At 51.2% G+C, this 72089-nt stretch overlaps 1 protein-coding gene across 1 annotated transcript; it reads left to right on the forward strand.

Moving 5' to 3' along the window:
* The first annotated feature begins 27450 nt into the window (after window positions 1-27450).
* On the forward strand, window positions 27451-32201 carry LOC147979897 (uncharacterized). Its single transcript, XM_087515384.1, has 6 exons — window positions 27451-28266; window positions 28383-28700; window positions 28787-28954; window positions 29042-29313; window positions 29431-29776; window positions 31968-32201. Exons 1-6 carry the CDS (start codon window positions 27451-27453, stop codon window positions 32199-32201), a joined length of 2154 nt encoding a protein of 717 aa, XP_087371510.1.
* Window positions 32202-72089: the final 39888 nt, after the last annotated feature.

Raw genomic sequence — 72089 nt, forward strand, 5'->3', positions numbered from 1 at the left:
GAACCGGATCGTGAAGCGTCCGCGGAAGAATTGAAGATGTTGCAATACAACGCTCAAGCTTGCGATGTCCTCTTCAACGGATTGTGCCCCGAAGAATTCAACAAAATCAGACGCCTTGAGAATGCAAAGGAAATTTGGGATACTTTGGTTGATATGCTCAAAGGTACCGAGTCCATCAAGGAATCCAAATTGGATGTCCTTCAAAGTCAACTTGACAAGTTCAAAATGAAGGATGGTGAAGGAGTAGCTAAGACGTACTCTAGGCTTGCTCTCATCACAAATGTGATTGCCGTCTTAGGAAGCGAAGAGATGACCGACAAATTCACTGTCAAGAACATCGTAAGAGCCTTGGATGAAAAGTATGATACCGTGTGCACCTTGATCCAAATGATGCCCAATTACAAAGATCTCGAGCCAACGGAAGTCACGGGTAGAATTGTTGCTCATGAGATGTCACTCAAGGATAAGAGCCCCACAACATGTCGAGTGGTGCTTATAAAGCTTCATGTCATGCTGCTACAAAATCAAGTGAGAAACAAGTCTTCGATGAAGAATTGAGCTTAATGGTGAAGAACTTCAACAAGTTCTACAAGAATAGAAGCAAAGAGAGAAGTTCCAAGTCAAGGTCCTACAATAATAAAAGATCTTCCAGTCGTGATCGTAATTACTACAATTGTGGAAGACCCGGACACTACTCAAATGAGTGTAAGGCTCCCTACAAAAGAAGAGAAGATTCACCTAAGAGGAGAAGTAAAAGAGATGAATCACCACCAAGAGAGAGAAGGAGTAGAGATGATCGTTATGAACACAGACCCTCTCGTAGAAGCAAGGATTCGAAAAGGAAGGACAAGTCATCAAAGAGCTACAAAAAACGAAGACATCAAGCTCACATTGGTGAATGGGTAACCAGTTCCGACTCCGACAACTACTCTGAGAGAAGTTATCACTCAGACTTCGAATATACTCAAGATTAAGGTGTTGTCAGTATTGCACTTGTGTCATCCAACTCCTACGACATATTTCACTCACCAAATGAAGGAATTGGAAGATTCTTCATGGATAAAGGCCTTAAGGTATCACACCTCGAGTATATTGATTTCAATAGTGATGAAGATGATTTGCTAGGTGATGATGATTTACTTGTTGACAACACTAGTGATGAAACTATGATGAAATTGCTATTAATCATGCTAATCAAGATCAAACGAATGAAAATGATAAGAAGGAGATTGAGCGTCTAACTAAAGAACTAAAGACTCTTAAGTTAGCTCATGAAACAACTCTAGAGGATCATCGAGAGCTTCTAAGAACTCATGATAAGCTACGCTTAGAGAAGCTAAATTTAGAGCAAGAGCATGGGTTCTTAAAAGCAATCCATGATGATCTTCGAAAGAAAAGTTCTTCTTACATTGTCAAGTGTTTACTCTTGTCTACTTACATGCCACAAGTAAAATCTAGCAACAAGAGCAAGAAAGATTCTTCTTCTAGTAGTAACAATAATCATGTTAAATCCAATATTGTTGCTTCTAGTAGTTCTCTTGATTCCACTAATGATTCTCTTAGCCAAGTTACACTTGAGCAAGAAAATAGGTTATTGAAGGGAATTATAGAGAAAGGTGTTTACAAGAGTCTTGCCGGAAGGAAGGCACCGGAAGAAAAAAGGTGTTGGTTTTGAACAAAAGTTCAAAACCAATGGAGTTGAGTGGGAAGAAGATCAATACCCCAAGATAAACTTTGTTCCTCAACAAGATAAGTATGAACCCACTTCTTTCAAGGGAACACAAGCTCAAAATGATCTTCCACCACAAGACCACAAGCTAAAAGGCAAGGACAAGCTTCAAGAGGAGATTCATTCATTTGAAGAAGCTCCTAAGGCCTTGGTCAAATGGGTTCCCAAGACTACATCAAGTTCTACTTCATCAAGTACGACTACAACTCAAAGGATTCCCATCAAGTTTATCTGGGTCCCAAAGAAGAACTAGAGAGTTCTTGAGGGTGACTCCGCCAACATACTTCACTCATATTCATTTTTGGCAAGGACAAGTGTAATCAACTTCCATATCTTGCACTAGTTCATGGAGTTACAAACCCTCTTGCTGGTAAGACAAGGGACAAGGTAACCTAATGCCTTCATGGACATCATCATATGTGTGTTTCACTCTATGTCTTTGGATATCCTTGTGTGTCCCTTGTGGGACTAACCCGTGTAGGTATTGGAAGTGCAACTCACTCCAATGGATTGCTTCAAATGATCTACATCAATATTCAGCATACACATCTTCAACACCTACATGAAGTCATCATCGACAAAACCCAAGGTTAGTTCATCCCTCTAAGGGGGATATCACATCTAGGGGGAGCTTTGCTCTAAGAATTGAGCTAAGGCGACTCTAATGGTGTGAACACAACAATGCTTTATGTAAAAGTGGTAACCCCACTTGTGCTTAAACGATGAGTATGACCTACAATCAAATGTTCGCATTTGACTCCTAAGTCAATATACTCATATATAGATGACCTAGTCATCGCCAATTGCTTGATGGATGCTAGAGTGTTTGTGCATGCTTTGCCACATGCTTTATTTGCCATCTTATTGTGTGAGCATGTTGGTTGCATAACTTTATTCATTCAAGGACATCCATTTGTTGCTTTGATTATTTGGCTTTTCTTTTTGCCAAATGGATGGACAAGAATGCCGAACTAATCCCTCTTGCTATCTATGATTTTCTCGTTTCAAACTCTATTCATGTTACATCACAAAGTTTGAACAAGTCAAATTTGGACCCTCCGGGTGATCAGCACTCGGAGCCACCAATCCATGATGGACTTAATTTGCAAAACCTCTTAATGCCTTTCGGTCAGACCAACTCACTCCTACTCGGTCTCACCGAACTCATTAAGTTGATCTAGGTTTTTATCTCGGTGCAAGCGATTTGAACAATTTGGTCACACCGAGTTGGAGCAACTGCTAGCAGTTTTGCATCTCGGTGCCACCGAGTCGTTCCAGTCAGTCACACCGACTGGGTATATACCGCGGGTTGAAATTTTGAAAATTCCTCCAAACCACTCAACCGCGCCTCCCAGCACTGCCGCCCCTTGGTCTCCTGATCATCGCCGTCGTCGCCAGTGACCTCCTGTCGTTGGTCTCTGCCGCCGTCAACGGAATCCTCACCGCCGTTGCCGCTGTAGCAAGTCCGTCGCCAAGTTAGGGTACGGATTTGACCCCTTTGTGTTTTCCATAACTCTGATTCTTGCATGAAGTATAGTGCATATGTTCTTCCCACGTATGAGATTGATCTATCCACCAAAATAATTCCTTAGAATAGATTTGATGCAAAAACTTAGGGTTAGGTTTCCAACAAACTCATCTCAGACCAACCGATCCGAGGATCTCGGTCACACTGATTGGACCTGCCATTGCACAAGTACAACTCGATCTGACCGAATTGTACTGATCGGTGCGACCGAAATCACTTTCTCTGTGAAACCCTAGCATCTCAAAGTCACCGAACTGCATTTCGGTCTGACTGAAACTATGTGTTTAGACTCTGTTAGTGCTTCAGTGTCACTGAGTTTGTCAAATTGGTAGTTCCGAAATGCTTTCTGCAGAAAATTAAAATTAAATTTTTTCGCAATATTTTTTGATAAATAAGTTGCACTTTGTGATGCTCATCCACTCTATCTATACCCATCTATTCACAGGATCAGTTTCAGCTATGTCAGAATGCATTGATAGTCAGAACAAGACTGAAGACCAACTCAACCTCAGTGAGGGCACCGGTCCCTCTAGTAGCACTGATGATGGGAGTAGGAGCACTCCCAACAATTTTCCTAAGGCAGCTACCAGGACAAGGAAGAAGAGTACTTCTGAATCTGAGGATAAGGACTTTGTTATTGAGGAGGAAGTGACCTTTAAGAAAAAGGTACTCAAGAAGGAGTATGCTGTTGCTGCTGCAACAAAGCCTGGAATGCCCAAGAAAGCTCCACCTGAGAGAGCTCCAATGTCAAAAGCCAGAGCCTCAACTCAGAAAACCATGGAATTCACTCTTGAACCAAGAGAGGAAGTGGCTGCTGGAGGAAAGAAGAGGAAGGAGAGAGTCGGAAAGACTATTGCAATAGTCATTGGAAAACCTTCTATGATGAGATAATCTGATGAAGATGAGGAGGAGGAAGAGACTGTTGCACCTCCTGCCAAGACCCAAAAGCTTATGGGGGATGCCATAAGGACTGGGGCTGCTCCATCTAAGCCCAAGTCTGCCCCAAGACTTCAGCTCAAGCTCAAGCCCCCAAACCATCTGCACCCAAGAGATCAACAAGAAACATCCCTGCTGCTGAGAATAATAAGGCCCTAGTGCCTGAAGCTCAAGAAGAAGAAGAGTCACAAGTGCTCAGAAAGTTAAAGCCCAAGATTCCAGATCATAGTGACGATCATCCTATGGCGGAAAATGAAGCTAAGAAAGTATGCAGGTCTGAGATTATGGAGACAAACAGATCCCTATGCCACTAAGAGGAGAACTGTTGTGGACTACCACTTTCGCACCAAGGAACAACAAGATTTCTATGAGACAGTCTTGTTGGACAAGAAGCCCATAGTGTGCGATATGAAATGGGTTGGCTGGGAATACATTGATGACAATGAGGACTATTTCCCAGGTGTGCATGAGAGCTTCAGAATGAATGAAGTCGGCAAATTTGTTGGTCAGAAGTTAACTAAGTGGAACGATGAGATGATCATGCAATTCTATTCCACTTCTCACTTCTATCTCGATGGAAGGATTGTCTGGACGACTGAAGGTACAAGGTATCAATCTACCATCTCAGAATGGGCCAAGTTGATCAATGCCCCGAAGGAAGAGGAAAATGGCATTGATGTATATGCCAAGCCTAGAAAGGATCACCACTCCATGGCTAACATGTACAAGACTATTCCTGATGAAGCCTTGGAGACTCACAAGCTTGGATCAATATACTATCTGCTGTCTGGCTTGACCACCATGAACACTATATTGAGGCACACTCTTTTTCCCAAGTCAGGAGATCATAGAATGATCCGTGGTCACTCAGTCAACTTGCTTCACATGTTTGATGTACCTCAGAAGTCCAAGGTAATGAGCTTGATTGTTGAGATAGTGAAGGGAACAGTTGCTTATCAGAAGAGATCTTGTGGATATGCCCCTCACATTCAAATGTTGATCAATTCCAAGATGGGAATCGAGACATATCTTCTTGACATAGATCATCTTCACCTGACGCCAGATTTTGAGGACAAAGAGGTTGTCATTGATGCATTCCATCCTACTTGTGCAGAAGCCCAGGAGAAGAAAGAGAAAGCAAAGGCTGCAAAATGAGCAAAGGTAGCAAGTGCACTTGATGCCTTCATAGTGATGCTCAAGACCAAGCAAGATCAACTCAGTTATCTGCTTGAGGCTACAATGAGAATTGAGAAGGGCTTGGCCATCCTGACTCAAAATCAAGAAAGTCTTGAGAGGATCATTGAGACTAAATTTCATGACCTAGATGTGAAGGTCACTGAGAGACAGACCATTGTGGAAAATCTCCAAGAAGATGCTGAGGATAGGGATGATAGACGTGCCGCAGACACATTCCAGAGAGTGCCAAGGGCACAAAGGTCAACAACTAGGTCAGTTGTCAGAGACTCCATGACTGCCTCGGTTGTACCTTCAGTGTCAACCCCTCCAGCTCCATAGACATCTTCTGAAGCATTTGAAGATGCCCTCATCTCCACGCCATCTACGCACACCAGGGCGACAATCCAAAAGACCACCTCAGGAGCTCCCGGAGATCGTACCTAGAGTGCCGCATAGCACTATACGTTTTCAAACTTTTTGGTAACTTGTTGCCAATGGGGGAGAAAGTGTATATATCATAGGCTTTGAGAGAGTGTGTCTTGCTCTTTTGTTGGTTTTATTTGCTTCTCTTGCTACTTTGGTTGTTTGATTCCTATGCTACAAATTGTGTTATGATCATCAGATACTTATGTGATCATGTGTTTGATCATATTATGCTTAATGTGTGCTTGCATGATTATATCCATGAATTTGTGTATGATCAATCACTTTTACCCATGGTGATGAGTGCATGTTGTTTAACTCTTATCATTTTGAGCGCTCCACCAAGATGTATGTGACATGAAAGAGTGACCCATGATCCTAATCGACTGTGCATTTGCATTCAAAAGCAAAGCCTAAATAATGCACAAATTTAGGGGGAGCTCTTTCTTATCACATACTTCTCAAAGTGATGATGTATTTCATTCATATTATCATTTGTCGAAGCTTTCATCTATATGTTGTCATCAATTACCAAAAAGGGGGAGATTGAAAGTGCAACTAATACCTGGATGGTTTTGGTAATTCATAAAAAGATATAGCTCATTGAACTAATATCCATTCAAGTTAAATATTTTGGAAAGTTCAATGATTGGCATGGCATGGACTAGAGATGTGGACCCCTCAAAATGCTAAGGACAAAGATTGGCAGAAGCTCCAGACTCTTCATTTCTATTTTAGTGATCCAATATCTCATTGAGTCCATAGGAAAGCCAATACTATTAAAAGGGGGTGAGTTGTTGATTAATGATCTACTTGCTCAAAGTGCTTAGTGATATTGCTCCAAAACCCTCAGCCACTTTATCATTTTCAAATATGTCCAAAACCCAAAGTCAAACTCGGCCCCACCGATTTGATCTATCTGGCGCCACTGAGTTCAGTTGACGTAGCCACTGCCAAAAACCCTAGACAACTCGGTCACACAGATACGGATCTCGGTCTCACCGAGATGGCCCTGCAAACTCTTTGTTGCCTATTGCAAGTATTTCGGTCTCACTGAAATGTGCAATCAGTCCCATTGAGTTTTCTTGACCAACTCTCTGTTTGCTCGTTACTGAAATCGGTCTCACCGAGTTCAAGCAATCGGTCTCACCGAGATGAGGTTTTGGCCTAGCCCTAGCACATCGGTCTCACTGAGTTGTTCCAGTCGGTCCCACCGAGATTCCTAACATTCACATTTTGAACTAAATCGATCTCACCGAGTTCATCTATCCGTTCTGTCTGAGTTGGATCAAATGTGTGTAACGGTTGGATTTTGTGTGGAGGTGATTGCGGCTTGAACTACATCGGTATTTCCCCAAAGAGGAAGGGATGATGCAGCACAGCGATGGTAGGTATTTCCCTCAGTGATGGAACCAAGCTAATCGAACCAGTAGGAGAATCATGCAACACTACATAAAGAGTACCTGCACATAAAGAGCAAATACTTGCAACCCGACGTGTTAAAGGGGTTGGGCAATTGATAGAACTTCAAATAATCATGACGATATCCATGCAATGATCATTATATAGGCATCACGTCCAAGATTAGTAGACCGACTCCTGCCTGCATCTACTACTATTACTCCACACATCGACCGCTATCCAGCATGCATCTAGTGTATTAAGTTCATGGAGAAATGGAGTAATGCAATAAGAACGATGACATGATGTAGAAAAGATCTATTTGTGTATAAATAGACCCCATCTTGTTATCCTTAATAGCAATGATACATATGTGTCGTTTCCCCTTCTGTCACTGGGATCAAGTACCGTAAGATCGAACCCATCACAAAGTACCTCTTCCCATGGCAAGAAAAATCGATCTAGTCGGCCTAACTAAACCAAAGATTCGAAGAAGAAATATGAGGCCATAAGTAATCATGCATATAAGAGATCGAAAGACTCAAATAACTTTCATGGATAAAAACATAGATCTGATCATAAACTCAAAGTTCATCGCATCCCAACAAACACACCGCAAAAAGAGTTACATCAAATATATCTCCAAGAGACCATTGTGTTTTTGAATCAAGAGAGAGAGAGAGGAAGCCATCTAGCTACTAACTACGGACCCATAGGTCTACAATGAACTACTCACGCATCATCAGAGAGGCACCAATGAGGAAGATGAACCCCTCTGTGATGGTGTCTAGATTGGATCCATGGTTTCTGGAACTTGCGGCGGCTGGAATTGATTTTCGTCGACTCCCATAGGGTTTCTGGAATATTGGGGTATTTATAGAGCAAAGAGGAGGTGCAGGAGGCCACCGAGGTGGGCACAACCCACCTGGGCCCCCAGGCGCACCCTGGTGGGTTGTGCTCCCCTCGGAGCCCCCTCTGGTACCTATTTGGCCCAACAGGAGTCTTCTGGTCTAGGAAAAGTCTCCAAAAAGTTCCTCTGCGTTTGGACTCCGTTTGGTATTGATTTTCTGCGAAGCAAAAAACAACAACTGGCACTGGGCACTATGTCAACAGGTTAGTCCCAAAAAATGATATAAATTTGCTATAAAATGAATGTAAAACATCCAAGAATGATAATATAACAGCATGGAGCAATAAAAAATTATAGATACGCTGGAGATGTATCAGGAGGCTATAAATACCCCTCCACCCCCTTATCCAATTGAGAGACAGCCATCAGAACGTGCCTAAACTTCCACTACACATTTTCTGAGAAAGAACCACCTACCTATTGTTGAGACCAAGACATTCCAATCCAATGACAAGAATCTTGATCTCTAGCCTTCCCCAAGTTGCTTTCCACTCAAGTCATCTTTCCACCATAGAAAAATCTATGAGAAAGAGTTGAGTGTTGGGGAGACTATCATTTGAAGCACAAGAGCAAGGATTTCATCATCAACACACCATATATTACCTTTTGGAGAGTGGTGTCTCCTAGATTGGTTAGGTGTCGCTTGGGTGCCTCCGACAAGATTTGTGGAGTTAAACTAAGAAGTTTGCAAGGGCAAGGAGAACGCCTACTTCGTGAAGATCTACCCAACTGAGGCAAGTACTTCATGGGAGATGGCCATGGTGGGATAGACAAGGTTGCTTCTTCATGGACCCTTCGTGGGTGGATCCCTCCGTGAACTCGCGCAACCGTTACCCTTCATGGGTTGAAGTCTCCATCAACATGGACGTACGACAGCACCACCTATCGGAACCACACCAGAAATCTCTGTGTCTACATTGCGTTTGCCTTCTGCAAACCCTTCCCTTTACCTTCATATGCAATGTTTTACTTTCCATTGCTACACTCTTAGAATTGCATGTGTAGGTTGATTGCTTGACTTGTGCTAAGTTGCTAAAATCTGCTAACACTTAAAATTGGGAAAAGGTTAGATTTTTATTTGGTCAAGTAGTCTAATCACCCCCCTCTAGACCTATTTTCGATCTTACACTGGTGAGACGCACTCTCAAGTAGAATCCCAAATTCTTTCCATCGAGGAAAGCGCTCCCACATCTGAAGAAATGCCTTTGGTCCTCGTCGTCGGGCCCCAGGCTCCGGCATGGGCACAACACATAGTCCAATTCTTGCAAACTAGAGAACTTCCGGATGATCCGAAGGAATCTGAGAAAGTAGCCCGGCAATCAAGTATGTACCAGTTTGTGGACAACATTCTGTACAGAAATAGGCCAAACGGCATAAAGATGAAGTGTATCAGTCAAGAAGAAAGACTAGTGTTGTTGGCGGAGATGCATGGAGGAGTGTGTGGCTCACATTTGGGATCAAGAGCACTTGTCAGGAAAGCTTTCCAGCAAGGATTCTACTGGCCCACTGCCCTCAAAGATGCTACTGAGCTCACCACCAAGTGGGAAGCATGACAGTTTCATTGCAAGAATATTCATCAGCCAGCTCAAGCTTTGCAGACCATCCCCATATCCTGGCCTTTCGTGGTTTGGGGGCTCGACATCTTGGGACCCTTCCCCGTGCTACCGGGGGCTTTGAAATCTTGTACGTTGCTATCGGAAAGTTTACAAAGTAGCCCGAAGTAGAGCCAGTGAGAAAGGTGACGACGCAATTAGCTATCAAGTTCTTCAAGGGACTGGTGTGTCATTTTGGGGTACCCAATAGAGTAATTACCTACAACGGCACCCAGTTCACGAGCCGCGCCTTCATGCAGTACATCCAAAGCCTTGGAAACAAGGTCTCTTTCACCTCTGTTGCTCACCCTAGGAGCAATGGATAGGCAGAAAGGATGAACACATAAGTGGGCTGAAAACAAGAAATTTTGATAGATTGCGAAAATGCGGCAAGCACTGGATTGATGAGTTGCCGGTGGTTCTTTGGTCAACCAGGACGACCCCAAATCAAGCCACTAGCCAGACCCCTTCTCCTTGATATATGGTGCAGAAGCGGTGCTGCCCACGGAACTCATATACGGGTCGCCTCAGGTACTTGCTATGATGAAGTAGCGCAAAAGCAGCTACGGCATGATGATGCCATGATCCTTGAGGAAGACCATCTCTGGGCAGCTGTACGTGCTGCACGATACCAGCAAGCCTTGCGCCGCTACCATAGCCATAGGGTTCGCACCCAGAGCCTTGGGGAAGGTGACCTTGTTGTCGGCGTTCTGGGAACGGGGGTACCCATGTCGGATGTGGGGTTCCGGCAAACCCTTAAGGTTCAAACACTGGGGTGCGCGCGAAGTCTTTCCCTCCTACCGATCTACGCTCTAGCTCGCTAGATCTCGCGGACGAACTCGACAAACTCACAACACAGAAAGACACGGGGTTTATACTGGTTCGGGCCACCGTTGTGGTGTAATACCCTACTCCAGTGTGGTGGTGGTGGATTGCCTCTTGGACTGATGATGAACAATACAAGGGAAGAACAGCCTCCTGAGGTTGAGGTGTTCTTGTGCTTTTGGACTTGTGTCTATCTCTGGGTCTGATGAGATCTCTGGGTCTCATCCCCTACTATGGTGGTGGCTAGTCCTATTTATAGAGGCCCTGGTCCTCTTACCAAATATCGAGCGGGAAGGGAGCCAACAATGGCGGGCTAATTTGAAGGGGACAGCTAGTATGAGCCATCCTGACAAAAGTAGTCTTCGCCTGCCCAAAGCTCTGGTGGTGACGCCGTCTTGGGCTCCACGATGACCTCCCTCTTGCAGTCCACGGTCTTGGTCTTGTTGCACTGAAATGGCAACCTTTGCCTGAGGCCTCGGTACTCCGCGGCTGCGCTTGCCTCCTTTGCACCAAAGGGGAAACAAGGACGCTGCGCACGCTGGCGCCCGCCTGGCGCCCACCTGGTGTCGATCATCATGGCTCACGACACGAGAGCCTCGTGAGCTTCGCCTCGCCTTGATATCTCCCCCCCTCGCGAGCCTGCCTGACTAGGCCGCTCGGGAGGAGGTCTTGCATTGTTTGCATCGCGAGGCTTGGACCCACGCGAGGGTCCTGGATGCTTTGTTGATGAAGATGGGTCATACGGCCTGCTGGCTCCGCCACGCCGCGGGCCGCGGGCAGGCAAGTCTGGGGACCCCCGTTCCCAGAATGCCGACAACCCAGACTTGCTTGCCTGCGGCCCACCGCGTGGCTCCATCGATGGCCTGGTATGGCCCGGTTTCATCATGAGCAACTCAAGACCCTCGCGAGGGGCCAAGCCTCGCGAGGCGGATGACACCAAGACATCCACAAGGAGTGGCGTCCTCAGGCTGGTTCCCGAGGAGCGGATATTTCTATGCAAGGATCACCTCGCTAGGCTCGGATGACGTGAGCCATGACGAACAAGGCTAGGCGGGCGCTAGTGGGCACAGTGTACCAGTTTCCTCTTTGGTGATAAGGAGGCAGGCGCAAATGCAGAGTCCCGAGGAATCAGGCAAAGGTTTCCATTCTAGTGCAACAAGACCAAGACCACCAGGACGGTGGGATGGAGGTCATCGCCGAGCCCACCATGGCGTCACGACCAGAGGCTTTCGCAGGCGAAGACTACTTTTTTAAGGATAGCATGTACTAGTTGTCGCCCTTTAAATTTGGACGTTGTGGGATCCCTTCCCGCCTTCATTTGGGACGAGGACCAAGGCCACTATAAATAGGACTTAGCCACCACCATAGAAGGGGGTCACTCAGACCACCCTCACACCCGCCAGCTCATCGAGCACAAGAACACTCCTCCTCCCGAGGTTGTTCTCTCACTATACTAGTTCATCCTCAGCCCCTCGAGGCCAATCCACCACAAAGCAGGAGTAGGGTTTTACACCGCAAGGTGGCCCGAACCTGGGTAAACCGCTGTGTCTCTTTTCGATTCAGTTCATCGAGCTAGGCCATGAGATTAGCGAGTAGGCAGACTGGGGAGGATGAGTTCTTCGCATGCACCCCAGAGTTCAAACATCTCAAGGGTCTATGGAACCCGAAATCTGACATTTGGCGTGCCATGTAGGGGTGCGTCGGAGCCTCTCTTCCACTGGTCGACCCGCCACCGCTTCCACGGCTGAAGCCCGTCGAGCTCGTGCAGAGCGTCGGGCCGCCCTCATCGCTCGCGTTTCCTAGACGGCGCCTGCTGGCAGGCCTCACCGTCATTCCTGGTCGCTTGCCGCCAACGCTGCTACCGGCCTAGCAGGGCACGAGCAGCAAGCTTCGTCGTTGCACCCCTCCATGCGGCGTGATGAGCGCACCGCCACCCCGTCGCTGACTCCGGCTGGTTCGTCGTCCCATGCTCGTCGTGGGCCGGTAGATGCGTAGGCCACATTGCTAATGGCATACAAGCTCCTGTGCTATCGCCCCGTCGATGACCTCTACGAAGACTGGCTGGACCGCGTCGCAGAGTTTGTCAGCGCCGCCGGGGGCTCGCTTGCACCGTCTCTCTCGTTGCCTCACCCGCCGCCAGCTTAGGGTAACGTAGCCCACGGAGCACCTCTATCGACGTCCTGGGAATGGGGGTACCCAGATTTGCCTGCCTGCGGCCCATGGCATGGCTCCATTAACGGCCTGGTACGGCCCAGCTTCAACAGGAACAATCCAAGACCCTCACGAGGGGCCAAGCCTCGCGATGCGGATGACATCCAGGGCCTCCCTAGGGGGTTATCCTCACCAGGCTGGCTCCCGAGAAGAAGAGATATCAATGCAAGGTGCACCTCGCGAGGTTCACATGACATGAGCCATGACGACCAAGGCCAGGCGGGCGCCAACGGGCGCGGTGTACTAGCTTCCTCTTTTGTGCTAAGGAGGCAAGAACAGGCGCAGAGTCCTGAGGCGTCAAGCAAAGGTTTCCATTTCGGTGCAACAAGACCAAGACCGCTAGGATGGCAGGACGGAGGTCATCGTGGAGCCCACCGCGGCGTCACCACCAGAGGCTTTTGCAGGCGAAGACTACTTTTGTCAGGATAACTTGTACTAGTTGTCCCCCTTTGAATTTGGCCATTGTGGGATCCCTTCCCACCTATATTTGGGAAGAGGACCAAGGCCACTATAAATAGGACTTAGCCACCACCATAGAAGGGGACGGATCTCTCACATCATCCTCTCAGCCACTAGCTCATCGAGCTCAAGAACACCTCACCTCCTGAGGCTGTTCAACCACTATCCTATTTTATCCTCAGCTCCTCGAGGCAATCCACCACAAAGCTGGCGTAGGGTATTACACCACAAGGTGGCTCGAACTAGGATAAACTGTTGTGTCCCTTGTCCCTTGGGTTCATCTAGCTAGGCTATGGATTGGATGAGTGGGCAGACTGGGGAGGACGAGATCTTCTCACGCACCATAGAGTTTGAACCTCTCAAGGGTTTGCTTAACCCCGAATCTGACATTTGGCGCGCCGAGTAGGGGTGCGTCGAAGCTCCGCCTCTCCGCCCGCTCCGCCTCTCCATCCTCTCCATCTCTTCGTCTGCTTCATCCCTTCGTTCGGCTCTCATGGCGGGCGCCGCCCCTCTAGGTGGATCGACAGGCGCGCACGGAGGCGCCGAGGGCCTCTGGGCCTTCACCCTTGCCTTACGACAAGTGCAGTGGCCACCCAAGTTCAGGTCGGACCTGCCACCCTGATACGACAACGTGGCGGACCCGGCAGGCTTCCTCCAGGCGTATGAGGAGTCTGTCTGGCGGCAGGCGGTGACGACAAGGTCATGGCAAACTGGCTTCCCATGGCCCTCGAGGGCGCGCCGCGTGCCTGGCTTCTCAACCTGCCAGGATCTTCGGTGGCCTCCTGGGAGGAGTTGTGCAGCCTCCTCATTGCACGCTTTGTGGCACTGGTGCCTCACGCCGTCGCAGCACTCCTAGGTGGATCACAGGCGCCGCCCTCGGACCGCCATGTCAAGCGGTTCTCTCGCAAAGCGGGTGCCGGATGCGTGCAGTAGGGAGCTCCTCTAGGATGGGTGGCACCCAAGGACGACCTCACCTTCGACTCAAGGGACCATCCTGCGACCACCGCGGGGGCAGGCACGCTCCCAATGCTCTGCACACTACTAGGAAAAGGCCTACTAATGGCGCACCTAATTTGGCCATTAATGGCGCATTAGTGGTGCACCATTAGTAGCACGCCATTAGTATATTTTACTAATGGCGCACCACTGGTGCTCCATTAGTATCTGGTATACTAATGGCGCACCCCAGATGCGCCATTAGTATATACAATAGTGCGCCATTAGTATGCCTCCCAGGGGGCCATGTATACCCAGGTGCTTTGGCATACTAATGGCGCACGACAGCAAGATGCGCCATTAGTAACTTCGGCATACTAATGGCGCACTGTTTTATGATGCGCCATTAGTATCCTTTGGCATACTAATGGCACACTATGATGTGATGCGCCATTAGTATGAATATTAGGTTTTTTTATTTTTTAATTTTCTGTTTTTCGCACAGGTTACAAAATGTATAATTGGACAAAATATAGACAGCACACATCAACAACAGATTCATCGAATACAATAGAAGATTAGTCTCTGAATACAATTCATCATTTTAGTCTCCGAATACAAGTCATCATATTAGTCTCCGAATTGAAAAGACTGAACAAAGATAGAACATTATATTACAAGTCTCGAGACCGCGAGTTTGTCTTCACATTACAAGTCGATATCGATCATCTAAACTACCATCACATAGAAGAGAGCTGCGGTCATCACGATGAGCATCATCACGATGAAACTCGTCTTCATCCGGTTCCTCCAACGCTCCCTCCCCTCTCCCGCTAGAAAGCGGGCGTATCTAGATTTGGCCTCGGCCCTAGTGGCGTACCCTTTGTAACTGTTACCGCTGAATCGGTGAACCTGTCTCCGACACTCCTCCCAGTCGTCGTAGACTCCGGGAACCTTACCCTTGTACACGACATACCACGGCATCGCTATGCAGTAGCCAAACGAAACGTTAGTACCAATTCACAGACAATACATAAGCAATATATAAGTATGCAACAGAACGATCGGAAGAGAAAAGCAAGACATTAATAGCATCGATTACATCTTAAGTTGAATGACTCTCGAAACCAAAGAGACATACTACAAGTTCATTAAAGTTTAATTACAACATGAGCCAATCGATGTTTCAGAACTAGACACGGCATCACTGCTTTCGACTCGACTCAAGGGACTGGAGCGTGGATGAAGCCGCCATCTATCGTGGGAGTCATGAAAGAACGGGCGTTGTCAGCCTGCATTTGTAGGATTGGGTCAATGTCACTATTGGACGGTTGATTTCTGAGGTATAACTGCCCCGCGGTACGAAGGACATCTTGATGGATGATTTCCGCAAACTCCGACTGGATGCGAAAGAATTCTTGTCTGATGTCCGCGTCTTGGATTGCCGACACGCTCGCGGCCCAATCTTTGAGTCTACTCGGTAGCAGAAGTTGATGATGGTCCCGTACGATCGCCCGCATGTGATGGATGGCGTAGTAGGCACCCTTCTGACCGCCAGGCGGCTGCTTGACGCAGCAGAACGTCGTATTGTGGGAGAACACGTGCTTGCCGTACTTACGAATAGGCCTGGTGAAGGTGCCTCCAGATTTGACGTAGCCGGGGAGAACATCATCAAGAACCTTCTTGACATTTGTGTAGTCTACGTTCGACTGACGGTCCGGGTCAAAATACGTGGCCATGGAATATTTGGGGCTTAGGAGGATGAGCGTGCAACGTGTGTCACTGCAGAAAACACGGAATGTTAAAAGAAAAACGATCAAAATCTAAGAATTCATATGTTACGGGGCGGCTGAGGGGAGGACTTACTTGGGAAAGTAAGGCACGAGGAAGTTATCCTTATCTTGGTTTGCCAGAATGACGCCTTCGAGGTAAGAACTCGCGACTTGCCGGTCCCCAGCGCTGCCCAAGATCTTGGCACGCATGTAGAAGGGGTCGACTATCACGATGTCCGGGGTCTTGTCGCGAATGATCCGCATCTCCATACTCAGCGAAAATAGCCGAACGAAGGTGTAGTGCAGCGGATGAAGGTTCAACATAGCGTGGATGTCATCAAACCGCAGGACGATCGTACCCCCGATGGAGTTATCCACAAAGCCCTTGCCCTCTGGCACCTTGGCCGCGAAAACCGGGTATGCCACATCCTTCTCTCCGAGACGCCGCTTCTCCAAAGAAAGAACACTGTCATGCAGACTCCGCATAGCACCAGTTGCAGCATCGAGCATATTTCTCGGTAGCATCGGCCTACCCGCCACATGCACCCTCCTCGAGATATCCTCAGGTGAAGGTGGCCCGTCCTGAGCACGGATCGTACTCGGTGCCGGCTAGCCCGCACCCTTGTTAGTCTTTCTTTTGCGTGCCTTCTTCTTCTCCTGTAATGGGACCGAGTTCTGCTCACAGACTGCCTTCTTGAGTGTGTTGGGGCTGATCATATTTCGCACCTCGCCTATCTGAGGCTCGGTGAAGTCGGCAGCTGGAGGCGTCTCCTGAGAGCTGAACTGCAGACGACGCCTGTTGCAACTTGGCTTCTCCGCAGTACCAGCTAGATCACGCACGTCTTTTGTTGGGTTGGGTTCTTGAGAAGGAGGCCCCATGAAGTCGCCACCATACCCATGATCGGCAAAGTACTGATCGACGTTGGCAAATGTACCATCGTCGTCGTCGTTCTGATCCTGTGCCATATGCATGTTTGGATCCAGTGGCATTGGGATGTCCGGCACCGTTGCGGCGGTCTTGCCATGGGGCCGACTTGGCGCCGGCACGACTGGCGGTGTTGTCTTTGGGGTGGTGTCCCCCGCCCCCAAACGAATCTTGCTCTTCGGCCAAAGCAGGGGCCAGCTCAGGCAGGCGCTGAGGGTCATCATGTCATCATCGTCGGCCCCGACGGGTCGAATCAGAGGTAACAACTCGTCGCAGCCTGGCAGCACCCGAACCAGTTGAACCCTAAACAAGTTGGGTGGCATCTGGGTACCGTGGAACAAGGGGTTGCCCGGTTGAACGATTTTGCCCTTGGTGACATCGACCAACTCGTTGTTCACGAAGTGCAGGAGAGTGCACGGAACGTCGGCGGCGCCCTGTGAAAACATGTAGGGCGTCAGGGATGCCCAGTCAAAGGCAAGGAGATGAATTCCTCGGCCGAGAGAGGCTTAATTAGTTACCGTGATGATGGCGTCGAGCTCGGCTAATGTCGAGGCACCGCCAACGGCGGGCGTGCAGTTGACGGAGGGGCCGCTTGCTGCAGAGGTGCCGGCCGACGTACACCCGGGTGCATTAAGCTCCCGTGCCGGCATCGGAGACATCAATGCCGCCTCCGCCGAAGACACCAATGGCCCCGCCATCACGTTCTGCGAGTTGCTGGCCGTGAAGCAAGGAATCGGGGGCGGCCCCTGTTGGGCGCCCGCAATCCACGCACTAATCCCCTGGATCAAGGTAGGCACAATGGCGGTGATCATCGCTCCGAGTTGTTGTTGCACTTGCTCTTGGACAATCTCCGGAATCCACGCCACCTGTGCCCTGAGTTCTTGAACCTCGCGCGCCTGGCTTTCCGAGCTGGTCTTTTTCTCCTTTCGCCCACCAGTGTTATAGTATGACGACCATTTTGTCAACAAGCCTTTGCCGGCCACACGACCAGCTGACGTCGGCTTACTGAGCTTATCCTTGTTCTTCATTACATTCAACGCCCTATTTAGAGTGGTGTCCCAAGGGTTGCTCTTAGTCAACCCCGCGCTACTGCTTTCAGTCGCCTGCGGAAGGAATGTGAACCATTTAGAAATTTGGCTTCATTAATTAGAATGCAACCATATGGGGCTAATTACGCGGGGGTGTATTCCTTACCAGAACAAGCTCAAGCGCCCTGGTCTTCGGATCCGTGGTAAGCTCCTTTGTTTTCGGGTCCTTCTTGTACCGGGCCCTGACAAAGTTCGTGGTCTGCTTGTCACCGTATTTATCGAAGAGGGGCGGTAGGCCTTGCTCGGCACGGTCCGCCTCCTCCTTGTCCCATATAGGCTCCGCCACTCTGTAACCGCCGGGACCGAGTGTGTGTTCCCCTAAGTTCAGCTCCCGCATTTCTTTCCCCCACTTACTTGATTCGGAGCTTGCGGTGCTCGAGCAATTGATCTTGAAGTCGTTGTAGTCATCTTCGGTGATCGAAGGATTTTTCTCCTTGATCTTCTCATAACTCTCACCTTTCTCGATCATTCTCTTCACATTGCTTTTCCAAGTAGACAGGGCCGTGCTCATCTTCGTGAGGGCAGCATTGTTCACTTTATTCCCTTTGAGGCTTGTGTTTTCAAATTCAGCGGGGAACTTGTACCGTTCGTGCAGCTTCGTGAAGAGGAGGTTGCGCAAATTCCCTCGGTCAGGATGCCTAAGGTTCTCGGTGTTGATCGAGACGGTGCTCCGGAGAATGCACCCGAGCTGAAGCGAGTACCCCTTAACTATTCGTTCGTGCGCCGTTGGATTCCCGTTGGAGTCCACTTCAGTAACTTCCTCCTTGAGGGTGAGGAGCACGGTCGGGCGCCGGTCCTTCCGTTGCCTCTTCGGTTGGCTGCCATCTGTGCGTGCGCCACCATCATCAGTGGTGGCATCCTCGGCGGCACCATCAGTGGTGGCATCAGTGGGGTCATCCTCGGCGGTACCATCAGTGGTCTCAGGATCGGTGGGGAAGGCGGCTTCCTCATACAAGTGAGGTTGTTCCTCCATCTCCTGGGACAGCTCCCAGAATTTCTTGCCGCCCGAACCCCCGGCCTCATTGTTGTTGGCCATGTTTCTCTATAAATATGAACAAAGTTTGGTCAAAAAGTTGGTTATTGTCAAGGAACAAGATCATGGTCTCATCATTTAGGGTTTGTCGAGACCGAGGCATCCTAAAAGCTAAGCTTTTATCATTGAGGGTTTTTCGACGCCGAGGCACCCTAAAAGCCTAAGCTTTCATCATTTCGGTTTTTATCGACACCGAGGCACCCTAAAAGCCATGCATTAGTCACAAGTACGCCGGGGCACTTGATCCTACTTAATTAACTACTAAGATACCCCGGCCCATGCATTAGTCACAAGTACCCCATATGTCCTATTTTTAGCAAAGTCATGCTAAAATTCACGGAAAATTTCAGCATGACCTTTGCTGAAAATAGGACATATGGAGTACCCGAATTTGCCGGAACGGAAGTTAATCGACATTCCAGCAAACTCAAGGGCCTCTCGAGTGGACAAGGCAAAAAAGGACACGATGGTTGGAGACATGACCTTTGCCTAACAGTTCTGAACTCTTGCCAAAACTGAACACAACATATATATACCAAGCATCTTGCCAGCTAGTAGACCAGCTAGTAGACCATCATTTGTCAGGCCAAATTGAGGCCAAATAGAAAACCAATGTGGGCATGGCACAAAGTCCATGACCCAGAACAAGAGACATACCAAGCACTAAATGAGGACAGAAACAGACATTTAGAACAATTAGTTATTAGCTAAAATGTCTTGCTTGAATGCATCACAATTTATTCACTACTCCAAGGAGTACTATTTCTCACAATCCCAAGGAGAATAACTGGTAACAGAAAACAAAACACTTATGGTAGTATGTTGATGTCCAGCCAATGCACAGAAGTTAAAGGCACCCATTTAACTATGAAACAGCATTTTTTTGGAGCAACACTCTTAACACTGGAGAATGAAAACTAAACTCAGTCATTACTCATTAATACAAATTTTTTGGTAGCAAAGTAGATTGACAGCTCTTGCATAAGAGAACAGGAAAGTAGTGATTGTATAATAAATCATATAACTTACAGGAGGGGTTATCCGATATTCTGGCTTTATAACAACTTGTATGCCCATTGCAGCGAAACAATGAATTACGTTAGTAACCATGAACTGTTCTCAATAACAGTACAGAAGGGCACAATATTGGGCAGTTTGTTAGTCTGGCATGGTAGCAACAGTAAAATATATACAAGCAGGCACTCCCTTCTCTCTATACCAATTCAAAGTCCAACCAATGTCTCACAATATTTTTCAATTTTCAGCATGACCCCCTTCTTCGCGAGGAAGCATGCTCTGACAAGCTAAGTTAAGTTAAACATGTAATGGCCAAATTGGGGGAAATTACTAGCTAAACAAGTTTAAGCGCACACACATGCTGGCTACAAGAGAAATGATAGGGTTAAAAGACCAACAAACAAACTCGTGTAAAACTGCCTCAGTTTCAGGTCTAGATTGTTCAATTCCACTTTCCACTCACGAAACCACTCTCAGTTCGATCGAACGAAAGATCAATAGTGGCCAAAACTGAAGAAAAAACTGAATAAAAGCATGACTTGCATACAGAGCACATACCAAGCAGCGTCCTAAAATAGCAAGCATCAAATTAGTAGCAGTATCAAACTGGAAAAAGTACATCCATCGATTTCTAAGAATCGGTAGCATTAGCAAATTATCAACTAGCACTAAGCAGCAAGCAGCAAGCAGCAAAAGGGCACTGATTTAGTACCATTGACAGTTCACAGCAGCAAAAATCTGAGACGTACTAACACGAGCTATCAATCACAGTAGCAAAACAAATCCATTCGTCCATCTATTCAATATGCAACAGCAACATCCACCCATCCGGCTAACAGGGGGAACAGGGAGATGAGAGGCACCTGTTCTCGAAGGAGATGTGGGCGGCTGGTCGAAGCAGGGGCGACGGGAGGGCCGGGGGCTTGTCGAAGAAGAGCAGCAACGACGGGGGGGAGGGCTGGCGGGAGGCGGCCAGGCAGGGCCTAGCGCTGGCGATGCTGAGAGGAAGGGGCCGGCGATGCTGACCGGGCCGGCGAGGCAGGATCGCCCTGGCAGCGGTGCGGATCCTCCCTCGAAGGCTCGAACCCTAGCCGCTGTGGGAGGGAGGAGCGGGGTGGCAAAGGAGACGACTGTGGGGGCGTGGGGACTGCGGAGCGGGAGGAGGAGCCCGACGAGGTGGATGGGGCGGCGTCCGGGCCGCCGGAGACGAGGGGGAGGAAGGGGAGAGGGAGGCGGCGGGGGCGCGATGGAGGGAGGGAGAGGGAACTGGCGAGGGGGAGAGGGAAGGGGGGATCGGGCGAAGGGGGAGAGGGAAGGGGGGATCGGGCACAATACTAATGGCGCACCACCCCTCGGTGCGCCATAAGTACATCCATACTAATGGCGCACCTCACCGTGGTGCGCCATTAGTACTTTTTTTTCTTATAGCAATGGCACAATACTAATGGCGCACCACCCCTCGGTGCGCCATAAGTACATCCATACTAATGGCGCACCTCACTGTGGTGCGCCATTAGTATTTTTTTTATAAACAGTAATAATTTTTTAAACTTGTTTAAATCATAACAGTTATATTTTTTTTATAAGACAGTAACAGTAATATTTTTTTATAAGACAGTAATAATTTTTTTAAAAATATCATCAAACAGTAATGCCGGTGGAGCGGGGGAGGGTGCGCGGGGTGCGGGGGGTCGGCGGCGGCGGTTGAGTAGGGGAATCGAGGGTGCGGGGGGTCGGCGGCGGCGGCCGGTGGACCGGGGGGTGCTCGGCGGCGAGGGGGACCGGATCTGGCGAGGTGGGATAGCGATCGAGATGGAGGGGGATCGAGATTGAGTGTCCATGAAATTTAAAAATATTCATGATAGTTCAAAAAGTGCCCATGAAATACAATCGAGAAATGAAGGCTACGATTTAAATACAATCGATCTTAGCTAGCTATCTGTTCACAATCTTCTTGCCCTTCTTTTTCGCAAATGGAGTTCTTCTATGGAACGGACGTCCTTTAGGTAGGGTGGTCCTGCTTCTTCTTGTGGTGTATGCTGCTACTTCACCATCGTCGTCATGTTCGATCCTCGGGTCGCCATACTTGTCGAAGTCTTGCTCATTGGCTACTCCATCCATTCCGATGATCTTCCTTTTACCTCTCATCACGAGAACACGACTGGGCTTTGACGGGTCGGTAATGAAGAAGCATTGGTCCACTTGGGAAGCCAGTACCCATGGCTCATTTTTCGCGGTGACGTTTGCGCCCGCGGTCTTGGATTTGGCTTCGGGTATAACCATGGTGGTGAAATACCGGTCTTCTTTTAGGACGCTCTTGGCCCATCTGACACGGAACATTGGGACCTTCTCTCCAGCGTAGCTCAGCTCCCAGATCTCCTCGATCCTTCCGTAGTATCTGTCCTTGTCGTTACCGGTGTAGGATTCCATCGTTACCCCGGAGTTCTCATAACCATTGCTCTTCATGTCCTTGGCCTCGGTGTAGAATGTGTAGCCGTTGATATCGTACGCCTCATAGGTCATCAGGTTGTGCTCGGCGCCCTGTGACAAGGCAAATATGAATTGTTCTTCCGCGGAAGAATCCTCATGTAAAGGGTATGACAGAAGCTTCTGCTTGAACCAACGCGTGAAACATGAGTTGTGCTCTTTGAGTATATCTCCGTCCGTCCTCTGTTGGCCTCAATCATTGTACGTCTTCTTAATAAAGGTTTTGTGCTGTACCACCCAAGGATCGACCACGTCTATGTGTTGTAGCGCGACTAGGTTTGCTCTTTCAAAGTCGGCGAGTCGACCCTCGAAGTCGACATGCATTTCGCGACGACCCTCATGGTGACCCTATCCAGCGAGACTGCCGAGGTGCCTGTTGACGGGCAGACCAACGGGGTTCTCGATGCCTAGATAATTCATGCAGTAGGAGATGCACTCTTCGGTCAGAAAGCCCCTGGCTATGCTTCCCTCTGGACGTGACATGTTGCGAACGTATCCTTTGATGACACCATTCATCCTTTCGAACGGCATCATGCTGTGCAGGAACGTCGGCCCGAGTTGGATGATATCGTCCATGATATGGACCAGCCGATGCACCATAACGTCGAAGAATGCGGGCGGGAAGTACATCTCAAGCTCGCATAGTATCACCACGATCTCTTCCTGTAGCCTTCTGAGTTGCCTCACGCCAACAGACTTCCGAGAGATGACGTCGAAAAAGTTGCATAGGCCAAATAGGGTTTCACGGACGTGCGCGTCCATGATCCCACGGATTGCAACTAGAAGTATCTGCGTCATCAGCACGCGACAGTCGTGAGACTTCATCCCGCTGAACTTCAGCTTCGCTGGGTCTAGGTATCTGCTTATCTTCCCCGCGTAACCGTAAGGAAGTTTTACTCCTATGAGGCAGGTGAAAAACTGCTCGATCTCCTCCTGACATAGAGTGAAGCACGCGGGAGGGTAGTCATTTCCGGTCTTCTTGGCCTTCTTTCCTTTGCGACGACTTTTCGTGTCCTGCTTCGCCTCATCATCATCATCATCATCATGATCATCATATATAGCGTGAAGCTCCTGCCTGATGCCCATTGATTTCATGTTTGCCCTTACTTTCGGCCCATCTTTGGTCCTCTCTGGCATGTTGAGCAGGGTACCAAGCAGACTCTCGCACACGTTCTTCGTGATATGCATGACATCAAGGCTGTGAGGCACACGGTGGATCTTCCAGTACGGCAAGTCCCAGAAAACAGACCTCGTTTTCCATACCTTTAGCAGCGGCTCTGGCGCCTTTCGCTTCTTTCCCGGCTCTGGCGCCTTTTGCTTCTTTCCCGGCAGTGGGCAGTCTTTCCAATTTTTCAACAGCTCGTCTATTTCCTCGCCGCTCCTCGTACGCGGGCGTCCTCGGGGTTTGGTTTCACCATCGAACAGATCCTTGCATTTTCTCCACGGGTCATCATCGCGAAGCCACCTTCGATGTCCCATGAACACGGTTTTCGAAGACCCGAGATCTCTATCTAGCTGGCGATACGTTGTGTCATCCATGCACCTGACGCATCCAGAAAATCCGTGGACCACCTGCCCCGCGACATATCCGTAACCGAGATAGTCGTGCACCGTCGTGAGCAGCGCGGCTCTCATAGGGAAATATTCTTTTTCTACGGCGTCCCACGTATTGGCTGGCGTTTTCCACAGGGTGTCAAGCTCCTCTTTCAGCAGCCCCAGATACAGATTGATGTCGTTCCCTGGTTGTTTCGGTCCTTCAATTAGCATACTCATGTGAATGTACTTCCTCTTCATGCACAACCAGGGGGGAAGGTTGTACATCCACACAAACACAGGCCAGGTGCTATGTGTGCTTCTCTGGCTGCCAAACGGATTGACTCCATCGGTGCTTGCGCCCAGCACGATGTTCCTTGTATCGTTCCCAAATTCTAGGTCTTTGAAGTTCAACGCTTGCCACTGGCTCGCATCCTTAGGGTGACTCAGCATCTTGTCTTTTTTATCTATCTCCGGATCATTTGCATCATCTTCTCGCTTCTTCTCCTCCCTATCCGCGTGCCAACGCAGGAGCTTTGCTACCTTAGGGTCCGCGAAATACCGCTGCAGACGAGGAGTGATCGGAAAGTACCACACCACTTTTTGAGGAGCTTTCTTCCTCTTCTTGTATCGAGTGACGCTGCACACCGGACATATGGTACACTCCGCGTGCTCGTCCCGATAAATGATGCAATTGTTCATGCACACATGGTATTTCCCGTGTGGTAAATCCAGAGGACACACGATTTTCTTCGCCTCCTCCAAACTGGTCGGGCACTTGTTCCCCTCGCGAAGACGTTCGTGCCAGAATGACATGTTCTCGTCGAAGCATGCGTCGGTCATTTTGTGTTTTACCTTCATCTCCAGAGCCATGAGCGTTACTTTTAGGTGGGTATCCTCGGGCCTGTATCCTTCATACAATGGAGTAACCGCGTCTAACTCAAGTTGATCCATCTTGGCTTTCTCTCGGGTGGCAGCTCTTGCGTTATCCGTCTGCTTGAGAAGCAGCTCTTGAATATGAGGGTCCTGCACCCAGCCCATCGATGGTCCAGCGTTGTCTGCTCTGCCAGCATCATCATCTTCATGATCATGCCCGTCGTCTGCTCCGGCATTTTCCTCATCATCATGTCCTGCATCTTCTACATGATGACTGTGTACAGCATCACCGTCGTGATCATCTCCTGGGGATTCTTCGTCTTCTCGCCCGCCCGAGCCGCGGTGGTTGTCTTGCTGCCCTTCCTCATTTCTTGCCCGGCCCCCATGGACGACTTCGTAGTCATCTTCATCACCTTGCCACCGATAGCCATCCATGAAACCACGCAAGAGCAGGTGGTCCCGCACCATCCCGGATTCCGGGTCCGCAATAAGGCTCTTCAGCTTGCATCTTCGACACGGACATCTTATCTCCGTCTCGTTCTTTTGAAGCATCTCGGCCTTCGCGGACCTCAAGAACCTATTCACGATGCCTTCGGTCATCATGCGGACCATGGTCACCTGCGGGGTAGAGCAAAACGATATTTTAGAACCAAGAAAAAATTTGGCATGACTTTCCCTAAAAATAGGACCAAAAAGAATGCTTAATGCCAAAATTCTCGCTGAAACGGAAATGAATCAACATTCCGGCAAAATATTGGCAACTATCGAATTTCAAATACCGGTACACCTCCAAACATAAACACATATGCAACACCACAAACATATGCAACACCATGAACATACATAGATCTAGCTAGGCCATAAAAAGTGCATGTGCACATTGTTGTAGGGAGAACAACATAAATATAGCTTCCCCCCTTACTTACCTATCAAAACAAGGTAATTTAACCACTTAAATTGAATGAATCTAAGGTGGAAATGAGGTGAAAAAGAGGAGGCACCCGAGACAAGGAGGAGGTGGAGAGAATGAAGTGGGGAGAAAGTGAGTGTGGGTAGGAGAGGCTGTCCAAAATATCTTGTTGCTGCCCACTTACTAATGGCGCACCAACACTAAATGCGCCATTAGTAATCCAGGTTACTAATGGCGCACCTCCTGGTGGTGCGCCATTAGTTGTTTTGCAAAAAAAATACTAATGGCGCACTGTCCCACAGTGCACCATTACTAGTTTAAACTAGTAATGGCACACGGTGGAACAGTGCGCCATTAGTAGTTTTGCAAAAAAAGGGAATAAAAAATATAATAAAAAAACAACATTAGTGGCGCACTTTCCGGCAGGTGCGCCATTACTAGTTACAACTAGTAATGGCGCACTGTGTCTGGATGCGCCATTAGTATGTTTGGACAGGCGCACTAGTTAAAAAAAATTGATACTAATGGCGCACCCGGGGCCAGGTGCGCCATTAGTAGTTTCAACTCTAATGGCGTATCAGAAGGTGGTGCGCCATTAGTATACTAATGGCGCACCGCTTGTCTGGTGCGCCATTAGTGTCAATCCCATCTATAGCCCTTTTTCTAGTAGTGGCACCTCCACCATCTGCAACATAGCGGTAACCAAGACCCTCATCGACGACGGGGCTGGCCTCAATGTGCTCTCCATGGAAGCTTTTGGCTTGCTTCACGTGTCACATGGCCGGCTCCGCCCCACCAAGCCATTCTTCGGGGTTATCGACGTCTCTACCAGCCCTCTGGGGCAGATCTGCCTCCCCATCACTTTAGGCACCCACGACAACTACTACACCGAGCTCATTAACTTCGACATCGCCCGCATCGGTCTCCCGTACAACGCCATCCTCGGGTACCCAGCCTTGGCCAAGTTCATGGCGGCAACTCAACTTGCCTACAACCTCATGAAGATGCCAGGAAGCAGCTGTGTCCTCATCGTGGCCGGAGACACCAAGGAGCAGCTGGCAGCTCTCAAACTCACCTTCAGAGCCGCGACTGCCATGCGGCCAAAAGCGGAAGGGGCCCCTGAGGTCCCGGGGGCTGTGCCGGCAAAAAAGAAGCAGTTTCTCTCAAGATCGGGCAGAGATGAAGCAGGTGCCGGTTGACGAGAATAGGGCATCAGGAGCCACTTTCACCATAGGTGCCAACCTGGCCCCAGACTAAGAGAAGGCATTGGTCGATTTCTTGCGCGTGAACAAGGAGGTGTTCGCATGGGAGCCCAAGGACCTGGTTGGAGTCCCAAGGGGGGTGATCGAGCACCACCTCAGGGTGTGCCCTAATGTGCGCCTAGTGAAGCAGAGGGCGTGGCGGTAGTCCACAGAGAAGCAGTCGTTCATCGTCCAAGAAACCCGCAAGCTGCAAGATGCTGGTGTCATTCGGGAGGTGCGATACCCAGAATGGTTGGCAAACCCGGTCATCGTCCCCAAGAAAGGCGGGAAGGAACGCATGTGCATCAATTTCACCAACCTCAACAAGGCTTACCCTCAAGACCCCTTTCCGCTACCGCGCATCAACCAGATTGTCGACTCCACCGTCGAGTGCGACCTACTATGCTTCCTGGACACATTCTTAGGGTATCACCAAATCAAGATGGCAGTGCAGGATGTCGAGAAGACAGCCTTCCTGACCCCGTGCGGAGTCTACTGCTACACCTACATGCCTTTAAGGCTGCGTAACACTGGAGCAACCTTCCAGCGGCTGATGCACATCGCTCTGGGCCAACTACTCGGGATGAGCGCTGAGGCCTACGTCGACGACATAGTGTTGAAGTCTCAGGAGGCAAGGACCCTCATCGAGGACCTGGAAGAGACTTTCGTCAGCCTGTGCAAGGTGCACCTGCGGCTCAACCCGGAGAAATGTGTGTTTGGCGTCCCCTCTGGCAAGCGGTTGGGCTTTCTGGTGTCACATAGGGGGATCGAGGCAAACCCAAAGAAGGTCAAGGCAGTAGAAAGGATGAGTCCTTCACAGACTCTCAAGGAGATGCAAAAGCTGGCGGGCTGCGTGATCTCGCTGGGGTGCTTCATCTCCAAGCTAGGGGAGCGTGCCCTCCTGTTCTTCAAGCTGATGAAAAAGAAGGGCCCATTCGAGTGGACTCTGGAGGCTGACGCAGCATTCCAAGACCTCAAAAGATATCTCACTAGCCCGACGGTGATGGTGGCGCCACGTCCTCTCAAGCCCCTGGTGCTTTACCTAGACGGCATGCCTCACTCGGCCAGCGCAGCGCTGGTGGCCATCTGGGAGGAGCGCCAGGCCAAGGGCCTACCACACGACACCACATGCTCGGTTGAGATGATGCAGCCCCAAGACGGGGCCCTTGAAGCCACGGCAGCGCCAACAGATGACCAAGTTCCACAAGATGGCGCTCATGGTGCCGCAGTTGCCCCAATAAGTGACCAAGCTCCCGAGGTCACCAACCTCAGGAGGTTTCGGACTCCACCAACACTTCCGCCCTTGTAGAGCACCCAGTGTACATTGTCATCACGGTACTGTGGGACATGCGGGCACGCTACCCCATGCTGTAGAAGCTCTTGCTCGCACTCCTCGTCACCTCGCGCAAGCTGTGCCACTACTTCCAAGCCCACCCCATCAAGGTCGTCTCGTCTTACCCACTAGAGAGGGTGCTCTGGATCCCCAATGTTGCGGGTAGGGTCGCCGAGTGGAACGTCGAATTACACTCATTTCAGTTGGAGTTCAACACCACCGGGGTCATCAAGGGTGCTGCAATCGCCGACTTTATGGCGGAATGGACTGATGCTCCAAGGTCAGAAGCGGGCGCGGAACACCACCGGAAGCACCAGATGGCTGGGTCTTGTACTTCGATGGCGCCTTCGCACGATAGGGTGCGGGGGCTGGAGTCGTGCTCATTTCGCCCACTCAGGAAAAGCTCTACTACGCCGTGTAGCTCTACTTCAAACATGGCAAAAAGGTCTCCAACAACATCGCGGAGTACGGAGGCTTGATTGCTAGCCTCAAGGCCGCGACCGCGTTGGGTGTGAAGCACCTCACCATAAAGGGCGACTCTCAGCTCCTCATCAACTTCTCCAACAAGGTGTACGAGCTGAAGGATGAAAACATGGAGGCATACCTGGCGGAGGTACGCAAAATTGAGAAGAAATTCTTAGGCCTGGAGCTGCAGCACGTGCCTCATGGCATGAACAAGTAAGCCGACTATATCGCCAAGAGAGCATCCAAGCGCCAGCCTCAGGAGCCCAGTGTCTTCAAGGAGCGGTTCTTAAAGCTTTCAGCAGCCCCTCCGGCTGCGGAGCCAACACTACCCCAGGAGGAGCTCCCCCCAGCACCACCCTCGGGAGCCCCCGCCTGCGGCCCGACCTCGGGAGCACGCCTGCTCCTCGCGCTCGAGCCTCAAGAGGGGTGTTGGACCAAAGAATTCAAGGCGTACCTACTGCAGGGAACCTTGCCAGAGAAGAAGGAAGACGCGGAGCGCATGGCTCGGTAGGCCACAGCCTAATGCATTCAGGACGGTGAGCTCTACTAAAAACGACCGAACGATGTTTCCTTGTGATGCATCTCTAGGGAGCAGGGGTACGAGTTGTAAGCTGACATACACAGCGGAGACTGCGAGCATCACTCGCCATCGCGCACCTTGGTGGGCAAGGCGTTCCGCAGCGGGTTCTACTGGCCCACGGCGCTCAACGACGCGACCGAGCTAGTGAAATCATGTGAAGCTTGCCAGTTCCATGCCAAGCAAATCCACCTGCCTACTCAGGGCCTCCAGACCATTCCTCTCACATGGCCGTTCGTGTTCTGGGGGCTGGACATCTTGGGACCATTCCCACGAGCACCCGGGGGCTACCGCTACCTCTACGTCGCCATCGACAAGTGCACCAAGTGGGTGGAGGTGGAAGCCGTCTGCACCATCCTGGCCACCTCAGCTGTCAAGTTCATCAAGGGCCTCGTGAGCCGCTTCGGGATCCCTAACCGTATCATCAGTTACAATGGCTCGCAGTTCACTAGCAACCTCTTCCAAACGTATTGTGCTAACCTTTGAACGCATATATGCTACACCTCAATGGCACACTCCAGAAGCAACGGCCAAGCTAAGTGCGCCAACGCGGAGTTTCTAAGAGGCCTCAAGATAAGAACCTTCAAGAAGAAGCTCAAGTCCTGCGGCAGGGGCTGGCTCGATGAGCTCCAGTCCGTGTTGTGGTCCATCCGCACCACCGCCACCAAGCCGATGGGCGAGACCCTGTTCTTCCTCCTCTACGGAGTCAAAGCGGTTCTCCCTCACGAGGTCAAGCATCGCTCCACGCGGGTCTTGGAGTTTGACGAGGCAAGCCAGGATGGCACGCGGGTGAAGGAAATATGCCCTAGAGGCAATAATAAAGTTGTTATTTATATTTCCTTATATCATGATAAATGTTTATTATTCATGCTAGAATTGTATTAACCGGAATCTTAGTACATGTGTGAATACATAGACAAATAGAGTGTCCCTAGTATGCCTCTACTTGACTAGCTCGTTAATCAAAGATGGTTAAGTTTCCTAGCCATGGACATGTGTTGTCGTTTGATGAACGGGATCACATCATTAGAGAATGATGTGATGGACTAGACCCATCCATTAGCTTAGCACTATGATCATTTAGTTTATTGCTATTTCTTTCTTCATGACTTATACATGTTCCTATGACTTTGAGATTATGCAACTCCCGAATACCGGAGGAACACTTTGTGTGCTATCAAACGTCAGAACATAAATGGGTGATTATAAAGATGCTCTAGAGGTGTCTCTGATGGTGTTTGTTAAGTTGGCATAGATCGAGATTAGGATTTCTCACTCCGATTATCGGAGAGGTATCTCTGGGCCCTCTCGGTAATGCACATCACTATAAGCCTTGCAAGCAATGTGACTAATGAGTTAGTTGCGGGATGATGCATTACAGAACGAGTAAAGAGACTTGCCGGTGACGAGATTGAACTAGGTATGATGATACCGATGATCGAATCTCGGGCAAGTAACATACCGATGACAAAGGGAACAACGTATGTTGTTGTGCGATTTGACCGATAAAGATCTTCGTAGAATATGTAGGAACCAATATGAGCATCTAGGTTCCTCTATTGGTTATTGACAGGAGATGTGTCTCGGTCATGTCTACATAGTTCTCGAACCCGTAGGGTCCGCACGCTTAATGCTTGATGACGATATGTATTATGAGTTATGTGATTTGATGTACCGAAGGTTGCTCGGAGTCCTGGATGAGATCACGGACAGGACGAGGAGTCTCTAAATGGTCGAGACATCAAGATTCATATATTGGAAGGTTACATTCGGATATCGGAATGGTTCAGGTCTTTTCGGATAAGTTTCGGAGTACCAGGGGTTACCGGAACCCCCTCCGAGAAGTTATTAAGCCTTCTCGGCCTAGTGGTGGAAGAGAGGAGGCAGGCCAAGTGGAGGCGCCCCCCTAGCCCAAAACGAATTGGACTAGGGCTAGGGGGCCGTACCCCCCTTTCCTTCTCTTCTTCCTCTCCTTCCTTCTTCTCCTACTTAGACTAGGAAAGTGGGAAACCTACTCCTACTAGGAGTAGGAATCCCCCCTTGGGCGCGCCCCTTGAGGCCGGCCCTCCTCCTCCTCCCCTCCTTTATATATGGGGGAGGGGGGAACCCCATAGACAGACAAGTTGATCTTTAGCCGTGTGCGGTGCCCCCCTCCATAGTTTTCCACCTCGGTCATATTGTCGCAGTGCTTAGGCGAAGCCCTGCGTCGGTAACTTCATCATCACCGTCACCATGTCGTCGTGCTGACAGAAATCACCCTTGGCCTCAGCTAGATCAAGAGTATGAGGGACGTCACCGAGCTGAATGTGTGCAGATCATGGAGGTGTCGTGCATTCGGTACTTGATCGGTTGGATCGCGAAGACGTTCGACTACATCAACCGCATTACTCAACGCTTCCGCTTTTGGTATACGAGGGTACGTAGACACACTCTCCCCTCTCCTTGCTATGCATATCCTAGATAGATCTTGCGTGATCGTAGGAAATTTTTTGATATACCATGTTCCCAACAGCGGGGGATGGACCTCGTGCTAGGGGAGGAACGTCGCCATCAAGCATCGCTCCGAGCAGCAAGGTGCTAGCAGGCGCTGCAGCGGTACCACTGCCGCAGTGTCCGCTCCTGGACGCTCGAGGTGGGTGATCTCGTCCTGAGGTGGGCGCTCTCCAAGGAAGGGTTGCATAAGCTCTCACCCATGTGGGAGGTCCCGTTTAGGATTGCCCGCGTCTCCAGGCTTGGTGCCGTGCGCTTGGAGACGCAGGACAGGATCCTCATCCAGAACGCCCAGAACATCCAGCACCTCCGGAAGTTCTACCCATGAAGCAAGGCCCAATGCCTATGACGGTTTCCGCTCGTGACACTCTCGCGTAATAATGAGTGGGGTTGTACACGCCCTAGAGTATTCAGAGAGCCGCCCTCGGGCCTCGGGGGCTCCCTCCCATGTCCTAGTGGCAGCACTTAGCTCCGCGCTGGTGAGAAGACTAGTCTAGGTGCCGGACACGGCTCTTCATTTGCTTACTTTCTGTAGTTGGCTGCCCCCCTTTCTTTTAATGGAATTTGGAGTTCTTGCATTTTGGATTGCCAAGTTGGATTGCCCCCTCATCTTTTCTCTTGGCCGTCGGTCTCGGCCCAGGAGGGGCGGTAGTTGCCCGTCACTCTTCCTCCCGTGTCTGACGTGCGGGGGCAGGGCTGGTGTGTGCGTCGGGCCTGCCCCATGCCGCGAACACACTTCACCACAGGCTTGCCCCCCCAGGGCCATGGCTTTTTCTATCCTTGCAAGACACTCTTGAACGAGCTTGTGATTTGCAAATCTTCTTAAGTCCGTGCCCCCCGGGTACCGCGATGCAATGCACTAAGCCACGACTAGCTCATGTGTGAGGGATCGCACAAGGAAGAACAGGACACCCAGCAAATTTTATAACTATTCTTCAGCTTCACGATGTCTCCCGAGGCCAGCGACCCCTGAGTCAGCAGCGAGGGGGCCTCACGAGGTGCTACAGGGCGTGCCTCGTGAGGTGCGAGACTATCGCAAGCATATCAAGCTAAGTTATCCTACTGCACTACCCGAAACGTGAACATCACGACATACATTAGAGCAACAAGCATGGTTCATTACATGCCCCAGCTGGGCCCCCTACTTTTTTCAATGCAGGAAAAAGGAAAAGGCAAAACAAAAGTGGTCCACGCAACCACGGCAGCCCCTGAGGCCGGGCATCGGAGGCCCCCCGAGCTCAGCCCGAGCCTTCCCTCCCGCTTCACCGGAGCGTAGAAATGAGATGATCCGCCACCGTCATTGAAGCGAGCCCAGCGACGCAGCGGCTAGTCGTAGCTTCCACTGCTTGAGCTCTCGCTAGAGGAGCCGCCGCCGCTGAACGAGCCGCGGCCGTCGCCTGTCAGCATTCTGGGACGAGGGGTGCCCAGACTTGCCTACCAGCGGCCCGTGGCGTTGCTCCACCAGAGGCCTTGTATGGCCCAGTTCCAGTGGAAATGACTCAAGACCCTCGCGAGGGGCCAAGCCTCGCAAGGTGGACGACACCAAGACCTCCCTGGGGCGGCCTCGCTAGGCTGGTCCCCGAGGAATGGAGATATCAAGGCAAGGTGCACCTCACGAGGTTCACATGACGTGAGCCATGACGACCAAGGCCAGGCAGGCACAAGCGGGCGCAGTGTACCAGTTTCCTCTTTGGTGCTAAGGAGGCAAGCATAGGTGCGGAGTCATGAGGAATCAAGTAAAGGTTTCCATATCGATGCAAGAAGACCAAGACCGCCAGGACGGAGGTCATTACGGAGCCCACTACAGCATCACCACCAAAGCCTTTGCAGGCGAAGACTACTTTTGTTAGGATAGCTGGTACTAGTTGTCTCCTTTCGAATTTGGCCATTGTGGGATCCCTTCCCGCCTAACATTTGGGAAGAGGACCAAGGCCACTATAAATTGGACTTAGCCTCCATCGTAGAGGGGGGTCGGATCCATTCCACCCTAACCAGCTCACCAGCTCATCGAGCCCAAGAACACCTCACCTCCTGAGGCTGTTCATCCATTGTACTAGTTCACCCTTAGCCTCTCGAGGCAATCCACCACAAAGCTGCAGTAGGGTATTACACCGCAAGGTGGCCCGAACCAGGATAAATCTCTTTGTCTCTCGTTCTTTGGGTCCGTCGAGCTAGGCCTTAGCGAGCGAGCTAGGGATAGAGTGTTCTTCATGCGCACCACAGTGTTCGAACCTCTAAAGGGTCTGCGGAGCCCTAAATCCGACATTTGGCGCGCCAAGTAGGGGTGCGCTGAAACCTCTCTTCTGTCGATTGACACACCGCCGTTCCACCGCTTCCATGGCTGACGCTCGTCAGGCTCGCGCTGGGCGCCGAGCCGCTCTCAACGCTCGCGTCGCCCAGACGGCGCCTGTCGGCGGGCCTCCCCGTCGCTATGCATCACCCGCTGGCAACGTCGCCAGGGGCCCGGCGGGGAACAAGCAGCAAGCTTCATCGCTGCACCCCTCCGTGCGAAGGGATGGACGCACCGCCACCTCCTCGCTGACTCTGGCTGGCTCGTCGTCCCACACTCGCTGCAGGCCCTCGGAAGCGCAGGCTGCGCTGCTCATGGTGTGTGAGCTCCTGCGCTACCGCCCCATCGACAACCTCTACAAAGTTTGGCTGGACCGCATCACCGAGCTCGTCAGTGCTGCTGGGGGCTCTCCTGCACCGTCCCTCTCGCTGCCTCGTCTGCCCCCTGTTGCGGGCAATATAGCCCATGGAGCGCCTCCACCACCTCCCCGTCAAGACGTCGCCCTCGGACCAAGGCACGTGGCCCCTCGGCACGACCCGCCACGCCAGGCGCCTACCCGTGAGGAAGAAAGCTGCCGTGAAGTCCAACGGCCGCAAGAAGGCGCTCCAGCACTCCCTCCACCGCCATCTCAAGACCGCACGCTGCCTGCAGCGTTGGTGTGCGATCACCAAGATCAGGCTCCACCTCCATGACGGGCCCCCGTGACCACAGCGGGCTCTCGCGCCTTCACCCCCGAGCTGCGCAGCGTTGTCAGGCCTGGCAAGTTCAAGCCCGACCTACCTCCACACTACGACGGCACCCGCGACCCTGCGGAGTTCCTGTAGCTCTACAAGCTGAGCATCAAGGTGGCCGGCGGCGAAGAGAAGGTCAGGGCAAACTGGTTCCCCATGGCCCTCAAGGATGGAGCACGCTCGTGGCTCCTGAACCTGCCCACGGGATCAATCTCCTCCTGGGGCGAGATGCGCGAGCGTTTCGTCACCAACTTTCAAGGCACTCGTGACCGCCCGCCTGCTGCGGGTGACCTGTGGTGCATCAAGCAACAGCCTGGGGAGACCCTGCAGAAGTACATCCAACGCTTCAACAACGTTTGCCTCAAGATCCCCAAGGTTTCTAACGAAGCCATTATCTCGGAGTTCTCCGATGGCGTCTGCGACGTCAAGATGAAGGAGGAGCTCGCCATCCACAAGGGCCTATGCACAGCTCTGGAGATGTTCAACATGGCAACCAAGTGCACGAGAGCTGAGGAGGGATGCCTCTCCCTCCTCGAGCTTCTAGCTGCCGACCCAGAAGACAAGAAGGCCAAGACCAAGGACGTGAACCGCAAGGGGGCGGCCGTGCTCACGGCTGAACCAGAGACGAAGCGCGGCTGTGACCACCCCGAGTCATCCAACGACAGCCGCCCGTTCTGCGCCTTCCACAACGTACATAGCCACGACACCAAAAACTATCAGGAGCTCAGGGCCATCTGTGACGGGCGCTTCGGTCGACGCCCCGAGCCCAGCGACTGAGGCTATGGCCGCAGAGGAGGAAGAAGTGGAGGTCGCTGGGATGACCACGGCCCTCGCCAGGAGTGGCGCGACCAGCCTCGTGAGGGACGCTCGCAGGATCAGCCACGCGAGGGCGTCTGGAGAGACCAGCCTTGTGAGGAGTGTCCTCAAGGCAAGGCCGACCTCCCTCCGCTACCGCCTCCACCAAGAAGGAACGGCGACCACCACCAAGACGAGGGGGCTGGGGGCTTCCAGGAGCCTCACGCCATCGTCTGCATCTTGGGTGGCGCTCAGGCCCCAGCGTCTCACCGCATCTTCAAGAAGTTTGCTCGCGAGGTAAACGCAGCCCTTCCGAGGCTCGAGCCCACGCGTCCACTCAGGTGGTCCACGTGCACCATCACCTTCAGCTCGTCCGACCAGCTCAAGTGCGCGGCAACCTCTGGCACTCTCCCAATGCCCTGCTCGCCCGTCATCGGCAATGTCCTTGCCACCAAGACCCTCATTGATGGTGGCGCATGACTCAATGTTCTTTCCATCGAGACATTAGACTGCCTCCAAGTGCCATACGATCAGCTGCAGCCAACCAAGCCCTTCTCAGGAGTGACCGACGGCTCCACCACCCCGATAGGGCAGGTCCGCCTCCCTGTCACCTTCGACCAACATGACAACTACCGCATCGAGCTCATCGACTTTGACATCGCCCACATCTGTCTGCTGTACAATGCCATGCATGGATATCTGGCCCTGGCCAAGTTCATGGTGGTGACCTACCACGGCTACAACGTCCTCAAGATGCTAGGAAGCTGCAGCGTCATCATGGTCGCCTGCGAGGAGAAGGACTCGGTGTGCTCCCTTGAGTGCGCCTACCAGGCTGTGGCGGTTAGAGACCCAGACAACGAAGGCGCCATCTACCCTCCTGAGGCAGTCCCCAAGAAGAAGAAGAAGCAACTGCTCTGCCAAGGGCCTCAGGAGAGCGGTGTCTCCAGCGACACCACCTCAGGACCAGTGCCGACGGATGGGGTGCGTCCCTCCCTCATATAGGAAGGTGCGCCCGGCGCCCTCCTCGGGCTGGGCTTGGGGGCTCTCTTCTGGAGGGCGTCTGACCTAGCCAATGTCACGAGGAAGGCACTCAGACACCACATGGAGGCATGCTTCACCGCACGCTTCCCCCATGAGGGCGTTAGCCACAAGGTGCCAAGTGCTCAGGAGTTCATCACCCAGACGACCGAGGAGCTTCAAGAGGCGAGAGCCATGCACGTCCACCATCGCCTATCACCTGGCGCGGCTCCTTGTCCTGGCGAGGACAACGAGCTATGCGTCTGCGTCAACATCCTCGGGCTCAACAGAGCCACAACCCAGCAACGCTTCTGGCCATCACATGCTGGCCGGTGTGAGGGCCCACCTCACAGCTACCTTCGCATGCCTTTTGGCTTGCCGAAGGCGGCTGTCGCCTTCCAGCGTCGCCTGCGAAGCATCGTGCCTGCTCAGGAGGCCAGGTACCACGCGGTCCTGGCGGAGGCAGCGACGGTCCTTCGAGAACCTTTCGAGCCTCCAGAGCATCCAGAGGTTCGAGTCCAAGGCGGCTCGTGAGGAGCGACCTCTTCTGGGCGCATCTTTAGCTACTCCAACATCTCTCCAGCAACGGCACCAGGTGACATTTTTCATTTTATTCAGTTGGGGACGCCCCCCGGGAAGCATCATCCCCATGTCGCATGGGCATGTCCCTGCGACGCCAACCCCTTTTTGCATCTTTAGTTTACCTTGTTAGGGGCGCCCCTCAGACTGCATCATCGCCAAGTCGCGTGGGTCCATCCTTGCGGCATGTATCATTCTTCCATCTATCTGGACTAGCTTTATCTCCTTCCATGAGTTACTTTAAGATTATTATATGCTTGTCCGGTACTTCGATACCATGAACGTCGTACGCCCTTGCAAACCCACCCACGACCACCTCCTGACTAAGGACTTGCACGACGTTTGTGCTCGAGTCCATCCCTGCAGCTTCACTAAACCCAAGAGGATGAGCTCTGGCACGCGGGCTAGCTCTCATGTACCTCACCTCCTATGGCCATTGGTGCCTTGTTCTTGCATGAGCTAATCGCGGGCAGACGAGCTAGGGCGCGCGACCCGGTGCCTCGCCACCACGGGAGCCGCGCACCAGTTGTGTTTCTTCAGGATCTTCACATGAGAAGACTAGGCACGGCGTCTTTGCTAGGGTCCGTCCCTGCAGCGTCGATAAACCCAATGATTGAGCTCTGTCTGGCGGGCCGGCCCCGTTCACGTCACCCCCTGGGGTCGTTGGTGTCTGGCCTTCTCATGTGATCACCTTAGGAGATTCATTCGGCGTAGGTTGCCTAACCATCTCCCAGGACCATCATAATTACCAAGAATAAAACTCAGGCGCAACCCGCCTTGAGGTAGGGCCTCGTGAGTCCCGCACTGGCTCACAAGTGCCCAGACACACCTCGTCTAGCCCTGCCGTGCAAGCCACATGTTAGGGCGGGGCTGTACACACCCTGGGGGCGCCACTCAGAGGGAGCCCTCACCCACACACCAGTGGAAGCACCATGCTCCACGCTAGTAGTCGACACGGTCGAGGCGCGGCTATGCCCGTGCAAGTGCGGAAGCGCCATGCTCCGCACTGGTGATAAACAACTGAGGGCGGCCTCATGGCCGCATCAACCTTGGGGAGACACCAGGCTCAGTGTCCAGCCTCATCGCAACACTTTCCCCTCGGGAGAGTCGTGCGAGGGGGCTGGGCACGGGGCTGTGCTCAGGTCACGCCTAGCGTACGCCCCCCTGCCAGGTTCCTCGGACCTGGTTGATACGTCTCCAACATATCTATAATTTTTTATTGTTCCATGCTATATTATATTCTGTTTTGGACATTATTGGCCTTTATTATACATTTTATATTATTTTTGGGACTAACCTATTAACCGGAGGCCTAGCCCAGAATTGCTGTTTTTTTGCCTAATTTAGGGTTTCGTAGAAAAAGAATATCAAACGGAATGAAACCTTTGGCAACGTGATTTTCGGAATGAACATGATCTATAGGACTTGGACCCTACGTCAAGACATCAACCAGGAGGCCACGAGGTAGGGGCGCGCCTACCCCCCCCCCCCAGGTGCGCCCACCACCCTCGTGGGCCCCCTGTTGCTCCACCAACGTACTCCTTCCTCCTATATATACCTATGTACCCCAAACTACAAGATACGGAGCCAAAACGCTAATTCCACTGCCATAACTTTCTGTATCCACGAGATCCCATCTTGGGGCCTTTTTCGGAGCTCCGTAGGAGGGGGCATCGATCACGGAGGGCTTCTACATCAACACCATAGCCCTTCCGATGAAGTGTGAGTAGTTTACTTCATACCTTCGGGTCCATAGTTATTAGCTAGATGGCTTCTTCTCTCTTTTTGGATCTCAATACAAAGTTCTCCCCCTCTCTTGTGGAGATCTATTCGATGTAATCTTCTTTTGCGGTGTGTTTGTTGAGACCGATGAATTCTGGGTTTATGATCAAGTTTATATATGAACAATATTTGAATCTTCTCTGAATTCTTTTATGTATGATTCCTTATCTTTGCATGTCTCTTCGAATTATCAGTTTGGTTTGGCCTACTAGATTGATATTTCTTGCAATGGGAGAACTTCTTAGCTTTGGGTTCAATCTTGCGGTGTCCTTTCCCAGTGACAGTAGGGGCAGCAACGCACGTATTGTATTATTGCCATCGAGGATAACAAGATGGGGTTTATATCATATTGCATGAGTTTATCCCTCTACATCATGTCATCTTGCTTAAAGCGTTACTTTGTTCTCTTGAACTTAATACTCTAGATGCATGCTGGATAGCGGTCGATGTGTGGAGTAATAGTAGTAGATGCAGGCAGGAGTCGGTCTACTTGTCTCGGGCATGATGCCTATATACATGATCATACCTAGATATTCTCATAACTATGCTCAATTTTGTCAATTGCTCAACAGTAATTTGTTTACCCACCGTCAATACTTATGCTCTTGAGAGAAGCCACTAGTGAAACCTATGTCCCCCCAGGTCTATCTTCCATCACATTAATCTTCCAATACTTAGTTATTTCCTTTGCCATTTATTTTACTTTGCATCTTTTATTTCTCTTTATCATAAAAATACCAAAAATATTATCTTATCATATCTATCAGATCTCACTCTTGTAAGTGACCGTGTAGGGATGGACAACCCCTTATCGCGTTGGTTGCAAGGATTTATTTGTTTGTGTAGGTGCGAGGGACTCGTGCGTGGCCTCCTACTAGATTGATACCTTGGTTCTCAAAAACTGAGGGAAATACTTACGCTACGTTGCTGCATCACCCTTTCCTTTTTAAGGGAAAACCAACGCAAGTGCTCAAGAAGTAGCACTGGTCGTCGCGCGTCCCTCCCGAGCGGGACCTCGGCGAGAAAAGGTATGGAGGTCTGTTTGCGCGTCAAGGGGGACTCCTGAGCGTCGCGACTCAGGAGCCTAACTGGTCACAAAGCCCCTAACCCCTTGGTCTCGTCCTGGTGATCTGGACGACCCAACGGCGGCTGAGGTACGCGTGGGGTCGGGCCCTACCGACGCAGAACACTAAGGCCTACTTTCACATCTCCATCCCACGGGCCGTTTGTGTGTCAAGGGGGACTCCTGAGCATTGCGACTCAGGAGCCTAACTAGTCACGTAGCCCCTCACCCCTTGGCCTCGTCCTAGTGTTCCGGATGACCCAACGACGACTGAAGTATGCGCGGGGCTGGGCCCTGCCGACGTAGAACATCAAGCAAACGGGAAGAAATCACGAAATCCTAACAAATTATTACAAGACATATCGTTTCTCCAAGTACCAAACAGAAGTTTTAACGCCTCCATGAGGCACAATGCATATCGCAGGAAAGCAAAAGTGGAAAGGAGCACCACCAGCAAGCCTCCTCTTCATCCTTGGGTGCTGCCGCCAGGATGTGCCCCGTCATCCTGTCGTTGGCCGTAGGATCGGCGGCACCATCAGCCAGAGGCGCAAGGTCGATGGCGAGGAACTTCTCCAGCACGGCCTCCACCAGGTCCTTCATGGTGTCGGCAGCGGCTGCGCAGCGCTTCTCATCCACAGGTTCAAGCAGAGCTCCAAGGTCGGTGGTCGGGTCGCGAAGATGGAGGTGTCTGAAGACGCACATCATAGCCGAGGACGAGGGCGTGCGGGCTTCCCCTTCCACCATGGCGCCAACCCCATTGGCAACGTGCTCGAGCGCCTCGACAAGCTGTGGGAGCAGCTCGGCAGGGCCCTCCTCTGCGGTCACCAACGATTTCTTCAACCCCCTTCCGTAGAGTTCTTGCAATGACTCGTGGGATCTCTTCTCAAGGGAATCAAAGGTGGCACGGTCATTGGCAAGGATGGTAGCCTTGGCCTCCAGCAGGGCCTTCTCCCCTTCCACCTTCTTCTTCAGCTTCTCCAGGTGATCGCGCTCCACAGCCTACGCCCATGCCAACTGCTCCAGCTCGGTGTCACGGCCGGTGACCGCGTCTTCTCGAGCCTTCAGCTTCTCCTCACGTGCCTCGAGCTGGCGAGCCTCGGCAGCACGTTCATTGCACACGGTCTCCAGCTCAGCCTCCGCCGCCCAGCAGCGCTCCATGACAGCCTCGACATCCTTCAACGCCACCTCGCAGGCGGCTGCGGCCAGGTCAGTGGTGTGCTTACCCTCCTCAGAAGCTGCCACGGCCCGACCCCATGCCGCCCTCAGAGATGCATCGGATCATAGCCACCCTGCAACCAACTCCAGTCGCCCTGACGCCAGCCGACTGTCAGCACCCTGAAGGTTGTTGCAAAGCTTGGTCAGCACGAGAAGGGCATCCTCCAGGGCGTCAGGCGAAGCAGGGGGATCACAGCCCAACGGTGCGATTGAAGGGGGAAGAGACGACATCGGCACTAAGGTCTGTAGATTTGCGGCAGCGGAAGGAGCCGGGGGCTCCTGAGCCGTCGCGACCTCAGCAGGTGAGCTTGGGGTGGAGGCCTCAGGAGCCAGCTTGGCTATGGAGATCGCCTTCTCCTGAGGACGGGCCTCTGGACCTCGCGAGGATGACCCGAACTGTAACACACCGGATGTAATTTACCTTACATGTACTCCAACTCTTGCCGTTTTCCGGCGCTAATTTATTTTATTTCCTCGGGTTCAGGTTTTTGTCTCCATGTGTTGTTGCCTTTGTCATGCATCTCATATCATGTCATCATGTGCATTGCATTTGCATACGTGTTCGTCTCATGCATCCGAGCATTTTTCCCGTTGTCCGTTTTGCATTCCGGCGCTCCTATCTCCTCCGGTGGTCCTTTCTACCTCTTTTCGAGTGTGGGGGTTAAACATTTCCGGATTGGACCGAGACTTGTCATGCGGCCTTGGTTTACTACCGGTAGACCGCCTGCCAAGTTTTGTGCCATTTGGACTTCGTTTGATACTCCAACGGTTAACCGAGGGACCGAGAAGGCCTCGTGTGTGTTGCAGCCCAACACCCTTCCAATTTGGCCCAAAAGCCCACCAAAACCCTCTCCATCATCTAGAGCGTTCGATCACGATCACGTGGCTGCAAACCGCACCTCATTTGGAGTCTCCTAGCTCCTCCTATGTATAAATATAGACCCCCCTCCGAAATTCCCGGGTCAAACCCTAAACCTCTCCCTCTCCTCGCGCGGCCGGACGAAATCTCGCCGGCCGGACACGTCCATTCCACCGTCTGCCGCCACGTGGCGCTTCCCTATTCGTCCGCCCGGTGCCCACTTCGCCGCGGCCGCCAGGGCCCGCGGGGCCCATCGCCGGCCCGCCTCTGGGACGAACCAGGCCAGATCCCGCGCGCCGCCCGAGCCTCTTCCGCCGCCTTCCCTGCCGGCGAGCTCCGCCCGGCGCCGCCACCGCCATTGCCGGAGGCCGCAACACCGCCGCCTTGTCGCCGGTCTTCAACGCCCCGCCGGCTGCTAGCCCGCGCCCCGCGCGCACGCTCCCCTCCTCCACCGCGGCGCCCTCTCCGCCCGGCCACCGGTGCCCTCGCCGGGCCTCGCCGCCACGACGCCATGCCCGCCGCCCTGCGGAGCTCCCCGGTGTTCCTTGTTCTACGTGCCGTCCGATCCAGATCCGGGCTACAGTAAACCCTAGCGAGGGTTGACTTTCCCTCCACTCCTCTTAAATTTTGGCATTTTTCATCGTGCTATAACTCTCTCTCCGTAGCTCTGTTTTGGGCGTGTACCATATCAAAATGTTCGTCTCAGAGAGTACATCATTTCATCTCACTGCATCATTTTCATTTGAGCTCATCTTGATGCCCGAAATGCTGTTGGAAGAGGGCTATATGGTTAAATTGTCAGATCTGCTGCATCGAATAGCTATTTGTCATTTTTGCCATGATTAATGTGTGCCTGATATGCCCCTGATCTCTACATGTGTTTTGTTATATGCCATGCCATCGTTACAGAGGTGCTTTCCATGTATTTTTGTGATGTGTGTGGTGACTAGCACAAGCTTGCAAAGTAGTGCATTCGTTAATGCTGATTTCAAGGACTTAGAGAAACTCTAAGTCCTTGATCTGATTTTGTCAATATGCCATATGTTCATGTTGTTTCCTAGTGATCCGTGCATCTTTTGAGGATGATCAGTAAGGATGATTTGTTAATATTGTGGTGCTCTATCCATTTATGTCTTTGTTTGCAATTATGGAGCACCCTAGCTTGAGTCAATCGAGCTCTACTTTTGCTATTTCGTGAATCCTGGCAGATTGTTGACTTGTTAGCGATTTTGCCAAGGATGTTGTTATTGATCCGTGCATGCTATGTTGTTGTTCGTGCCATGTCTAGCTTCTATGAAATGTATTCTTGATGGGTGTATGCTTAGTTTGTCATGCCTTGCTTTGTAGTGAGTGCATCGAGCTCGTAAACAAGCCTACTCGATAACCTGTTAATGGATGAATTGGCCGTAGCTAAGTGTTCATCTTTTGTCAAGTATCATGAGTGGATCCCTGCCATGTATTTTGTTGTCATGTTTGAGTGCTGTAGCATATTTATTTTGATGCATTTAGATGGTTACTTGCTGTTTATCGCAGACCGGTGCCATATCTGTTTTGCTTGCCGTTTCCAAACCGTGCATCCGATTCCGGTGATCTTTATATCGATTTCAACCGAAATCACCTCACCTTTCCAGTGGCACTCTTGGATTTCCAACTTGAGGCCAGGTTCAATCATTCCTAGTCAAATCTTGCATATGCATCACATATCGTATCCCACATAGCATACCATGTTCGCATCATGTTGTTTGAGCCTTGCACGTGGTTGATTGTGTTCCTTTTGCTTGTTTGTCTTGTTTGGGTAGAGCCGAGAGACGAGTTCTCTAATGAGGAGCCCGCTGAGTGTGCTTATGAGGATCAAGTCAACTCTGACAACTTTGCAGGCAAGATGATCATACCCTCGAAATCACTTCTATGTTTGCTTGCTAGATGCTCGCTCTTTTGCTATGCCTATGCTACGATACCTACCACTTGCTTATCATGCCTCCCAAATTGCCATGTCAAACCTCTAACCCACCATGTCCTAGCAAACCGTTGATTGGCTATGTTACCGCTTTGCTCAGCCCCTCTTATAGCGTTGCTAGTTGCAGGTGAAGATTGGAGATCGTTCCTTGTTGGAACATTGTTTATTGTTGGGATATCACCATATTATCTTGTTACCTTAATGCATATATATACTTGGTAAAGGGTGGAAGGCTCGGCCTTTTTGCCTAGTGTTTTGTTCCACTCTTGCCGCCCTAGTTTCTGTCATATCGGTGTTATGTTTCCGGATTTTGCGTTCCTTACGCGGTTGGGTGATAATGGGAACCCCTTGACAGTTCGCCTTGAATAAAACTCTTCTAGCAATGCCCAACCTTGGTTTTACCATTTGCCACCTAGCCTCTTTTTCCCTTGGGTTTCTGGAGCCCAAGGGTCATCTTTATTTAAAACCCCCTGGGCTAGTGCTCCTCTCAGTGTTGGTCCGACTGAGCTGCCTGCGGGGCCACCTCGGGGAAACTTGAGGTTTGGTTTTACTCATAGCTAGTCTCATCTGAGTGTGCCCTGAGAACGAGATATGTGCAGCTCCTATCGAGATTTGTCGGCACATTCGGGCGGTGTTGTCGGACTTGTTTTTCCATTGTCAAAGATGTCTTGTAGAACCGGCATACCGAGTCTGATCGGAATGTCTCGGGAGAAGGAATATCCTTCGTTGACCGTGAGAGCTTGTGATGGGCTAAGTTGGGACTCCCCTGCAGGGATTTGAACTTTCGAAAGCCGTGCCCGCGGTTATGGGCAGATGGGAATTTGTTAATGTCCAGTTGTAGATAACATGAACCTTAATTTAATTAAAATGAATCAAATTCGTGTGTAACCGTGATGGTCACTTCTCGGCGGAGTCCGAGAAGTGAACACGGTGTTGGAGTAATGTTTGCCGTACGTTGTTCTTTAGTTCTTCGTTCGTGCTTGGCCTTCTCTTCTCGCTCTCTTTTGCGAACAGGTTAGCCACCATATATGCTAGTCGCTTGCTGCAGCTCCACATATTACCTTGTCTCACCTATAAGCTTAAATAGACTTGATCGCGAGGGTGCGAGATTGCTGAGTCCCCGTGGCTCACAGATTACTTCCAAACCAGATGCAGGGACCGATGATACCATTCCAGATGATGTGCTTGAGCTCAAGTGGGAGTTCGACGAAGACTCACACCGTTACTATGTGTCTTTCCCTGATGATCAGTAGTGGTGCCCAGTTGGGGCGATCGGGACCATGTCGCATGTTGGGGTTGAGCTTTTATTTTGGTACCGTAGTCGGACCATGAGTGTATTGGATGATTGTAATGTTATTCATGTATTTGTGTGTCGTGGTGAGTGTAAGCCAACTATGTACCTTTTTCCCCTATTATGTATTTATATGGGTTGTTGTGAAGATTACCTTACTTGCGACATTGCTTTCAATGTGGTTATGCCTCTAAGTCGTGCTTCGACATGTAGGAGATATAGCCGCATCGAGGGCGTTACAAGTTGGTAATCAGAGCCTTCCCCGACCTTAGGAGCCCCCTGCTTGATCGAATTAGCTGGCGTTATTGAGTCTAGAAAAATGTTTTGAGTCATTTAGGAATTATATATCGGAGAGTTTAGGAATTCCTTTTACTCCCCAGTCCCTTCATCACTCTGGTAAGGCATCCTGACGTAGAGTTTTGACTCTTCTCTTCTCAAATTTCACTAAAAAAAATTTAGGATCACGCGGGTATCTTGGAATCGTTTCGATCGATTTGTGACGAGAACATTGTTCTTGGTGCCTCCTGTCATTTAGGGGTTGTGGCAGTGTCCCGGGGAGTTGAGCTCCAAGGTGTTGTCGTCACAATTTTATCGTTGCAGTTCTGGAATACCTAAGTTTAGTTTCGCCGACATCGAAAATCTCTTTTATGCAGTTGTTGGTGAGATAACCTCGACGCCACCTAGTACTGGGGCGGGAGTTCGGGAGTATTGCCATAACTTGTATAACGGATGCTTTTCGAAGGTTGAGGTAGACGATTTCCGAAGTTTTCTCGGTTAGGTGTTGAAGGATGGATACAGCTGGATGTAGGATTTGCTAGATTTGGGTGAGATATTATGCTTCCCCTGTATCCCCAACACCTGATTGCATAACCGGAAAGGTTCGGGAGTTTCATAGGTGGGAATTCTTGTAGCTCTAGTTCTTCTTCCACGGATATTTGGTTTGAGATTGGGTGATCTTTACCGAGTATTCGTTCTTGTTCCATACCTTGTTGTTGTTTTTTTCTTCTACATCAATTCTAGGTGGCTTCTCAATTTATGGATATGTGACCATGTCAATTGGAATGCGTTCGTTCGTTTTGTTCGGATGTGAAGACTATATGTTGCAATTTCTACCCGTTTGGTTCAGCTTCAATAATTGTCTATCAATGTGCTAATGGATGTCAACCTCTTCGGGATGGCTCCGCCATCGCGCACATCTCCAAATCCTGATCTGCCACCACCACCTCCTCCTCCGGAGGCATGGCAAGTTGCGATGGCCACTACCAATGCAAACACGCAGCTGATCAGGCAACTTCTTCAAGAGCGCAACCAACGGAACCAGGGCAACAATCAGAATCGCTTTGCTACACTCAACCAGTTCCTTGCTGACTAGCCAAAGACCTTCAGCAATTGCGTTGAGGCAACTAACGCTGATGATTGGCTCGTGGACTTGTGCAAGCATTTCGAGTGCAGTAACGTCAGGCCTAAGGACTTTGTCAAGTTCGCTTCCTTCCAACTCAAAGACCAAGCTGCAGAATGGTTTCAGCAGTACAAAGATTCCAGAGGAGGCCGTGTGATTACCTGGGATGAATTCCGTCAAGACTTCAAAGCTCATCATATTCCTCAGAGCGTGGTTGAAAGCAAGCGTGAGGAATTCCGCAACCTGAAGCAAGGCTCTATGTCTGTCTATGAGTACAACAAGATGTTTCAGAAGGTCGCCCGCTTTGCTAAGCAAGACATCCCGGACGAGAAGAGCATGATATACCAGTTCAGGGGTGGTCTCAGAGAAGAAATCCAGCTAGTTCTTGTCCTCTTTGAGCCCAGGAGGTACGATGAGTTTTACAACATGGCATTGAAGCAAGAGACTACTCAACTAAAGTGCGATGCTTCTAAGAAGCGAGTTAGAGATGCTACTCCTTCTTCCTCAACTCAAGTGGCTAAGCAGCAGAAGTGTTGGCTTCCTCCTCCTCCGTTCCGTCAGCCTTATCAGCAGAAGAGCAAAGGTGGCAGTGGATCTTCCCACCCACCCAACCCTGGCTTTCAAAACAAGACTTCGTCTCAAGCTCCAAGATCGAGTGCTCCGTATCACCGTCCGCTTTCAGAGGTCACGTGCAACAAGTGCCAATAGAAGGGTCACTATGCCAACAAATGCTTCAATCAAAGGCGTCTCCCTCCTCCTCCTATGAGATCGGAAAGTACAGCTGTGGTCAAGCATAACACCAAGCACGCCAAGGTCAACTTGATGAATGCAGCTCAGGCAGAGGACTCGTCAGATGTCATCATGGGTAACCTTCCTGTTAACGATATTCCAGCTAAAGTACTTTTTGACTCTGGTGCATCGCATTCCTTCATGTCATTCCCATTTGCATTGGAGAACAATTTTAGTACTAAGGCTTTACCTAGAGCTTTGCAAATTGTCTCTCCGGCTAAGCGTCTGAGTTCTAGTATGATGGTTCCAGATATTTCTATCATGATGGGTGATTTCAAGTTTTTGGCTTCTCCAATGGTCCTTGGTAACTCGGATATTGATCGTATTCTTGGAATGGACTGGCTTTCTAAGCACAAGGCTCAGCTTGATTGTGCAGCCAGGCAGATTCAATTGACTCATTCATCTGAGGATGTAATTGTCTTTGCCGCTCGGGATAATACAATCCGTCTGTTTTCTCTCAATGAGAAGGGTGAACTGGATGCCATCTCTCAAATTCCAGTCATTTGTGAATATCAAGACGTCTTTCCATAAGAGCTTCCAGGAATGCCTCTGCACCGGCCTGTTGAATTCGTCATCGATCTTGAGCCTGGCACGGAACCTGTTTGCAAACGTCCTTACAAGCTTGTACCTGAAGAGTTGAAGAAGCTGAAGAAGCAACTCGATATTCAAGAGCGAATGGGTCTTATCCGACCTAGTTCTTCTCCGTGGGGTTGTGGAGTACTTTTTGTGAAGAAGAAGGATGGAACGGACCGACTTTGTGTTGACTACCATCCATTAAACAAGAAGACTATCAAGAACAAGTACCCACTTCCCAACATCAATGAGCTGTTCGAACAACTCAAAGGTGGTCAAGTATTCTCCAAGCTTGATCTCCGTATGGGCTATCACCAGATCATATCCGTGAGCAAGATATTCCCAAGACGGATTTCAGAACAAGCTATGGTTCATATGAATACATTGTCATGTCTTTTGGCCTCGTCAACGCTCCTCTGACTTTCTCTCGCATGATGAACTTCATCTTCAATGCCTACACAAATGACTTCGTCTTGGTCTACCTCAATGACATTCTGGTCTTTTCGAAGAACAAGGAAGATCATGCCAAGCACTTGCGTTTGGTGCTCGATAAGCTCAGGGAACATCAGTTCTACGCCAAGTTCTCAAAGTGCGAGTTTTGGCTCGATGAGGTTCTATATCTTGGGCATATCATCTCTGCCAAGGGCATAGCGGTGAATCCTGAGAAGGTGTCTGCAATTGTGAATTGGGAACCACCTCAGAACGTGAAGCAACTCCGCAGCTTCCTTGGTCCCGCAAGCTACTGCCGAAGGTTCGTTGAGAACTTTTCAAAGATCGCGAAGCCTCTTTCAAACCTTATCCAGAAGCACGTCAAGTACGTTTGGTCTCCGGAATGTGACATCTCTTTCAACACTTTGAAAGAGAAATTGGTCACTGCTCCAGTTCTGATTCCTCCTGATGAATCCAAACCGTTCGAGGTCTTCTGTGATGCCTCTCTTCAAGGTCTTGGTGCAGTGTTGATGCAAGAGAAGAAAGTTGTGGCTTATACCTCTCGCCAGTTGAAGCCCAACGAGAAGAACTACCCCACTCATGACCTCGAGTTGGCGGCAGTTGTGCATGCTCTTTTGACTTGGAGACATCTCTTATTGGGAAGAAAAGTGGACATCTTCACTGACCACAAGAGTCTCAAGTACATCTTCACTCAGCCTAATCTCAACCTCAGGTAGACTCGTTGGGTCAAAATGATTCAAGAGTATAATCCGAGTATCGAGTATACTCCAGGCAAGGCCAATGTGATTGCTGACGCTTTGAGCAGGAAGCCTTACTGCAACGGTCTGATTATCAAGCCTTACCAACCCGAGCTTTATGAAGCTTTCCGCAAACTCAATCTGCAAGTTGTTCCTCAAGGTTTCCTCGCCAACCTTCAAGTCTCTCCTACTTTGGAAGATCGGATTCGCGAGGCTCAACTTCTTGATGCTATGTTGAAGAAGGTGAAGATTGGGATTGCCAAGAGTCAACCTAAGTACAAGTGCTATCGCCTTGATGACAAGGATACTCTCTTCTTCGAGGATCGTATTGTTGTGCCTAAAGGTGACCTTCATAAAGTTATTATGAATGAGGCTCACAATTCACTCCTCTCCATCCACCCTGGGAGTACGAAGATGTATCAGGACCTCAAGCAGGCTTATTGGTGGACTCGAATGAAGCGTGAGATTGCTCAGTTCGTGAATGAATGTGATGTCTGTAGAAGAGTGAAGGCAGAACACCAAAGACCATCTGGTCTCCTCCAACCTCTTGCCATTCCAGAATGGAAGTTTGACCACATTGAGATGGACTTCGTGACTAGGTTTCCAAAGTCCAAGCGTGGCAATGATGCTATATTCATTGTCATCGACAAACTCACTAAAGTGGCTCACTTTCTGCCTATCAAAGATTCTATCACTACAGCTCAATTGGTGGAGCTTTATACCTCTCGGATTGTCTCTCTGCACGGCATTCCACAGTTGATCTCTTCAGACCGTGGCAGCATCTTTACCTCCAAGTTTTGGGATTCTTTTTAGAAGGCCATGGGCACCAACATCCGCTTCAGCACAACTTTCCATCCTCAAACTAGCGGTCAAGTCGAGCGGGTCAATCCGATTCTTGAAGATATGCTCACGGCTTGTGTGATCTCCTTCGGTATGAAGTGGGAAGATTGTCTTCCATATGCCGAATTCTCCTACAACAACAGTTTTCAAGCAAGTTCGGGCAAGGCCCCATTCGAAATTCTGTATGGCAGGAAGTGCCGTACTCCTCTTAACTGGTCAGAGATAGGTGAATGTCAACTTCTCGGAAATGACTTAATCGCAGAGGTAGAGGAAATGTGCAAAGTCATTCAAGATAACCTCAAAGAAGCGCAATCGCGTTAGAAGAGCTACTATGATAGTAAGAATCGTGATTTGGCTTTCGAGATCGGAGACCATGTTTACCTCCGCGTCTCTCCAATGAAAGGTACTCGTCGCTTCGGTATCAAAGGGAAGCTTACCCCTAGATACGTGGGTCCTTTCAAGATCGTCAAAAAGAGAGGCGATCTCGCCTATCAACACGAGCTTCCTCCCAACTTTGCAAATGTGCACGACGTGTTCCATGTCTCTCAGCTCCGCAAGTGCTTCAAGACTCCTGACCGCACCGTCAACTTCGAAGACATTGATCTCCAAGAAGACCTTTCTTATCGTGAGCACCCAGTGGCTATTCTTGAAGAGACTGAATGCAAGACTCACAATAAGTCAATCAAATTCCTCAAAGTCAAGTGGTCACACGATTCCGATCGCGAAGCCACCTGGGTAAGCGAGGATCACCTCCGTTCTGAGTACCCGGCGTTCTTCCAGTCCTAGATCTCGGGACGAGATCCTTTCGTAGTGGTGGAGTGTTGTAACACCCCGGATGTAATTTACCTTATATGTACTCCAACTCTTGCCGTTTTCCGGCGCTAAGTTATTTTATTTCCTCGGGTTCGGGTTTTTGTCTCCGTGTGTTGTGGCCTTTGTCATGCATCTCATATCATGTCATCATGTGCATTGCATTTCCATACGTGTTCGTCTCATGCATCCAAGCATTTTCCCCGTTGTCCGTTTTGCATTCCGGCGCTCCTATCTCCTCCAGTGGTCCTTTCTACCTCTTTTCGAGTGTGGGGGTTAAACATTTCCGGATTGGACCGAGACTTATCATGCGGCCTTGGTTTACTACTGGTAGACCGCCTGTCAAGTTTCGTGCCATTTGGACTTCATTTGATACTCCAACGGTTAACCGATGGACCGAGAAGGCCTTGTGTGTGTTGCAACCCAACACCCTTCCAATTTGGCCGAAAAGCCCACCAAAACCCTCTCCATCATCTAGAGCGTTCGATCACGATCGCGTGGCCGCAAACCGCACCTCATTTGGAGTCACCTAGCTCCTCCTATGTATAAATATAGACCCCCCTCCGAAATTCCCGGGTCAAACCCTAACCTTCTTCCTCTCCTCGTGCGGCCGGACGAAATCTCGCCGGCCGGACACGTCCATTCCGCCGTCCGCCGCCACGTGGCGCTTCCCTATTCGTCCGCCCGGTGCCCACTTCGCCGCCGCCGCCAGGGCCCGCGGGGCCCATCGCTGGCCCGCCTCTGGGATGAACCGGGCCAGATCCCGCGCGCCGCCCAAGCCTCTTCCGCCGCCTTCCTCGCCGGCGAGCGCCGCCCGGCGCTACCACTGCCATCGCCGGAGGCCGCAACACCGCCGCCTCGTCGCCGGTCTTCAACGCCCCACTGCCTGCGAACCCGCGCCCCGCGCGCACGCTCCCCTCCTCCACCGCGGCGCCCTCTCCGCCCGGCCACCGGCGCCCTCGTCGGGCCTCGCCGCCGCGACGCCATGCCCGCCGCCCTGCCGAGCTCCCCGGCGTTCCTCGTTCTGCGTGCCGTCCGATCCAGATCCGGGCTACAGTAAACTCTAGCGAGGGTTGACTTTCTCTCCACTCCCCTAAGTGTTCATCTTTTGTCATGTATCATGAGTGGATCCTTGCCATGTATTTTGTTGTCATGTTTGAGTGCTGTAGCATATTTATTTTGATGCATTTAGATGGTTACTTGCTGTTTATCGCAGACCGGTGCCATATTTGTTTTGCTTGCCGTTTCCAAACCGTGCATCCGATTCCGGTGATCTTTATATCGATTTCAACCAAAATCACCTCTCCTTTCCAGTGGCACTCTTGGATTTCCAACTTGAGTCCAGGTTCAATCATTCCTAGTCAAATCTTGCATATGCATCACATATCGCATCCCGCATAGCATACCATGTTCGCATCATGTTGTTTGAGCCTTGCACGTGGTTGATTGTGTTCCTTTTGCTTGTTTGTCTGGTTTGGGTAGAGCCGAGAGACGAGTTCGCTAACGAGGAGCCCGTTGAGTGTCCTTACGAGGATCAAGTCAACTCTGACAACTTTGCAGGCAAGATGATCATACCCTCGAAATTACTTCTATCTTTGCTTGCTAGATGCTCGCTCTTTTGCTATGCCTATGCTACGATTCCTACCACTTGCTTATCATGCCTCCCAAATTGCCATGTCAAACCTCTAATCCACCATGTCCTAGCAAACCGTTGATTGGCTAAGTTACCGCTTTGCTCAGCCCCTCTTATAGCGTTGCTAGTTGCAGGTGAAGATTGGAGATCGTTCCTTGTTGGAACACTGTTTATTGTTGGGATATCACCATATTATCTTGTTACCTTAATGCATCTATATACTTGGTAAAGGGTGGAAGGCTCAGCCTTTTTGCCTACCGCCCTAGTTTCCGTCATATCGGTGTTATGTTCCCGGATTTTGCGTTCCTTACGCGGTTGGGTGATAATGGGAACCCCTTGATATTTCGCCTTGAATAAAACTCTTCCAGCAATGCCCAACCTTGGTTTTAGCATTTGCCACCTAGCCTCTTTTTCCCTTGGGTTTCCGAAGCCCAAGGGTCATCTTTATTTAAACCCCCCTGGGCCAGTGCTCCTCTGAGTGTTGGTCCGACTAAGCTGCCCGTGGGGCCACCTTGGGGAAACTTGAGGTTTGGTTTTAGTCGTAGCTAGTCTCATCTGAGTGTGCCCTGAGAACGAGATATGTGCAGCTCCTATCGGGATTTGTCGGCACATTCGGGCGGTGTTGCTGGACTTGTTTTACCATTGTCGAAGATGTCTTGTAGAACCGGGATACCGAGTCTGATCGGAATGTCTCGGGAGAAGGAATATCCTTCGTTGACCGTGAGAGCTTGTGATGGGCTAAGTTGGGACTCCCCTGCAGGGATTTGAACTTTTGAAAGCCGTGCCCACGGTTATGGGCAGATGGGAATTTGTTAATGTCCAGTTGTAGATAACATGAACCTTAATTTAATTAAAATGAATCAACTGCGTGTGTAACCGTGATGGTCTCTTCTCGGCGGAGTCCGGGAAGTGAACACGGTGTTGGAGTAATGTTTGCCGTAGGTTGTTCTTTAGTTCTTCGTTCGTGCTTGGCCTTCTCTTCTCGCTCTCTTTTGCGAACAGGTTAGCCACCATATATGCTAGTCGCTTGCTGCAGCTCTACATATTACCTTGTCTCACCTATAAGCTTAAATAGTCTTGATCGCGAGGGTGCGAGATTGCTGAGTCCCCGTGGCTCACAGATTACTTCCAAACCAGATGCAGGGACCGATGATACCGTTCCAGATGATGCGCCTGAGCTCAAGTGGGAGTTCGACGAAGGCTCACGCCGTTACTATGTGTCTTTCCCTGATGATCAGTAGTGGTGCCCAGTTAGGGCGATCGGGACCGTGTCGCATGTTGGGGTTGATCTTTTATTTTGGTATCGTAGTCGGACCATGAGTGTATTGGATGATTGTAATGTTATTCATGTATTTGTGTGACGTGGCAAGTGTAAGCCTACTATGTACCTTTTTCCCCTATTATCTATTTACATGGGTTGTTGTGAAGATTACCTTACTTGCGACATTGCTTTCAATGCGGTTATGCCTCTAAGTCGTGCTTCGACACGTAGGAGATATAGCCGCATCGAGGCCGTTACACGAACGCTGAGCCTCGGGAACTATCGCCATCCCTCCGCACTGGAGGAGGCACGGCAATAGTTGGCTACTGGGCCTCAGGGGTTGCGATCACCCCCTTCTTCTTCACCACCGATGTTAGCCTAGAAGTGTAAGGGGAGACATCAAGAAACTACGGCAAGGATAGGAATGAAGAATCGGGACGGAGTGTTTACTAGTCCATGGCGGCGTACTCCCTCGCCCTCTTATGGAGCACCAAGCCCGAAGGCTTCGCGGGCTGGGACACCGGCACGCGAGCCCCATGGGCAGACAATGGCATGGCAGCCGGACGCGCAGCAGCGTCGGCTGGCGACGGAGCAAAAGCGGAGCCTCGGGAGATCAGCGCCGATATGCTCTTCTATAGGACCCTGGCCTATGGCTTCTTGGGGGGGTGCCCCTGGACCTCGTGGTGACCCTAGCAGGGTTCGGCGATTCCTTCACCAGATGCTCGCGGGCCTCATCATCGTCAGGGTGGGTGCGGAGAAGATGTGTCAGGCGCAAAGGAGAATTCTCCCCCACCCCCTCCCGGGTCGCCTCCGAATATGACCCATCTTCCTGGTCGGGCTCGCCGGAGGACACCACCACCGGGGCCCTGGTGGGCGCCGACGACTCGAGCCCGCATTCGTTGAAGACGGGCATGGCAGCGGCAATCTTCTCCCCATCCGGCCGGCGATACAGCGAAAGATGGGTATCAGGCGGGTACCCTTGATCCTCCGCGACTAGAAGGCGGAGGACCTTTTCTAGATCTTCGTCAGACAAGGCATCCGGGCGCAGGCGGAGGTCGCCTCCCTTGTGCGAGAGCTTCCACAAGGGATGCGAGCACACCAGGAGCGGAGCCAGGCGCTGCGCCAGGAACTCCTTGATGATCATGGCCCCCATCAGCTTCTCCGCCTTCGGGTCATCAGGCTTCAGGTCGGCCGCCATCTTCCCCAACATCTGCTCCGCCCGCGGGTCGGTGAACTTCGCGCTATTCCACCCCTTGTGAGGCACTGGCATCCCCATCGGCAGCGCCAGCCGAGGGTAGGGGATCTTGGCATCCATGAGGACCCACTTGTTTTGGAAGCCCTCCACCTTCTTCCCGGCTCTCGAAATTGTGTTGCTTCTGTTGGCCGCAACGAAGTTGGCGCATCCTGAGCATGGGCCCTCCTCGTTCTGAATGTAGAAGAAATGGCGAAACAGCGTCGCCGACGGCATCACCCCCACGAACGCTTCGCAGTAGAAGGGGAAGATCGACGGGAGGAGGACGGAGTTGGGATGAAGATGGAGGGCATGGAGCTTGTAATGGCGGAGGACGGCATAGAAAAATTCAGAGAAAGGGGGGGCCAGCCCCGCGAAGACACCGTGCATGAAGAAGGGGTAGAAGGTACTACTCGAGGCCTCCGGTTTGGCGGAGCCGGCCCGAAGCGCAGTCTCTCCCCCCTCATTTCGGTCGCCCGCCGCCATCAGGAGCGCGGTGGCGAAGTTCTTCTCTGTGACGTTGGGCATGCTCACGGCGCACTCAAACCAGGAAGGTGAGCACACGGCCTTCGCCTTGTCGGTGGCCATCAGCTGCCGGCTTGGGGGAGAGCTTCGGCAGATCTGGAGTCTCTCTGGGCAGGAAGGAGAAGGGGATCTGGAGCAAGACGAAGGGAGAGCAATGAAAGCCCTATGGTGGATGCCAGCCCTTTTTGTTAGGTGAGGTCGGTTGTCGAGGCAGCATGAGAAGCAGAGGGGCCCACGTCCCATCAATCGCCACGCGTCGACCGAGGGCGCTGGCTGACTGGGGCCCGCGGCGCTCCGCGCTTACCCTTTGGCTTTGCCTCGAAGCCAAGATCAAGCACGCCTTGGGCCCGGGGGCTACTGTCGGCGTTCTAGGACGACCGGGGGTGCCCAGACTTGCCTGCCTGTGGCCCATGGCATGGATCCATCAGCGACCCTGTATGGCCCAGTTCCAGTGGTAATGACTCAAGACCCTCGCGAGGGGCCAAGCCTCGCGAGGCGGATGACACCAAGACCTTCCTGGGGCGGCCTCGCTAGGCAGCCTCCCAAGGAGCGGATATATCAAGGCAAGGCGCACCTCACAAGGTTCACATGACGTGAGCCATGACAACCAAGGCCAGGCGGGCGGCAGCGGGTGCAGTGTACTAGTTTCCTCTTTGGTGCTAAGGAGGCAAGTGCAGGCACGGAGTCCCGAGGAATCAAGTAAAGGTTTCCATATCGGTGCAACAAGACCAAGACCGCCAGGATGGCAGGACGGAGGTCATCGCGGAGCCCACTACACGTCACCACCAGAGCCTTTGCTTGCTCCCTTCGAATTTGGTCGTTGTGGGATCCCTTCCCACCTAACATTTGGGAAGAGGACCAAGGCCACTATAAATAGGACTTAGCCTCCATCATAGAGGGGGATCACATCCATTCCACCCTGACCAGCTCACCAGCTCATCGAGCCCAACAACACCTCACCTCCTGAGGCTATTCGTCCACTGTACTAGTTCATCCTCAACCCCTCGAGGCAATCCATCACAAAGCTAGAGTAGGGTATTACACCGCAAGGTGGCCCGAACCAGGATAAATCTCTGTGTATGTCATTCTTTGGGTCCGTCGAGCTAGGTCATGGGATCGTTAGTGAGCAAGCTAGGGAGAGAGTGTTCTTTGTGCGCACCCAAGTGTTCGATCCTCTCAAGGGTCTGCGGAGCCCTGAATCCGACATCATCGAGGGCGATCTCACCATCGGCGTCGCCGCGGCTGTCGTCAAGGACAAGCTCATCGTCGCCGCCTTGTCCTCGGGGTAGCCCTACACAATGACCGTCTTACCCGAACACCCTCACATAGAGGGTCGTGAAGCCGTCGTACTTGAAGTGGAGGGTACACCTCCCGCTCAGGCCGCATGCGAGCGGAAACGCCTACCCGCCATGGGCCAAGGACACGTTCACGCCGGCGGAAACTTCGACCCCGACCCACGAGGCCTTACTACAACAGCCATCAGCCTGCAGCCAGAGGTCGTCAAGCCCTGCGGCCGGCAACTCGGCCGCGAAGAAGCGGTGAAGCGGGAGCGTGCCGGATGGCCTTTCCGACCACATGACGAACTCCGGGAGCACCTTGACCGAGTGGAAGCTGGGCCGAGGAGGCCGGGCGACTATGGCATGCCTCCCCTCGTCGCAGGGGCTGCCTCTCCCTTGGCGGCACCCGCCACGAGAACAAACGCCGCCTCGGCCGGCCAAGGCGTCCCCGCTCCCCCGAGGAGCAACCGCAGGGGTCGCGGCGTGCTTGCGGGGGGCGGCCTCTTCCTCTCTTAGGAGGTGGCGAGTCAGGTCCCTCCTTGGGGGCCTTCCCCTTCTCACCGGCGGAGAACTTCCTTGTCGGTGCCATAAGGACTACACCAAGGCAGTGAGGCAGAGAGGTGGAAGAAGAACCAGGCGTCAAGAAGATGGAGATGAGCAAGGGTGCTCCGTCGCTCTCTTCATTTATAGCCGAGGGAGGCCAACTGCCGGCCTCCACGATCCCATGCAATGATGGTTTTCCCGGCATGCAGTGAAGTCTCGTCAAATCGAATGGTTGTTGAGGCAGCATGGGGAAGCGGAGGCGCCCACATCCCATCAGTCTCCACTCGTCGGCCAAGGCCGCAGGCGGTTAGGGCCCGCGGCGCTCCGCACTTGCCCTTTGGCCTCACCTCAAAGCCAAGTTCGAGTGCGCCTTGGGCCCGGGGGCTACTATCGGCATCCTAGGAACGGGGGTACCCAGACTTGCCTGCCTACAGCCCACGGCGTGGCTCCATCAATGGCCTGGTACGGCCCAACTTCAACAGCAACAATCCAAGACCCTCGCAAGGGGCCAAGCCTCGCGATGTGGACGACATCCAGGGCCTCCCTGGGGGGCAGCCTCACCAGGCTGGCTCCCGAGGAGCGGAGATATCAATGCAAGGTGCTCCTCGCGAGGTTCATATGACGTGAGCCATGACGACCAAGGCCAGGCGGGCACCAGCGGGCGCAGTGTACCAGTTTCCTCTTTTGTGCTAAGGAGGCAAGCGCAGGCGCGGAGTCCCGAGGCGTGAAGAAAAGGTTTCCATTTTGGTGCAATAAGACCAAGACTGCCAGGACGGCAGGACGGATGTCATCATGGAGCCCACTGCGGCGTCACCACCAGAGGCTTTTGCATGCGAAGACTACTTTTGTCAGGATAACTTGTACTAGTTGTCCCCCTTTGAATTTGGCCATTGTGGGATCCCTTCCCGCCTATATTTGGGAAAAGGACCAAGGCCACTATAAATAGGACTTAGCCACCACCATAGAAGGGGATGGATCATTCAGATCATCCTCTCATCCACTAGCTCATCAAGCTCAAGAACACCTCACCACCTGAGGTTGTTAGGCCACTGTACTAGTTCATCCTCAGTCCCTTGAGGCAGTCTACCACAAAGCTGGAGTAGGGTATTACACCGCAAGGTGGGCTGAACTAGGATACATTGTTGTGCCCCTTGTCCCTTGGGTTCGTCTAGCTAGGTCGTGGATTGTGTGAGCTGATAGACTGGGGAGGACGAGATCTTCGCACGCACCCCAAGTTCGAACCTCTCAAGGGTTTGCGGAACCCCGAATCCGACAACCTCCTCCACCTCCCCGTCATGACGCCATCGTCGAGCCAAGGCGCGAGGTCCCGCGGCGTGACCCGCCATGCAGAGCGCCGGTGCGTGAAGAAGAAAGCAGCCAGTTGGTCCAGCGGCCGCGAGAAGATGCTCGTGCACTCCCAGCACCGCCATGTCAAGACTGGGCACCGCCTGTGGCGGTGGCGCACAAGCGCTAAGATCAGGCTCCGCCTCCACGACGGGCTCCCATGACCATAGCGGGTTGCCGTGCCTTCACTCCTGAGCTGTGCAGCGTCGTCTGGCCGGGGAAATTCAAGCCCGACCTGCCTCTGCATAATGACAGCACCCCCGACCATGCTGAGTTGCTGCAGCTTTACGGGCTGAGCATCGAGGCGGCCAACGACGACGAGAAGGTTATGGCGAACTGGTTTCCCATGGCCCTCAAGGATGGCGCACGCTCGTGGCTCCTGAACCTGCCCGTGGGATCGATCTCCTCCTGGGATGAGATGCGCGAGTGCTTCGTCGTCAAGTTCTAGGGTACTCGCAACCGCCCAGCGGCTGCCGGTGACCTGCAGCGCATCAAGTAGCAGCTAGGGGAGACCCTGCAAAAGTACATCCAGCGCTTCAACAACGTTCGTCTCAAGACCCCTAAGGTGTTGGACGAGGCTGTCATCTCCTCATTCACTGATGGCATCCAAGACGTCAAGATGAAGGAGGAGCTCGCCATACACGAGGACCTGTGCACGGATCTGGAGATGTTCAACATGGCGACCAAGTGTGTGAGAGCTGAGGAGGGACGCCTCTCCCTTATCGAGCTCCCTGAAGCTGACCCAGAGGACAAGAAAGTCAAGGCCAAGGACGTGAAGTGCAAGGGGGCAGTGGTGCTCGCGACCGAACAAGAGATGAAGCGCGACTGCCACCACCCGGAGTTATCCAAGGGCAGCCGCCCATTTTGCGTCTTCCACAGCGTGCACAGCTACAACACCAATGACTGTCAGGAGCTCCGGGCCATCCGCGACGGGCGCCTCGGTCGTCGCCCCGAGCGCAACGATCTAGGCTACAACTGCGGAGGAGGCCGAAGTGGAGGACGTTGGGACGGCTGCAACCCCCGCCAAGAGTGGCGCGATCAGCCTAGCGAGGACCGTTGGCAGGGCCAGCCTCGCGAGGGCACTTGGAGGGACCAGCCTCGTGAGGACCGTCCTCAGGGCAATGTCGGGCTCCCTCCGCTGCCACCACCACCAAGAAGGAACGACGATCACCAGAGGACAAGGGGCCTGGGGGCTTCCAGGAGCCTCGTGCTGTCGCTTGCATCCTGGGCGGCACTCAGGCCCCTGCCTCCCATCGCATCTTCAAGCAGTTTGCTCGTGTGGTGAACGCAGCCCTCCCCTACCTCGAGGCTATGTGCCCGCTCACATGGTCCAAATGCACCATCACCTTTAGCTCGTCCCACTAGCTCAAGTGCACGGCAACTGCCGGTGCTCTCCTAATGCTCTGCTCGCCAACCATCAGCAACGTCCTCGTCACCAAGACTCTCAATGATGGCAGTGTGGGGCTCAACGTTCTTTCCATTGAGACATTCGACCGACTCCAGGTGCCCTATGGCCAGCTACAGCCCAACAAGCCCTTCTCAGGAGTTACCGATGGCTCCACTACCCCGATAGGGCAGATCCGCCTCCCTGTCACCTTCGGCACCCGCGACAACTACTGCACTGAGCTCATTGACTTCGACGTCGCTCACATTCGCCTTTCGTACAATGCCATCCTCGGCTACCCGGCCTTGGCCAAGTTCATGGAAGTCACCCACCATGGATACAATGTCCTCAAGATGCCAGGGAGTCGCGACATCATCATGGTCGCCTATGAGGATAAAGACACGGTGTGCTCTCTCGAGCGCGGCTGCCAGGCTGCAGCGGTTGAAGACCCAGACAACGAGGGTGCTGTCTACCCTCCTAATGATGTCCCCAAGAAGAAGTAGCTGGTCTGCCAAGAATCTCAGGAGAGCGGGGTGTCCAGCGGCACCACCTTAGGACCAGTGCCCACAGCTAGGGCCCTTCCCTCTCTCACATAGGAATGCGCGCATGGCTCCCCCCTCAGGCTGAGCTCGGGGGCTCTCCTCGGGGGGCCTCTGACCTGGCCAGCGTCATGAGGGTGGTGCTCGGGCACCACCTGGAGGTGTGTGAGGGAGTCCTGGACTAAGGGGTCCTCGGGCATCCGGCCTGTTGGACATGGGCCGGATTATTGGGCCATGAAGATACAAGATGGAAGACTTTTTCCCATGTCCGGATACGACTCTCCTTTGCGTGGATGGCAAGTCAGGCGGCCGGATATACTATTTCCTTTCTATGTAACTGACTTTGTATAACCCTAGTCCCTTCCAGTGTCTATATAAACTAGAGGGTTTAGTCTATAGGGATAATCATAATCCGATAGGTTAGACTTCTAGGGTTTTAGCAGTTATGATCTTGTGTTAGATCAACTCTTGTAACCCCCATACTCATCAATATTAATCTAGCAGGACATAGCGTTTTACCACCATCAAGAGGGCCTGAACCTGGGTAAAGATTGTGTTCCCTGTCTCCTCTTACCATCAACCTCAGTCGCACAGTTCGGGACCTCCTACCCGAGATCCGTCGGTTTTGACACCGACATTGGTGCTTTCTTTGGGAGTTCCACTGTGTCATCGAAGTCAGGGTTGATGGCTTGCCTCGTGATCAACAACAACATCACCGCCGATGGAGCCCTGGCCTCAGGCCAAACCCTCCGGCTGGGTGGCTTTATTATGACCGCCTGTTCGGCCGGTGAGCTGACGATGACTTCTTAGGTCAGCAAAAATCGCCTCCGAATTGACTCTGAATACTCCAGATAGATGGATCCAACGGAATTATCATCCTTGAACGAACTCCTGGATCGCATCGCCGCCTTAGGGGTCACTACAGACTACGGCCGGATTGGGCTTAAACCCGATCAGAGAGAAATCAAATCTCCATTGATCACCCACCAGATAGCGGTAGTGGAGGAGCAGAACAACAACTCTCCCTCTATATTGAGGACAAAATATGTCTGGATTTCTGAGCTCGAAGAGCCGGATACCTGTCCACGGAATGACATGCCTTGTCCTCCGAACTTGGAATCAGACGGTAGACCTAACAAATCGGTCGATCTCCCGGAGCCCGAATTATTCGGCTTGGAAATTTGTCAAACTCTGGATCCCAAATTGGGTCAGGGTTCTCCCGGAGCCTGAATTATTCTGCTTGGAAATTTTTCAAACTCTGGATCCCAAATTGGGTCAGGGTTCGGACTTAAATCCACCCACCCACTCAGATATACGCGATATCACATACCTACAACAGCAGTCTCAGGAAACAGTCCATCACTTTTGGGCCAGGTTCCTCCTTGTCAAGAACAAGATCAAGGATTGCCGCGACGAAGACGCGATCTCAATATTCCGCAATAACTGTACGGACGAAGGAATACTCAACGCTATTAACCGCCATCGCATATTACACTTCGCCGACTTGGCAACCATAGTACAGAAGTACGGCGCAATGGAAAGCGCCTGGAAAACCCATGCAGCTTGTTGGGAGCTGAGAGCTCCCACTCAACCTTTCATCCGAACAAAAAGGATGCACCCTCGAGAGGCGCCCAACACAGCAGTAAAGAAATACAAACCCATTACGGCGCGCGAAACCATTCTGGAAGGATGGCTCTATAGGCCGTGTAAAATAGACACAACACTGGATACCATACCTACCCACAGCCTTAGAGCATGTTGGATACTCCGGCAAGTGGCCAAGAGTGGCGAGGATATCCTCACCAAACATACCTCGGAACAACTCCCCCCAGAACACGACGACCGCAGAGTATTGACAGTCTTCGGGACTTTAGCTTCCAACAATCGGCGCAAGAGGGCACTCCACGACCTCGCCGAAGTCTGTCAAATCGCAACAATAAATCGTTGGAATGACACGGCCGTAACTTTCAATGCTAGTGACGAACAAAAATCCCAATCAGTCCGAGCACTAGTGGCCTTAGTCCTCAACCCAATGGCGGCAGCGGGTTAAACCTCATATATGAGGATACACTCAATAAAATGGACATAGACAGGAGCCGTATTGAGCAAAGTGTCACTACCTTCCGAGGAATTATTCCCAGCCGGGAGGCACGATGTGCGAGAAAAATCACACTTGATGTGGTATTCGGCACACCGGATAACTACTAGTCCAAAGAAATAACCTTCCATGTGGCCCCTTGCAACAGTGGATACCACGCCCTGTTGGAGCGAGACGCATTCACACTCTTTCAAGCCATACCTCATTACGGGTATATGAAGCTCAAAATGCCCGGGCCCAACGGTATTATCACTCTCACAAGTGATCCAGATATAGCCCTCCGCGCCGAAAACAAAATAGCCTCCCTGGCCCTCGAGGCACTCTCTGAGGCCCTTGTGGCCAAAGAGTTAAATTCGTGCGCTCAATGGTGGATAGGGACGACATAATCCTCGACAAGCGCTCTAAATCCCCCTCCTTCAAACCAGCAGATGAAATAGTCAAATTTCAAGTCCAACCGACGGACCCAAAGAAAACAGCCTCCATCGGCGCACAGCTGGACACAACGGCGGACGCCGCACTACGAGCGTTCCTACGCGAGAATTGGGACATATTCGCGTGGCACCCTTCTGATATGCCAGGAATCCCACGCAGGTTGGCTGAGCACAGCCTCAATATATTAAAGGATACAAGCCAGTTAAGCAAACACTGCGGTGCTTTTCCGAAACCAAACGACAAGCCATGGGGGAGGAGCTAGCCAAGCTAATCGAGGTCGGATTCATCAGAGAAATAAAACATCCGAACTGGCTAGCAAACCTGGTGATGGTGCCAAAGAAGGATAAATCCAGGTGCTTGTGTGTCAATTTCAAAGACCTCAACAAAGCTTGCCCTAAGGATCCATTCCCACTCCCCCGCATCGATCAAATTATTGATGCCACTGCAGGACACGATTCACTGTGTTTCCTTGACGCATATTCCGGATACCATCAAATTAAAATGAAGGAATCCAACCAAGCCGCAACGGCATTTATTACCCCATACGGGCCTTTCTACTTCACCATTATGCCCTTTGGGCTCAAAAATGCTGGTGCCACCTACCAACGCATGATTCAAACATGTGTGGAGAAAAAAATCGGTAAAATAGTTGAAGCATATGTGGACAACATCGTCATCAACACTAAGCATGTCGAATCATTAATAGATGACTTACGCCTCACATTCGACAATCTCCGGACATATGACATTAAGCTCAATCCAGAAAAATGTGTATTCGGCGTCCCCTCGGGAAACCTACTGGGCTTCATTGTTTCTAGTAGAGGAATCGAGGCAAATCCAGCCAAAATCTAAGCTTTATCACAATTGGCTACACCAACAGACCTTAAATAGGTCCAAAAGCTAGCTGGATGTGTGGCAGCTTTAAGCCGCATTATCTCCAGACTAGGAGAAAAAGCATCGCCACTTTATCGGCTCGCATTAGTGCCAAGCGCGACCCCGTCCCACCTAACATCGTCTTGGAAAGGCTTTTCAAGACATCCATGGTGTGGCAAGGGGAGAACGGCAACGTCAGTCCGGACCCGACCATAACCCCAGATGCCAAACATACCGACATCACCGGAGGCTCAGCCACCGAAACAACACCATCGGCTGATCTTGTAATGGCAGTCATTGCCCCATGGACTGAACCATTCTTGGCCTACTTCAATAGGAGAGAGCTCCCTGAGGATCAGAATGAGGCCCACCGCATTGTTCGGCGTTCGAAAGCCTATAAGGTCCATGAAGGAGAACTCTACAAGAAAAGCGCTACCGGAGTGCTTCAAAGATGTATCTCCGAGGAGGAGGGGCGGCAGCTTTTGGCTGAAATTCATGCCAGTCTAGGTGGTCACCATGCCGCAGCTCGGGCCCTTGTATGCAAGGCCTTCCGTATAGGTTTTTACTGGCCGACGGCCCGAGCAGATGCACAGGACCTTGTCCAATGTTGCGTCGGATGCCAGCTTTTCGCCAACCAAAGCCATATGCCACCCACTACTATACAAAACAATCCCCATCAGTTGGCCTTTCGCGGTCTGGGGGCTTGCCATGGTTGGACCCCTTAAAGAAGGCAGCCATAAGAAAAAATATCTGCTAGTTATGGTAGATAAGTTCACTAAGTGGATAGGGGCCAAACCAGTTAAAACGGCCGAAGCTGAACCAGTGATAGACTTTATATCCGGTGTTCTGCATCATTACAGTGTTCCACTTTAACACCCCGCATGTAATTTACCTAATATGTACTCCAACTCTTGCCGTTTCCGGCGCTAAGTTATTTTTTTTCTCGAGTTCGGGTTTTTGTCTCCGTGTGTTGTTGTCTTTGTCAAGCATCTCATATCATGTCATCATGTGCATTGTATTTGCATACGTGTTCGTCTCATGCATCCGAGCATTTTCCCCGTTGTTCGTTTTGCTTTCCGGCGCTCCTATCTCCTCCGGTGGTCATTTCTACCTTCTTTTCATGTGTGGCGGTTAAACATTTCCATATTGGACGGAGACTTGCCAAGCGGCCTTGCTTTACTACTGGTAGACCGCCTGTCAAGTTTCATACCATTTGGACTTCGTTTGATGCTCCAACGGTTAACCGAGGAACCGAGAAGGCCTCGTGTGTGTTGCAGCCCAACACCCCTCCAATTTGTCCCAAAACCCACCAAAACCCGCTCGATCATATAGAGCATTCGATCACGATCGTGTGGCCGAAAACCGCACCTCATTTGGACTCTCCTAGCTCCCTCTATGCCTATTTAAAGGCCCCCCTCTGAAATCCATGGTTCCTCTCCCCCGAAAACCTAAAAATTCCCTCTCTCCGCAATTGAACAATGTCCGTTTCGTTCGGACATCTCGCCACCGCCGCTCTCGCCCAATAAGGGCACGCCACGTCAGCCCGCGGTGCCCACTTCGCCGTCCCGCCGCGCCGGCCCGACCGGGCCCAGGAGGGGCCCCGCGGCCTAGATCCGGGCGCCGCCCCGCGCCTTCGTCCTCCCCGCGTCCGGTGGCCGAGCCGCCGCGCCGCGTCCAAGACGCTGCGCCGCCCCGCCGCGGCTCCTCAATGCTGGTGACCCGGCCGCGCCTCGCCTCCTCGTCGTCCGGCTCCGGCAGCCCCGCCGCCCTCCGCCGTCCTTCTCTTCGTCGCCGGCGTCCTCCGCGGCAAGTCCCGCGCCTCCCGGACGAAGCTCCAGTGACCTCGAAGCTCCGGCCGGCGAACCTTGATTTCCGCGCGTGAACAGTGCCAGCCTGATCCGATCTGAACCGGACAAACCCTAGGGTTTACTTCTTTTTCCCCTAAGTCCCAGATTATGTTGCCGTATTCATCATGCTATATCTCCATATCCGTAGATCCGTTTTGGGCGTATAGCATATCAAAATGTTCGTCTCAGAGAGCACATCATTTCATCTCATTGCATAATTTTCATTTTAGCTCATCTTGATGCCCGTAATGCTGTTAGAAGAGTGCTATTTGAGTTAATTGTCAGATCTGCTGCACCAAATAGCTATTTGTCATTTTTGCCATGATTAATGTGTGCATGATATGCTCATGAGCTCTACACGCGTTTTGTTATATGCCATGCCATCTTTCCAGAGGTGCTGTCCATGTATTTTTGTGATATGTGTGGTGACTAGGACAAGCTTGCAAAGTGGTGTATTTGTTAATGCTGATTTCAGGGACTTAGCAATTTTCACAAAGTCCTTCATCTGTTTTTATCAATATTCCATATGTTCATGTTGTTTCCTAGTTATCCGTGGCTCTTTTGAGGATGATCAGTAAGGATGATTTGTTAATCTTGCAGTGCTCTATCCATCCATGTCTTTGTTTGCATTTATGGAGCACCCTAGCTTGAGTCAATCGAGCTCTACTTTTGCTATTTCGTGAATCTGGGCAGATCGTCTACGTGTTAGCGATTTTGCCGAGGATGTTGTAGTTGATCCGTGCATGCTATGTTGTTGTTCTTGCCATGTCTAGCTTATATAATGTGTATTCTTGATGGGTGTATGCTTAGATTGTCATGCCTTGCTCTGTAGTGAGTGCATCGATTATGTTTTTGCCATGTTCACATGCTTGCAATTGTATTTCCTGATCCCTTTTGGCTCAAGGTCACTAAGGGACTTTTGTTAAGGTCTTTGAGTAGCTCCATGCCATGCCTTAATTTGCCATGTTAAGTTCATGTAGCATATAGTTTTCATGCTCCAAAGTCTGAAACCTGTTTACCAATTGCACTTTTGCCATGCTTGTTTGAACCTGTTAATGGATGAATTGGCCGTAGCTCAGTGTTCATCTTTTGTCAAGCATTATTAGTGGATCCCTGCCATGTATTTTTTTGCCATGTTTGAGTGCTGTAGCATAATTACCTTGTTGCATTTAGATGGCTAATTGCTGTTTATCGCAGACCGGTGCCATATTTGTTTTGCTTGCCATTTCCAAACCATGCATCCGATTCCGGTGTTCTTTATATCGATTTCAACCGAAATCACCTCACCTTTCCAGTGGCACTCTTGGATTTCCAACTTGAGGCCAGTGTAACACCCTCGATGCGGCTATAGCTCCCACATGTCGAGGCACGGCTTAGAGACATAACCGCATTGAAAGCAATGTCGCAAGTGAGGCAATCATTACAACATCCCATGTAATATATAATAAAAGGGGGGAATACATAGTTGGCTTACACTCGCCACGTCACATCAAAGTACATAAATAACATCCATCATTCAAACACTCATGGCCCGACTACGGCGCCAAAATAGAAAAGAACCCAACATGCGACAAGGCCCCGAATCAAACCCCAACTAGGCACCACTACTGATCGTCGGGAAAGGAAACATAATAGCGCTGGGAGTCCTCGCCGAACTCCCACTTGAGCTCGTACTCGTCACCTGGAGCAGAATCACCTGGACCTGCATCTGGAGTTATAGTATCTGTGAGCCACAGGGACTCAGCAATCTCGCACCCTCGCGGTCAAGACTATTTAAGCTCATAGGAAGGATAGGCAAATATATATGTGGAGCTGCAGCAAGCGACGAGCATATATGGTGGCTATCTTATTCGCAAAAGAGAGCGAGAAGAGGAGGCAAAGCGCGAGCGAGAATCTAGGGGAACAACCTGCCCAAACATTACTCCAACACCGTGTCCACTTCCCGGACTCCGCCGAGAAGAGGCCATCACGGTAACACACACAGTTGATTCATTTTAATTTATTAAGGTTCAAGTTATGTACAACCGGACATTAACAAATTCCCATTTGCCCATAACCGCGGGCACGGCTTTCGAAAGTTCAATCCCTACAAGGGAGTCCCAACTTAGCGCATGACAAGCTCTCACGGTCAACGAAGGAATAGACCTCCTCCCAAGACGTTCCGATCAGACTCGGTATCTCGGTAACTCAAGACACTTCGACAGGTTAAAACAAGACCAGCAACACCGCCCGAATGTGCCGAAAAATCCCGATAGGAGCTGCACATATCTCTTTCTCAGGGCACACTCAGATTGTCTTAGGTACGGGTAGGCCAGCCCAAAGTTTCCCCTGGTGGCCACCGGCAGCTGACAGGTGGACCAACACTCAGAGGAGCACTGGCCCGGGGGTGTAAGTAAGATGACCCTTGAGTCTGCAGAACCCAAGGGAAAGAAAAGGCTAGGTGGCGAATGGTAAAACCAATGTTGGGCATTGCTGGAAAAGCTTTAATCAAGGTGAAATACCAAGGGGTTCCCATTATAACCCAACCGCGTAAGGAACGCAAAATCCGGGAACATAACACCGATATGACGGAAACTAGGGCGGCAAGAGTGGAACAAAACGCTAGGCGAGAGGCCGAGCCTTCCACCCTTTACCAAGTATATAGATGCATTAAGATAACATGGCAATATAATGATATCCCAACAAGTAAATAAGAGATGTTCCAACAAGGAACGGCCTCCAAACTTCACCTGCAACTAGCAACGCTATAAGAGGGGCTGAGCAAAGCGGTAACATAGCCAATCAACGGTTTGCTAGGACAAGGTGGGTTAGAGGTTTGACATGGAAATTGGGAGGCTGACAAGCAAAAGGTAGGCATCGTAGCATTGGCATAGCAAGAGCGAGCAAACTAGCATAGCAAAGATAGTAGTGATTTCGAGGGTATGATCATCTTGCCTGCAAAGCTGTCAGAGTTGACTGGATCCTCACAAGCAAACTCAACGGGCTCCTCGGTAGCAAACTCGTCTCCCGGCTCTACCCAACAAGACAAACAAGCAACAAGGATACAATCAACCACGTGCAAGACCAAGCAATATGATGAAATGATGATATGCTATGCGGGATGCGATGCGGGATGCAAAATGCAAGATATGACAGAAAAATGCATGAACCTGGACTCAACTTGGAATTCCAAGGGTGCCACTGGAAATATGAGATGAAATCGCTTGAAAACGATATAAAGAACGCCGGAATCGGAGTTACGGTTTGGAAATGGCAAGCGTTTTAAGAATGACACCGGTCTGCGATTTACAGCAAGTAGGCATCTAAATGCAACGAAATGAACATGCTACAGCCACCAAACAGGACAAAAAAATACATGTCATGGATGCACACAAGATGCTTAACAAAAGACTAGCACTGAGCCACGGCCAATTCATCCATTATGAGGTTCAAAGAAGCATGGAAAAAACGCAAATGCAAAACAGATTCCAGACTTAATGAAACTAACATTTGTCTGAAATTTCAGATCACGAAGCCCTCTTCGGAGCAGCAAAACAACATGATACATGACCTGATTAAGATAAATAAGAACATGGCATGGAGCTACTCAACAAGCTTAAAAAAAGTCCCAAAGTGACCTGGGGCCAAAAGGGATCAAAAAATATACTAACAAGCACACGAACATAGCAAAAACATAATCAGTTTTCAGACTTAGTGAAAACTGAGACATGCTGAAATATAACTCACGAAGGCATGTAAACGAGCTCGATGCACTCACCATGGTGCAAGTAATGGCAAGGCAAGCATACATTCATTAAGAAGGCACAAAATTCTAGCTAGACATGGCAAGAACAATGGCATAGCATGCACGGATCAACTACAATAACATCGGCAAAATCGCAAATGAGTTGACGATCTGCCCAGATTCACCACGAAGCAAAAGTAGAGCTCCATTGACTCAAGCTAGGGTGCTCCATAATTGCAAAAAAAGACATGTATGGATAGAGCATAACATGATTAACAAAACTCCTTTACTGATAATCCTCAAAAGAGGCACGGATCACTAGGAAACAAGCTGAACATATGGCATAATGAACTAAATAATCCCAGACTTAGTGAAAACTACCAAGTCTCTGAAAACAGATTTCCCGGGTGCCTCACTTTGCAAGCTTGCACAAGTCACCACACACATCCTAAAAATGCATGGGTTGCACCTCTGGAAAGAAGACAAAATCCTTAAGAAAACATATGAAGGACCCACAGGCATATCATACACACATTAATCATGGCAAAAATGACAAAAGTCTAAGATGAACTAGCAGATCTGACAATTAACTCACGAAGCCTCCTTCTAACAGCATTTTGGGCATCAAGATGAACTCAAATGAAAAATGATGCAATGGAATGAAATGATGTACTCGTCGAGACGAACATTTTGATATATACTATATGCCCAAATCGGAGCTACGGATGCAAAGTTACGGCAGGTCAAAGTAGGCATAAAAAAATATTGAGATCAGAGGGGAAAGTCAACCCGAGATTCAAAATATCTCAGATCTGAGATCCGGCACTGTTCACAGGCACGGACTTCGAGGTTCGTCGCCGAAGTTGAGGTCGCCGGCGTTGAGGGCAGGAGGAGGAGGACGGCGGGGCCGGCCGGATCCGGCGATGGGCGGCGGTGGAGCGGCTCCGGGCGACGAGGCGAGGGCCGGGCGAGGTCGGGGCGGGCGGCGGCGACTTGGTGACGGCGGGCGGCGGCGGTTGCGGCGGCTTGGGTCGGCGATGGCGGCGATGGCGGCAGTGGCGGCTCCGGCCACCGGAGTGGGAAGAGGCGGCGGTGATAGGGGAGGCCGGGAGGCGCGGAGCGCGCGGGCTCTTGGGGGCCTGCTTTGGGCCTTCGGGCCCGGCGGCGGAGGTAGGTGGTGGCGGCGACACGTGGCAACGCCTGGTTGGGCGCGGGCGGCGGTGGACGCTGTCCGGCCGGGGGCGGACACGTCCGTCGGTGCGGGGATCTGTTTTTTTAGACTAGGGTTTCGGGGAGAGAGAGATCCGAAAACGAAGGGGGGTGTATTTATAGGCATAAGTGGAGCTAGGAGAGTCCAAATGAGGTGCGATTTTCGGCCACGCGATCGTGATCGAACGCTCTAGAACATGGAGTAGAGTTTGGTGGGTTTGGGGCCAAATTGGAGGGGTGTTGGGCTGCAACACACACGAGGCCTTTTCGGTCCCTCGGTTAACCGTTGGAGTATCAAACGAAGTCCAAATGGTACGAAACTTGACAGGCGGTCTACGGGTAGTAAACCAAGGCCGCTTGGCAAGTCTCGGTCCAATCCCGAAATGTTTAATCCCCACACACGAAAGAAAGCTAGAAATGACCACCGAAGGAGAACAAAGCGCTGGAATGCAAAACGGACAACGGGGAAAATGCTCGAATGCATGAGACGAACACGTATGCAAATGCAATGCACATGATGACATGATATGAGATGCATGACAAAGAAAACAACACACGGAGACAACGACCCGAACCCGAGAAATAAATATAACTTAACGCTGGAAACGGCAAGAGTTGGAGTACAAATTGGGAAAGTTATATCCGGGGTGTTACAGCCAGGTTCAATCATTCCTAGTCAAATCTTGCATATGCATCACATATCGCATCCCGCATAGCATACCATGTTTGCATCATGTTGTTTGAGCCTTGCACGTGGTTGATTGTGTTCCTTTTGCTTGTTTGTCTTGTTTGGGTAGAGCCGGGAGACGAGTTCTCTAACGAGGATCCCGTTGAGTGTGCTTACGAGGATCAAGTCAACTCTGACAACTTTGCAGGCAAGATAATCATACCCTCGAAATCACTTCTATGTTTGCTTGCTAGATGCTCGCTCTTTTGCTATGCCTATGCTACGATACCTACCACTTGCTTATCATGCCTCCCAAATTGCCATGTCAAACCTCTAACCCACCATGTCCTAGCAAACCGTTGATTGGATATGTTACCGCTTTGCTCAGCCCCTCTTACAGCGTTGCTAGTTGCAGGTGAAGATTGGAGATCGTTCCTTGTTGGAACATTATT

The sequence above is a fragment of the Triticum urartu genome, chromosome 3A, assembly GCF_056163025.1.
Source record: "Triticum urartu cultivar PI428250 chromosome 3A, HENAU_Tu73, whole genome shotgun sequence".
NCBI classification, from domain to species: domain Eukaryota; kingdom Viridiplantae; phylum Streptophyta; class Magnoliopsida; order Poales; family Poaceae; genus Triticum; species Triticum urartu.

What these genes read in the sequence shown, in the direction of transcription:
- LOC147979897 (XM_087515384.1), top strand. Translation starts at nt 27,451, where the DNA reads ATGGCAGTGCAGGATGTCGAGAAGACAGCCTTCCTGACCCCGTGCGGA. An exon ending in TGGCGCCTTCGCACGATAGG is followed by an intron (nt 28,701 to 28,786) that starts GTGCGGGGGCTG and finishes CATGGCAAAAAG; the next exon opens with GTCTCCAACAACATCGCGGA. An exon ending in TCAAGTTCATCAAGGGCCTC is followed by an intron (nt 29,777 to 31,967) that starts GTGAGCCGCTTC and finishes AGGTGCTAGCAG; the next exon opens with GCGCTGCAGCGGTACCACTG.